This window comes from Rousettus aegyptiacus, unplaced genomic scaffold (assembly GCF_014176215.1).
Source record: "Rousettus aegyptiacus isolate mRouAeg1 unplaced genomic scaffold, mRouAeg1.p scaffold_m13_p_7, whole genome shotgun sequence".
In the NCBI taxonomy this organism is placed as follows: domain Eukaryota; kingdom Metazoa; phylum Chordata; class Mammalia; order Chiroptera; family Pteropodidae; genus Rousettus; species Rousettus aegyptiacus.
This window is the reverse complement of record NW_023416310.1, coordinates 88,335,341-88,407,429: the sequence shown is the minus strand read 5'-3', so window position 1 is coordinate 88,407,429 and position 72,089 is coordinate 88,335,341. Positions and strand designations below refer to the sequence as shown.

Here is a 72,089-nt window from a genome sequence, read left to right as displayed (position 1 = left end):
TTCTCAAAGTGAGGATCATGAACAGAGTTTTAAAACTTCTCCAGGATCCCATATGATTCTCCCAGTTAACCATGAGAGGAACACAAAAGGTCCAGTTCCCTGCAATTTGGGGATCAGGAAAGAGGTTCAGAGAGGGAAACCAAGGCCCACAAGGTTCTATGGCAAGCGTACAGTCGAATCGGTGCTATTCTGCAGTACAGCACATGCCTCTAGCCCTGAATTTATGCAATCTGCACTGAAAAGGATATTTTGTGTATTCAAATAGAACATTTGGAGGAGTGAATATTTATACACAGATTCAAACAGGGCACCCGAATGGGAAAACACTGCGAACCTTGCATATTTAGCAATTATAAATGGGAGACGTGATGGTGGGCAGGGAACTGACATGAATCAGTGTGAAATTCTGCACTTGGCAGAAAGGACTAGAGAATTCCAAGGCTTTTTCTGTTTTCTTAATTTGGACACCTTGGTACTTGTCTGTCTTGAGAATCAAATGGGTGACTCCTATGAATTCTGTCATCGCTCACTGCTTGGCATGCTTCTGAAAAAGTTATTTGTTCATAGAAGAATAAGCATAGTTTAAGGCACTGTCGCACAGCTACCAGCAAAGTTGTACATCGGAAAGACCAAACTCCGTTCCTGTTTCTTCCACTAAAACTAGTTTTGTGCTCATTAACAGATAGCTTTTTCTCGATGCTATGCCTTGGTCAGCCCAAATGTAAACGAGAAGGTTAGAATTGGTGATTTTTTGGGCGGGTGGCTGTTGGAAGTAGCTGGCAGGCTGAGCACTACTATCCCGTTGGTTGATGGAGATGTACTCACGTGAGAAGGTACCACTCTTATATTGTCTGTGATTCCCATGGTCTTGCTTAACACGTTTTCTCTGATAATCTTTTCCTCAGAGTCTTAAAAGCTATTCCATGCATGTCTTCATTGTTATTTCTTTAAAGGTATAACTGGTATAGAAAGTTTCCCCTGCTCTCCCAGCAGAGCCTCTGCCCTGGGGTCCTGTCTTGAATTCTTGTGCTTCCTAAGTTTCTGGGACTTGTACTAAGTTTCCTTCTTGTGCTGGCTGACTCTCAGCTAACTTTAATTCAAAATAATCGATGTGTCAAAGCGGCAGATTTTGGGGGTGGTGTATTCTGCCGTCCTTTAGAGAGGACATGCAGTATGATGGGTACAGGTATAAGGATGCTATCACAGTGGACTAACCTATCGTGGATATGGTAGGGATGACCTCAAAGTCATTTGGGCCACAGTGGCCGGGTTTTCACTTCGCTGATACTTCTTACCACAACTCTAAAACAACAAAGTGACCAGCTTCCAATTACAGACCATTAAAAAATGTTGCATTACTACAGTGTCCCTATTAGTAAATACATATGAGAATGTTTTCTCTACTGGCCTCCAACTATTAATTCTGAAGCCACTCGAAAAAAATCTATCACTTCTTTTTGGGACAGCCATGACACTGATGGTAGGTTCCATGTATTTTTCCCTTCTCATATTTCAAGTTTGTATGCTCTTTTATGAATTACCTTACTGTTCCATAATTCTGCAATTCCAAAAGTAGGTGAAAACAGTTTTTGAGATTCTTTTATGCGTTCTCTAGACCATGTAATCTTAAGATAAAAAGATTCTTCCCTTCCAACCGCCAAATTTCTTCATTGCCAGTCAAGGCAGTGTTTTGGTGGTTACTAAAATGAATCTTTACAGTCATACTCATCTGCAAAGGTGTTCAAACTTCATTCTTAAGTATTATTATTTACTTATTTCTTTCAGTGTACTTTTTCTGGACCACATAGCAGAGCATATAATTACATGCTGCCTCAGATTGCATTCGACAAGATTGCTTAGTTATTTCTCTATTTTCAAATATATTTTAGAGATAAATCCTAAGTGATCTTTGTATTTTCCACTTAAAATGTGTAACAGAAAATGAGGCATATTCCTTTTTATTTTTTATTGCTTGACATTTTGATGGATACTTTGTTCATGTTTCTTAATTGATCAAATACTCGAGACATTAAGCTATAAATAAACATTAGCTGAAAGAATGATCGAGGTTGGTCAAAAGACAGGAAGGGGCTCAGCATGTCATGATCTTGGATATCTTCATATAGGGCTAGAGGAGAACAGTGATTCTCTTTGAAAATATACCTTATGCCTGCTCTGGAATAAGATAGTCTAGATTTGAGTCCCAACTCTATCACTTAATGGCCAGGATGTTACGTCTTTCAAAATGTGGACAATAACGGTAACTACCTCATGGTATTGTTTGGATTCAATGGAAAAAAATGCATATAAAGTCATTTGGGCAGCCTTAGAATATTATTAGCACTCATTAAATGTTAATTCTCATTATCTTCGAAGTCTCATGTATGGAATGACTTTATTTTTAATGCCTAATTTGGTAGGATGATTTTTCAACCCATTAGTTTCAGAAGGAATCCTCCATCCATTACAGTTCGATACAAGTGTTTTCCAGAGGATCATTACGGTGGAGGACAAGACCTCAGTGGTCTTGATTACTACCTGTCCAACCCACTTCAGCTAAATTAGAGCATCAGTAGAGGCGCCTGCCATTAGCGACTGAAGGAAATGGCTTGGAATTCCACGCCTGTGGACAGCCAGCTCCGCCTCACCGAATGAAGGCTTGACGTTTTCTTGCTCATTGCAGGGCACACCAAGAACTAGCTCACTCTGATTTTTTACTCAGATTCTAAGATCTAATCAATCAATACCTGCTGAACCAGGAAAATAATCCCCCACCCCTTGGATCACGGGCCTAAATTTGTTCCTCTTCTTCAAGTTGTACTTTATCAGTGTGGACGTCCTCAAGAACTGCCACGTGAAAGTCTTTAGACCTATCAGTTTGAAGAATTCTTGTCTTTTTACCGTTCATTTTAAAAACCAGAGGTATCTGATTGAAATAGCTCTTGGGTCAACTACCGGACAAGAAAAAAACATAGTCTTTATACTCAAGGGGTCACTTTAATAGCAGCTGTATTTACGGGGGGAGTTGGTGGTTATTTGTCCTTTAAGGGTTATCGTGGCCAACCAGTCACTCAGAAATCCCATCCCAGAATAGTGCTTTCTTTTCTACCATGGCTGCTCAACTTCAGAATTTATCCTGAATCTTCCTACTTCTTTCCATCTTCGTAGTCACCTCAACCAGGTCGCTATTTCTCTTGCCGAAAGGTATTGCAGCCACTTTTTGCCCAATTTCCCCCAAAATGGTTCATTTTCCACACAGTAGCCATAATGATCCATGATGACAAAATAAAAATGATAAAAAATAGTGATAATGATGGCTATCCCTGACACAGCATTTACGAGGCACCAAATCCTGTTTAATTTTTTTTAAACAAAAAAAATTATATTGAGATATAATTTACATATCATAAAAGTCACTGATGGTGTCCTCAAATGATTCTGTTTCAAAAATGTAATTTCATTGAGTGACAAATGCTCTTTGTGGTAGAGCACACTCAGGCCGCATGGCCCTGAAGGGAATGGATTTTTCTCTCTGTGGAATTACCTTGGGAATCACTGAAGCATCTGTGAGGCTGTTTTTGCCAAACAGTATTTCTTTTTCTCTCTCTGTAAAGGAAGGAGGGATGGCAGCCTGGCCAGGGCGGGGGCGGGGGAGGGGGCAGGAAATCTGTCCCCAGTGATAATTCTTTGCTTTTGAAGTAAGGTAAAAGCCCATGAGCCACTTGATCTATTAACTCCAGTGGAAATGCTCCTGCGGCTTAGATCAGCCGTTCTTTGAAGGCACAGTCTTGATTTTATGCTTAAAAGATAGGTAGATAGTAACAGCTTTGGAAAACAGAAATATATTTGTTTATTAACTTTAAGGAAAAAGATTTAAAAAAAAAAAAGACAAAGAAAAAGGAGTGGTGTTTTTCAGATTAGATTATTGGGAGGAAGCATTGCCCCAAGGCAAATGTTGTGTTCATTTAAAAAGTAAATGAACTTCCATGATCTTTCACTCCGAGCCCTCTCAGCCTCCATTATGCAAAATCAAATGGGTTTTTATATTGAGAAGCTGTTCCGCTCACAGCAGGCTTTTCCTTCTCCACACTGACAGTTGTCCTGCTTCGGATTTCTCTTAGGCTTCCTGTCAAAGGGGAGGCCTGTTCTGCATTGTGTAAGCAAGGCCAGCTCAATAGGAGGGGCACTTTTGCATCTGTGAGGGAGTCACATCAGCATCCTGTTAATGAGGACCTTCTAGGGAAGCCCTCCGAGGGAACCAAGCAATGCAGAGGGTGAGCAGGTCAGCCAAGTGAATGAATGCTTTCCTGAGGGGACAGATACTTAGAAAATGGAGCTCTCTGGGGTCATGGCTTCAGAGAAACTGGCAAGTTATTCACATGGGAGGCAATCGGTTAGACCTAACAGTGATAGCAATGCGAGGGACTGGGCAGCATAGTGAGGAAGAAAGAGCAGCAGATGACAAATCTGGAAACTGGGTGTGAGCCTAGGTTCAGAATTAACCACCTGTGGAACCTCGTGCAAGTCATTTTACTCTTTGAAACTTGGTTGGTTTTCCAGTCCGTAACATGGGTGGTTCGGATGAGCTGACCACCAGAGCTTCTTCTAGGTTTAATACTTTATTGAGCAGGAAAGCCCGTGCATTTCAATTTCCATTTGGTTATGTGTTTATGGTATTGTCCACAGCCTTTCATTTTAGGTTTCCACATACCTTGTGTTTACGTAAAGTTTTCTATCTGTGAAAGAACTTTAATATGTCTCTGCACCCTTATTTATAATCTGTGGTCTATAAAACATATCTGTGAGGTAGGGCAGTTATTACTCGAGGCCTGGATGTCCATGAATTTTAACAGTGCTTCAAGGCAAGGGATTAAGGAAGAAGCATCGCCATGGGAAAAGGAGGTGATCACTGAGATGTCTGGCCTTGGACATACCCCTCGACCCCTCTGAAATGCATGCTAGTGATGATGCCCGCCCTGCCTGAAAGCATAAGGTAGAGCCAGGTTATCATTTTACAGTGTCTGAAACGCCAGATTCCGTATTGTGGAATGCGTGGAGAATTTAAGTCAACCCCTGGCTGCCTCTTGCCTTCTTCGGCACCATCCCGACAACTGTCTTTTCAGCCTACCCGGAGAGGCAGCATGGTGCAGAGATTGAGTCTCAATCCCTGAATTTGAATGTCCACTATGGCACCTGCCAGCGTTTTAACCTCATACCTCTCTGGGCCTCAGTTTCTACACCTCTAGAATAAGAGCCACAATAATAATAAATGGATAAGTTTTCATAAGAGTAAGCTGAAATCATTTATTTAAATTACCTACCTCAAGACCTGATGCATAGTAAGAACATAGTAAAAAAAAAAAGTTGTTATTCTCATATATTTCAGAGCCAACCTTAGGTGCTACCCTCTCAATTAAAGCATTTTTTATTACTTTGACCTATAGAGATCTATTCAGTCTTAAGCGATAGCCATTAACATTTTTACAGCCTAATTTAGCTCTCGCCTGCACACTGTCTTGGAGGAGTCCTTAATGGCAAAATTTCCCAGTCATAATAAGCTCCCTAGTGAAAGAGGGAAGACCTGCGACAAGTCGAGTGTCCCGGTCAAAGGGAAGCGGCTAATTAATGGCTTAGTTCTCGTTTTCTGGTTCCAAGGCCACTCTCTCCCCAACACTGTTTCTCAGAACACACCTCCACTTCGTAAAATGAAGTCCGGTTGCATTTTCTCACAGTTGGCACTAAGGAGAGAGCACTTTTTTGGGAGTTGGTAACCAGGCTCGACGGCTGTCGCTTCCAAACTGACTTATTCTCGAAATGTGGGCCTGGAGATTTCCTCCTCTGAGCTTCAGTTTCTCTTTAAAATAAGACGCTGGCGGTAGTAGCGACCGGGTAGTAGCGACCGATGGGGATGCGGGTGCCGGAGCTACGCTGAGCTTGGTCTGTCTCGGTGCCGTCACCAGCCCGGTAGCACTGAGCAGGTCGCCGAAGCTCTCGGGAGCTCCGTTCCTTCAGATAAGGAGACGCTATTGACAACGGCGTCCCAGGAAGAGGCTGGGAGGGTTCAGAGATATCCCGCGTGTCCAGCGCCGGCGGTAGCGCAGGGCCTCGGATTGTGTTTCATGCTGTTGGCGGTGTTAGCCTGAATAGCAGTGTTATCTTCGTCTCCATTAGCTTTTCTAGCACAGTGAGAAAGAACATAGGCTATGGAGTCAGAATCTACTTAGATTTTAATAACCAATCTATTTTGTTGCAGCTGTGTGACCTTGGCCTAGTGACTTTGTCCTTCTGATTCTTAGCTTACTCATTTGTAGAATGGGAGTTGTGGTACTGCCTACTTGACAGGGTTGGTGTGAGGATTGAACGAGATGTTATTATTTTGTACATTGCCTAGCATGTGATAATTCAAATATTAGTAGATTCAGTATCTATTCAGCTGTAATTTCCGCGATCTCCTAAGTTATAAGTTGAAGCTTTAGGAAGAAATCTGACGTACGCGGTGGAACTCAGTAAAGCCATCTGTGTGTAGGCGTGAGTAAATATCCTCAGATGTAGCCTGCCAGACATCTGTCTTCGGCCAGTGCTGTGGCCTTTGAGAGAAAACAAATGGGACGTGTCGGGCTTCTGGCCTCCTTCCCTTCGACCTCATCTTGGCACAGATGCACAGACCTCCGCAGACCAGCTGGCCAAATGAAGTCCAGCTAACTTTTTCCACACCCCGCGCCTCACAGTAGCAGGTGGAGAAGAACATACAAGAGGGGTTTCGGGAGGGGATATGGTGGAGCCTGAGATCCTGTAGTCAAACAACAGTAAAATGCAGCCCGAAGGAGACTTTCGAGAGGGAGTAAAGGAGAGAAACAGTGGCCAGTGGGAATGAGTGTTCTTTGCAAAGGTACTTCATTTTTATTGAAAGGGACCTCTGATTACATGTATTTTAACAAAACCCCCAGGTGGCTAACATTAATGTTTGGAACGCATAGACTACAGAAATTTTAAAGTCCCTTTCTATTCTATCTTTTTAGGACTAAAAGGATTTAGAAGAGTACAACAAATAGCTTCAGTGATATATTTCATTCTCTCTGAGAAAAATAAAGTATGACCCATATTTGTGATAAAGATTGCAGTGCTCCCTGCTGATGTAGTCAGTAGATTTTCTTTTTTGTTAGTTGAAAATTAGGGAGGTAAAAATGCCAAGGGATACAGATTACTTACTGTATTTAGTGATCTTATAGCTCTGTTGTGGTTTCCAGCCTTATCCCTTTCTGCTTCCTGGATCTTCTCATCTGTCAGCTTCTCAAGGTTGCTTTTAAGAATTTTATTAGAAACAAGCTAGAAAAAGGAAAGAGACCTACAAATGGTAGTACAAGGCAGTGCCGAAAATGCCAGTAATAATGGATGACAACAGTACTCCTGAAAGAGTCCCAAAATACGTAAGGGATTTAGTTAAACGAAGCCTGGGACAGTAAGTGGTGTTCCAGGTGATTTACTACATGGTTGGATAAATCAGAGACAGGGAGTTACTTTATATTTGTAAAGCACTTTTCCTTCATTGTAGCCCAGTACCTATGAACAATGGGGCCTATTACTAGAGAATCTATTCTGTAATCTTTCCAACAAATGTTTATTGGGCATCTATTAGGTGTCAGGCATTGCACTGTGAAAAAGAACCTTATCAAAATATAAATCATATACTATAGAATCCACACATTTAAAATGTAGAATTTACTGGGTTTTAGTATATTTACCAATATACGAAACTATCACCATAGTCAATTTTAGAATAACTTCATCACTTCAGAAAAAAATTCCATACCGGTTAGATATTGTTCCCATCTCTCCCCTCTCCCAGCCCTAAGCAATCACTAATCTACTTTCTGCCTACATAGATTTAGCTCTTTTGGACATTCCTATGAATGAAATCATATAATACGTGGTCTTTTTTGACTGGCTTCTTTGAGCATAATGTTTTCAAGGTTCATTTATGTTACAACACACATCAGTACTTCATGCCTTTTTGTGGTAAAAAAAAAAAAATTTCGTTATTTAGATATATCCCATTTTTCTTATCCATTCATCAGTTGATGGACATTGAGTTGTTTCTACCTTTTGACTACTATGAATAAAACTTCTGTACACATGTGCATACAAGTTTTCCATGTGGAAAATGTATGCTTTCATTTCTCTTGGATGCATAACTAGCAATAGAATTGCTAGGTCATATTTTAATTCTGCGTTTGAGCATCTGAAGAACTACCAGACTGTTTTCCAGAATGACGGCATGAAACTTCACTCTTGGCGAACTTAAAGAAGGAGAGTCAAATTGGAGGTGGCAGTGTGTGGGATGTTTGACAATATGTAGTCTGTCTCTCAGCACCCCATCCGTTTCATTCTTCCCACCTCCATCTGTAGAGGCTCCTTAGGAACGTCTCCTTCAAACTTATTTCCCTACTAAAGGATCTGCCATGGAAACCCAGCGACTGGTAGGAGTAAACCCTCAAGGATATGATACTTAAGGCCCCCATGTTATGACGCAAGCAAAGCACAGGAGTTTGAACACAGAATTTAACATTAAAAAGACTTAGGTTTTTAGTTCGACGTTAGAACGTTATTGGCTTTATGTAGTCAGCTATATAATTAATTTATTTCTGACTCAGCTGCCTCGTCTCTTAAATAAATTGCTACAAAGATTTTAGTAGAGAATGCTCAGTACAGTTTCTAGCACATTATAGATACTCAGTGGGTAGTGACTGATATAATATCAATGTAAATGATAAGTTGTATTCCTATGCACTAGCTGCAAATATTTGGAAAACGAAATTTAAATATAACATTTACAAGAGCATAAAAGATACTCATACAAATCAAGGGATATTTAACAAAACGATATATGAGACTTATCTATTAAAAGCTCTAAAATATTCTTAAGGGATTTAAAGAAGACCTAAATCGATGGAGATAACATGTTCATGAATTGGGAGATTCAATATTGTTTTGTTTAAACAGAATCCAAAACAAAATCTCAAGGGTGTGTGTGTGTGTGTGTGTGTGTGTGTAAACAGATGATTTCACTCTAAACTTTCTATAAAAATGGAAAGAATAGACAACACTCAAAGCTATCTTGAAAAAGAACAAAGTCAGGTGAATTATATTACTTGATCTGGAGACTTATTATAAACCATAATAAAAATGGTATTGTGTTAAAGAATATACAGGTGGATCAATGGGACCAAGTAAAGTTCAGAAATAGATGGATATACATATAATTTCAGTAAAAGCTCAAAGGCAATTCAATGGGAAAAGTCTTTTTTAATAAATGGTGCTGGAATAAGTAGATAAACAAATGGAAACAGTGAATCTCAACTTTAACATCATTCACAAAATTAATTTAGAAATCAGCTTCATAGTTAGTTTCTTGTAAAGGTAAACATACACCAATGTCTGGTGACTCTAAGTATTTATGCAAGAGAAATGAACATATATTTTTACAAAAAGACTTGAACAAGAATATTTATAGCAGCTCTCCTAATAAACAGCCAAAAAGCTTTGCTAATCGTAGACAAATGACCATAAACAGGACAACAAGTGAACAAATTATGGCATAACAACAGAATCCTCTTCAGCTCCATAAAGACAACAAACTACTGATATTTGGAATAATATGGATGAATCTCATGGTGATAGAATGAGAACCATAGTTGTCTATGAGGGGTAGAGTGACTGGAAGGGGATGTGGGGGAATTTTCTAGGATAATGGGAATTTTCAAAAATTGATTGCAGTGTTGGTTACATGGGTGTATCCATTTGCCAAATTCATGTAATTGTAATTCTCTTCATATAAGTTTTACCTCAAATAATCATTTTAATCCAGCCTTGGAAATGTATCAGCTTTGTGTACTTGGCAATATAATTTATCTCTCCGTTCATCAGTGTTTTTATCTCTTTAGTGTATTGTAGCAGGATATAAAGGGAATGTATGTTAAATGTTCCGCTATTTTTGGCACATTATAGGCACTAAGAAAGTGCATTATATCATTAATGCAACCAAATTTCCAACTAGCCAAATATCGCTGTGATCAAAAAGAATCTTGACAACTTTTGCACATTCCCCTTCTATTACTTTCTCTATGTGTTTGCTTCTAAGCATCCTCTAGTTTGGGACCTAAGAAGTTACTCACTGATAATTAAGGCCGCACTTGCTGCCTGCCAAGTACTCATATGATCGTGAATAAACCCTTTTACTACTTTCAGCTTGTGTTTCTGCACTTCGTTTCTAAGGTACACCTGGCTGTACATTAGAATCACCTGATGAGATTTTTAAATCACACCGATGCTGGGTTCTCATCTCTCTAGATGCTCATCTGATCAATCTGGAATGTGGCCCAGGCATTGATATTTTTTAAAAGCTGCCCGGGGATTCAAATACGATGTCAGAGTTGAAAACCACTGGATCAAGGTGATCTTTAAAGACCTTTTCAGCTCAAAAATTGAAAACATTCAAGTATTTGGTTAAGTCACATTTTTATTACTGTCGTTGCCGAGGTCATTGTCATTGAATTAGAACATGCCTAGGCAGGACACAGAATCTCCCACTGGATCCCGACACTGTGTTCCACTGCTGCGTAACCAGCCTTTACACCTCATCTGCCTGGATTTTTAAAGTATTAGACTTTCTCATTTATGGTCTTATTTGTGGTATTTGGTTCAGAATGTATTTAGCATCTAATATAAGGAAAGAATTTCTTATTTTTATTTTTTTCAGCCATTGTTATTTTTATTATCTTCTCCTCTGAATGGAGGCCATGATCTTACTCATTTGGAAAGATAGAACTGTGATTCTGAATTTTGAATACAATCCCTCATCCGACATTGCTCCGCTGAAGCAAGTTGGCTAGAAAATTGCCCCACACAGCTATTGTGTCTACTGCTGTATCAGCAAAGTAAGGAAAAGGAAATCTGATATAAAGCCTTCTAAAATGCAGAAAGATTTATTTATTTTCTTAATCTGGAAATCACAGAACAGACAAAAAAAATAGCTTCACTCTTTTCATGTATAATAAGGTATTTAACTGGTATTGGAGAGATGAGGTCACTAACTGCATTACAAATAGCTTGATCAGGTGGGCTGACTTTGCAAGGATAATGACTTAGAATTCATATATAGAGAGAAGAATGGGATACTGGGATTGACCTGAAGTCCCTTTCAGTTCAAAGAAACTGGGCTAATGCTCCCCACCAGTGATAAATGATTTGCTATTGTCCAGTCTTCCTGAATGGCTGACAGTATAATCTTTATCTCAGAAGCTCAGAAGCAGGTATGGATGGGGCATTTTTTTTGCTCTTACATGGGGAGAAGTAAGGGTAAATCCTATGATGATTGCATTGGTGATATTTCATCTCACCCATCTTGGTTCATTCAGTAATGTGGCATGCTTCCACTCTCCTTAATTTTGATTTAAAAAAAAATTCCGTGGCTTTTTATAGAAAAATTCTCATTCTTCTTACCCTGAGACTTTTGTGCTTAGCACATAAAGCATAACAAATCTTTCACACCACTGCCTGGTGGAGATGAAAAGATACCTTAGACTGTATGTGATTTTGAGTTAATCAAATGTATGACGTTTAAAGTCCCTTCTGTCCATCTGACATTAAGCATTTGTAAAGATATTTGTAAACTTCTTCTTGAACAGCTCAGATATTAATGGCACTCACTACCTCATCAATATTATTATTATTATTTTTTGGATAGATTTTGGAATTTCCACCTAGCAATCAGATTCTTTTGTCTAAAACCATATAAAAAAATTCTAATCCTCTTCAATATGACAGAACTTTTAAGTATTAGATAACTCTTTCTTGAAGGCAGGGAATAAACGGCTGTTCTATTTAACACAGACTCAGATTGCATTAGCTTTCTTTTTTTTTTTTTTTACCTTTTTTTGGGCAACCTTATTTTTCCTGCTTAGCGAACTCAGTCTCTGTGGCTGATTAATTCTGTCACTTGAGTGTATGATTCAAATGAAGCTAGGCTGAGTACCAGGCCATCCCAGGTCACAGTCCACAGCCCTCTTTCTTGCCAGTCATCAGCTCACAGACCCTTGGTTATGAGAGAGATTGAGACATGCTTGGTTTATCCCATTCCCACAAGTGAACTTGGAGCCATGGGAAAAATAATCTGGTTTTAGCAGGGATAATAGTTCTAGTTCTGCTCAGAATGGCTGGGTGACCTTGGGTATGTTTTTAAACAGGGCTTTTGGAAGTTGTTATAAAGATTAAATGAGCACAGAGTACTCTCCTTACCCATATTAGTATTGGTGTTAAGCATCAAATTGTTTTAGGAAGATGGGCACATCATTGCATTTTTAGACTGGTAGAACTACCAAACCCTTTGCACATTAATTGTTAAAATTTCAACTTCCATTTCCTTTTCTTCTCCACCGATGTTTTTTGAGTATATAAAGTCACTTTCTTTAATTGTCATGTGACTTCTGGACATGCATTTAAATCCCCGCTGTATTATAAGCACACAGGGAAGATTTATCGATCAATGAATTCTGTTATTTTTAGTAGTAGGCATGGGAATCAGTAGAGTTTTAAAAAAAAAAGGGTCGTAGTGTGAAATCATGTTACAAGGTCACACATACGATTAATGGTTGTTTATCCTCTGGAACCCCTTGGTACTCAGCATACTTCACCCATCAACTGTAACACTCCTTGTTAAGCGCAGACGGTCAAAAGTACCTCTCCATATAGCATTACAGATAGTACCAGGTTGATAGTTGGCATGGGAATAAAATATCCTCATTTAGCATAATATTCTAAAACTAGACCACCTGGGTTCAAATACAAGCTCCTCTTCTTAGCATATTTATGATATTATGTATAATATCGCCTCAGCATAATTTCTCTATGTCTCAGTTTCTTCATCTACAAAGTGGGGATGAGAGTTATACCTACTCCATAGAATTTTTGTCGGGATTAAATGAGATCCTGTGAAGGTGTGGGGACATGTCTACATGTAGTGCTGAATAAATGGCAGCTCTCGGGTGAACTCAGTTTTCCCTTCCTTTGTGCAGGACCACCTTCAGATATTATTTAATAATTCAAAGTCAGTAGGGGTGTTAGGAGTAATCTATTTGATAATTACAGATGTCCGCGTGCGTGTGTGTGTTTGCACTTGTCGCAGTTGATTCCCACGTGTATTAGGGGAGATGAATCTCGGATAGTGATGTATGTGCCTGTAATTTACTATTTTAACTGGCATTTGAATAAGAGCATTTAGTAAACATGTCACTAAAAGATCCTTTCTAAAATGGGCACCAATCTGACTAATGAGAGTATGCAGCCATTAACCTGAATTTTTCCAGTTTCCATTCTCTTTCCTAAAGTACAAAAAAAAATTACCAGTCGCTTCAGGAAATAGGAGTCGGTCATGCTGACCTTTCTGTTGGCATTTGATTTGGTCTTTCTGTTTTTCTGACCAACTCTTGGTCAGACAGGCTCTGGTTTTATGTCTCTCTCCTTGGAGTACCTGTGCGCTCCATTTCCACACTTCAGTCCACTCTGCTGAGATGTTTCTGCCCTCACGGATGAAAGGAAATAAGCGGGGTTGGGGCGGGGAGTGTGTGTGCCTGGCGTGATCTGTGGCAGCGTTTTTATGTGTGTGCATGCACACGTGAGTTGTATACACTGAGGAATATGAGAAGATCGCATACATATATAGTGTCTGGGAGGGGAGATGTATGCCTGCGTGCATCTGCATTTGTGTGTTTGCAAGTGTGCACCTTTGAGAGTGTAGAGAACAGCTACTCAAGAGGATGTTTCCTTTAAACTCAGCCTGTTCAGTATACTCGGGCATTTTCTTTCTCCCTCTGTCTCTTTTCCTAATTCCTCTCTATCACTTTTCCTGCCTCATCTCCACAAGTTTTTACCCTCTGAGATGGTACTACCACTCAGTAATCTGTACTGAACCCTCTTTCTCTTAGAGCCGAGAGACTCTCATATTTACCTGAAGAGGACTTTACATGTTGGATCTACCTTCTTTCTCAATGGTTCTATGCAAAACAGTTTATGTTTACCCAGGGTAGGTATCACTTCAGGCTTTCTTGCATGAAACATGCCTGAAACCATGAATTTCAACTCTTCTCTGCTGCTCCTTCACAGAGTATCCTTCTCTGCCAATTCCAGCTAAAGAGTGTAGATATGATAATTACACTTCCTTTAATGGTAAGGAATCGAGGCCCATAGTTACAGAGCCAGAACTAGAATCCGGTGCTCTTTTCTCAGTCACTTTTATGGAGAACTGGAGAGGAAGGAGTGTTCAGATCGTACAGAGGTGGAGGAGTCTATCAATAAAATACTTCCAGAATATTATTTCACATTCTAGCCCTTTCTTAAGCCCCGACACTGTTGAGTCTTTACCTGTCACAGGCCTGAGTAGGGATCTGTCGATTGATTGACCATAATCTCAGGGCTTGAGCGAGATGTGTATTCTTTCCTTTTTTAGTGGCATTCCTTGGAGAGTTTAGTTTTGGGTAGAGGAGTCTTCCTTGCTTCATACTTCGTACCCATGTCGACAACCTGCCCTGGCAAAATTAATAGTAATATTAATAATCCTGGCAGGTCATGAACAAAATCTGTCAGTATCATGAAAGATTTATGCTTTCTGTACCCCTTATGTTTTGTTTACAGTTTTAATAATTAAGCATCCCAGAGCTCTTTAGAGAAATAGCAACTGAGTTTATTAATGACAACAATTTGAATATGAAATTATACAAGGTACCATTTATGTAATGCAAATAAGGAAATTAATTACAAACGTAGAGAAGGAAAAGGTTCTGGCTTGTCAGTGCATTCTAAGCCCGCAATATTTGCATTAGGAGAGTTTTTTTACCCTGACAATGACATTGACCTGCCTTCAGGTTTCCATGGAAGGAGGACTACAACCTGGGAATCCAGAGGATATAGGCGTAAATATGACTGCTTTACTCCTCACTCACAAGGCGACTTAAGTTTAAAGCTGGTGCCTGATGAATATAAAGCCCTTCGCAGTCCACATTACTTTTTCCTATGCATGGTATCATTTAAGACTTAGAATCACATGAGGAAAGAAAAGTCAGGTTTTTCTGTTGAGGAGATAAAGCTGATGGATGCCTTTGGAAACGCTGCCTCAGCTCACAAACAGTCCTCCTGCAGTGGGGATAGATCCGCCTTCTATGGGATCGTAGAAGCAGGCCTCAGGCATGGTATCTAAAAGTGATACATCCTGTATTCATGCTTCGGGGGCCTGGGGAAGACAACCGACACTAGCTAGGCCAATCAGATCTTTGGCCGGGAATTAGACATGGACAAGAGAATGAGGATTGAGAATCACTCATTCCTTTTGAATGGACCTATACTGTGAAAACTTGGGTTATCTTGTCTTCCACCAGGCAGACTGAGAAGGAACAATTGATAGAAAAGAAAAAGTAGCAAATTCACACAAAGAGGCAATAATGAAATAAGACATGAGCTCCCTTTCGAGCCTGCAGTGCATTTTCGTCTTCCTTATCCACTACTTCTGAGACCCTATTGTGTTCCTGTCTTTGGCTTCCATGAAATGCTCATGGATCCTTGAAATAAACCCCTTATTTTTATTGTTTTCGATTAAGGCGGCTTTAGTGTGTGTTTATTATTAATAATCAGAATCTCAGTTAAGATAAACAATTCACCTAAGTCACAAAGCTTGAGAGAGAGCTCATGTTTCCTAACCACCTCTCTGCAGTTTTTCTACAGCTTTGCAGCTTCTGCTTATATTTCCCAGTCATCATCCTCTATCCTGGACCCATGCAGCCCTGTCCCGAGGATGGAGCCCACTACAGGGTTCTCAGATTCCAAAGTTTGGGATGAGAGCATCCTGCTTTGCTTCCAGCATGTACAGATGTACTCTCTCAGGATGCTCCCTGATTCATTAAAATTCTACAAGAAGGAAATGCAGCCAGCTGCCATTTTTCTTGCTCATCATCTTTCCTGATGTCAGTCACACCTCATTGCATTTGGCAACGTTCTTGACATGAGTGACATTAGCCAGAGCACAAATCAGGTAGCATCTGCTGAGGAGTAAGAAAAAAATTACAAACACATTTGTAAAAGGGAAAACAAAATCAGAGTGACATCCAGGTTGTCTTTTTGATAGTCTCTGTTTCTGGGTTTGTGTTTAGGATGGATGAATCCATTTTTTTGGTGTTCCAATTTAACATTACTGTTTCAAAGGCTATCGCTAACCTTTATCTCGGAAAACTCACAGCATTGAACAAATATAGCGGTAGAAGATGAGGTAGTAACTAGAATAACCACATGGTCCAATTTGTCCAGGATGATCTAGGTTAGAGCTGTTGTCCTAGCAAACTTTTTAGTGGGGCCCTTTGTACTCTTAAACATGCTCTTATTTGGTTGCCAAATTATTTAATTACCATGGCCATTGTTCCAGTTTGATAAAGCACCCACTGAAAATATTTACTGAGTTCTTACAATGCATGATCAAAGGTGGTATGAGGTTTGTGTGTAAGCGTAAATGTATTCATGGTCTCTGCTCTTAACAAACTTTCTTCTAGTTTAGGGTTACAACAATAGCAAAATAGAACTGTAACTCTGGGAGACAAAATCTTATTAATTGTGGGACTGGAAAACCAAGCCAGTTGGTTCTTAGTTTATACTCTTCTTGTGGAAGGCAGTGTATGCATTTGTCAGGGACAGAGTGAGGAGACAGATAACTTGGGTTCCCATCCCAATTCTGCCATTTGCCAGCTGTGTGACTATGAGAAGATTAACTCATTTTCACAACCCTTTGGTTTCCTAACTATACATGTGGATGATAAGAGTATCTTCCTACTTGGGGGGCTGTGAGGATTGTGTTATATGTGGAAGGTAATTAATATAGTGCCTATTGCAATCTAAAAACTCAGTAAATAAGAGGTAAGGTAGGATTCGTAACAGCAGGTTCTTACTGGTTTGAAGGTCTTTAGAATCAGCCCTTGTCTCTGTCATTCCAACTCGGTGACATATTAGATAGGGCTAATCATAGAATCCCAGTATTATAAGACTGCGCTGTTATCTAGCCCATCCCTACACTCAGCGGTGCATGATTGGTAGGCAAACAACATTCCTCAGAATCATTCATCACATTTCTTTTCGACACTTCAAATAGACTCATGACAGCAAGGCAAACTGTGTGTCGTGGGCTTAGGAGAACAGATGGTGTCACAAAAATCTAGCATGTGATGGAAAAACATGGCACGTTCTTCACCAATTGAGGGAGGGGCAGGAACAGTGTGTACTGATTCCTCCTTCCAGGTGGGGGCGGTGGGGGGGCAGCGGGGCGGTGGGGGGGACGGCGGGGAGAGAAGGGAGACAGTGGGGCGCCAACATCAAACTCCTTCACGAAATAGGTCTAGACTGCTGCTTCTCCAACATTTCCTCCTTGGATCTAATGAGGTACTAAATTTTGTTAAATGCTGTTTGGTCACGTTTCTTAGAAATATCACAGGGATCCTTTCCATGAATTAATTTGAAAAGTTTGGACATCTTAGGACCTTGGCCAAAGAACATTGGCCACGCAGGAAAAAAAAAAAGAAAGAAAGAAAGAAAAAAAAACCCACAGATATAAAGCCAAATGTTTAATTACTTAAATTACTATTGTTTAAATTAATGGCTAACATTTATGGAGCCCTATATGCCAGATGTGAGCTCTAAATTTTTACAAGAATTATCTCATTAAATATTTACAACCACGGTCTGAACCAGGTGCTATGATGATCCCCATTTTGCTTATAAGGAAACTGGTTCAAAGAGGCCTGAGGGTCACACAGCCTCTAGGAGGGAGCACCATCTACCTGGGTCAGCCTGACTCCGCATTCGATGCATTTGACTGTCGTGCTGTGTGCTGTGATGAAGATGCCCTAACAGTAACAGATTCTGAACTTAGGTGATTTCTTTGATGACCATGGTATTTACAGATGGCATAATATTGACTGGAAGTAGAGGAATTACAATACTGGGGGCTGGAGGGCATTTCCGATTTGGTCGAAACAGCATTTAACAGGATTTCAGCAATACTAAAAGGCCGGCAAGGCCTTCCCTGGTATTTAGTCTAACCAGGTGGTATGAGGTAGGAATTGGAACACAAGCTCTTTTTGCTATATTGGATAACACACTGGTTCTTTATTTTTTTTCTTTATTTTTTTTTCCTTCAGTTCTATAAATATTTATGGTCTGCCTTCTATGTGCCAGGTTCTGTGGAGGCATATAGAAAACACAAAGGCAAGGAAAATAGACACAATACCGATCCTCGTTAAATTTATTGTCCTGCTTTTTTCTAGAAGAACAAAGCTTATGAGACCCCGCCATATTCAATAGTGGGGTGTGTTAATTACATTTTTCCAGGTATCTATATTTAAAATGATTTGCCTATCTTTCTAAATGCATCCACAGGCTATCTCATAATAAAACCAGAGATATCAGTAATGTAGTATTTAATGGCTGATTGCCTTGAGTCGGAAAGATAAAAGGGTCACAGCTTTGCCAGGGAACCCAGAATAAATTGATATATTTCTCCAAGCTTATTTACTAATTTAGAAAATGACCCTCTGTCCTCTTTTCTCTGCAGGTGAGCCACCAGTTATCAAATTATTTTTCACGTGACGGTACATCTGTCCCAGAATGGAACAAACACCTGGAGCCAGAGGACTCTGAAGGACCGGTCTTAAAGAATGAGCATCATCTTCTGTTCCCTGTCTACCTTTGGGTGAGTCACTTTATCTTCTCTTAAGTGGGAATGCTGGTCCATGTTCTGCCTACCTTGGTGATGGCACAACGTTAGGATCCAGTGAGATGGGTTTGAAAGTGCTCTATGGACTCAAGTGTTTCTAGTTAAACGGAGCTTAAATCTGAGCCACTTAATTAATAAGCATGAAATAATTTCAAACTATATGGTTGTGTATCTTGCAAGAGTAGATGATTTCTTTGTGGGTTGTATGGGCCAAAAAGATGGCAGTGTGAATTATTCTCTGAAGTCAGATTCCGCTGTAACAAAATGTCTCCTGTAATGTAATTTCTGGTGAGTGACCAAGTGGAAATGCATGCATAGCCATCTATCATCACTGCAGAAAATAGTCCGCACAATACGGTGAGTCGGGCCCCATACTTCTGTTCCTCCTCCATTTAGGAGAGATGTCCACAGCTTCTGGCACGAAAGTCCCCAAACCTGCCTCCAGATTACAGAGTTTGCTCAGCAGGGAGTTGTTCCCTCGTCAACAATAAGCATTAGTACAGCAGTTGGAGTGGAAGGAAAAGCCTTTGTCTATTAGGAAGCCTGCAGAGCTTTGTTGCTAAGCAACCCAGTCTGGAGGCAGCAACCAGTGCGCGCCCAAGGGAATCTGGGGAGGTGGGCCTGGAAAATAGCGAGAAACAATTCTTAGCGTCAGCTGAGGCAGAAGAAAAAGCACTGCCTACTACCCAGGTAAAGAAGTGGTGGATACGTTGAATTAAGTTGTGCATTTTAGCATGAAAGTACTAAGGGCCAATACTCACAGGTAACTGATCATCTAGAAAACTGTGTGACCTTGAGTGGGTGACTTTCTCTAGCTTCAGGTTGTCTGGCAAAAGCAGGAGCCACGGAGCCAGGTGTCACTAACTTTCCCCATCCCCGCAGCCACCACACATGCACACACGTCCTTACATCAGAGAAACGTGATTCTGATCTTTTATATACTGTATTTGCATGAAAGAATTAAAAGGATGTATTACTAAAAACCCTGGAGTAAACGGTCTTTGGGATTCCTTCAGCTTAAGGTTATAAATAAAATGACTATTTCTTATTCTTAAACATAACTAAATATTTCTATGGGACAGACTATGCCAAAGTACAGATATGGGGAAAGTTACCTTGTATATAGCCATGCTCTTATAGCTCCTCGGTCTTAAAATATATTCCTCGGTAGTCTGCCAGTAGATTTGAAAAATACAGGATTAGATACTTTGCGGGGAGTTAAGGCATGAACCACTCCTGAGCCACTTGGGAAGTTTGGCATGTCAAGTAAAATATTCACTGATTCACAGTTTAAGCCTGACAGTGAATTTGAACTCCAAGGAATGAGGCACCTCCCAGTGAAATGTGCTGTGAAGGGGTATCCAGGGTTGAGAATTGGGCCGAGGTTGGCACATGCAGGCCCGTGAGGGTTGAAGCATCAGAGAAAGAAGAAAATAGATCATAAGATTTGCAGATGGGATGATAATGACGTGAAGCAGGGTTCCTGCACTTATTTCAGCTGTTAACCTTGGATGTGGTACCTAACTTCTCTGATGCACAGTTTACTCACTAGTACAGTGGGAACAGGAATAGTATTTACCTCTAAGAGATGCTACAAAGTTTAAATAATAACTCAGGGAAACCACTTAGCAGAGGGCCTGACACATTGTAAACAATAAATAGAGGCTGGCGTGTTTATGTAGGTACGTGGATAAGTGTCACAGAGTAAATCTAGGCAATATTACGGTTAAAAGAAAATGCACTCCCAGCTCAGGGGCAGGGTGTTGGCATGGAAAAGTACTGTAATAGGTGTTGGGAGACCAGGCTTCAGTGAAGGTCTAGGTCACAGCCAAGCAAATAGAGTCCAGATGTGCAATCGTGATAGCACAGAGGCTGCACAAAAAGAGCAGGCATATGCCCAAGACCACCTTCCCAAGGACCAAAGAGACCTACTCCAGACAGATTGCAGGGAAATAGCTCCAAATCCACATGCTTCCAGTCCGAAATCGAGTTTGCAGACACTGCTTATCTCTGAGGCCTTCTGTGTTCTTGATCTGGGATTCCTGCTCTCTGAGTGGTCTGCTCCCTAGACCACGGGTGCGGGTTCTTATCTTTTGTATAGCTCTCGCTCTGAACAACGTGTCCTTGTCCTCCCTGGGTTACTGTTTCCTCACCAATAACAAAAAAACGTTGGCCTATTTGATGGTTTTTGAATCTGCTCCAGTTCATCTTTTATACATTTTTCCTAAACCTTTCTTAGGAGGCTTAGAGTTTTTATCTATTCAGTCACCGCGTTTTATTGTGTGCCTGTCAGGTGCCAAGCACTAGCACCGAACATACATGCAGTGGTAAAATGAAGAATTTCCTGGCAAAATTGCTGCTGTCGTGGAGCTCGCAGTGGCAGGAGATGGACAGTAATCAGGTAGACAGGAATGTCTGTTTTATTTCGGAGGGTGATAAATGCTATGAAGTACATTAAAAGAAAGAACTGGTTGTTATCAACTGCAGTATAAAAACCACCTTAAATATATTGCCTTAGAACAACAATGATGTGTCAGTTCTCGTGAACCTCGGGTTGGCTAGATCAGCTGAGTGGTCCTCCTCTGTATGCTGGTGCCAGTCACTCACGCAGCTGCGCCCCGCTGGGAGGGCGGTTGGTGCTGGAGCATCCGAGATGACCTCCCATCATCCTCCAGGGGCTTTTTACTTTGTCATCATTTCCTATTCCTCCCCAAGCTTCTCTATAGAATGGCAGCTGGACATTAAGCCCCAAACTGCAAGTGCTCTAAAAGCATGTCTAGTTGTCATGCTTTTTGATGTCCCATTGGCCAAATCAAGTCACACGGGCAAGCCCAGAGTCAGTGTGGGAGGGGACAATACAGGCATATGAAAAAACAGAGCCATGTATCATTAGGAGTCACCGAAGATAGGGGACAGTGACTACTTTGGATCGGAAAATAGGTGAAACCTCTCAGAGGCAGCACTGTGTGAACTGAGACCGGAAAAGGCTATGAGAATATCAGAGAGAAGAGAATAAAAAAGGCTTGGAGGTTTAAAGGATCAGAGATGAGGCCGGTATGACTGGTGCTCTGTGAGAAGAGCGGGGAGTGTGATGTTGGGCAGAGGCCAGGTTAGGAAGCCTTATAGGCCATAAGAGGAGTTTGGAGTTTATTCTACATGCAATGAGAAGCCATCAGTATGTTTAAGGAAGAAAGTCAACTGATTTGATTTCCATTTACAGAAACAAACATCATACTTCACGAAAAAAGGATGTTAAGAAAATTGGCTCGGTCTTTTCAGTTAAGTCAGGAACCTAAGAAAGGTACTATGCTAGATTCAGAGTGTGATTAAAGTATGATGCTGGAACAAGGGGTAAATTAGCTGTAAAGACATTTCAAGACCATTGGAGAAATTTTTTAAATGACCGAAATGCAGAGGTGATATCACCAAGAGAGGTTACAAAACAGTAGGGACCCTGCGTTCTCACTGGGGTTAAAAAACGACACATGTATGTTCACATACATGCATAAAAAAAGATCCACAGATGCATGTAGTAAGGTACCAACCTTGGCGGCGATTCTTGGGTGTGAGATTATGATGTTTTTATCTACTTAAAAATAGTGAATGGCAAGCAGGCTAAAGTGGGAGACCCAGTGGATATTAACCTCTCATCAGACGTATCATAAGCAAATATCTTCTCCCATTCAGTAAGTTGTTATAGAAGAGAGAGAATGGTCACTTTTAAAGGCTCATTTCAGTGGAGAAGTTGATATATTGGAGGTGTTTTGGAGAGGCAAAAAGTAATCAAGAATGACTTCTAGGTTTTGGCTTGAGAAATGGTTAGAAGTGCTGACATTTTCTGCAATGAGAAAGAACCAAACGAGTCTGGTTTGGGTGTCCTAAAGGGAGGTCCAGAGGTGACTAGACACCCTGTGGATGGGTCTTCTGTAAGGAGATACGCCATTCTAAGTTTCTAATCTTGGATGAGTTCCCTTCATTCTCTGGAGTTTTATTCAGCCCAAACCTTGTCAAACAGTTACAGAAAACATTTGGTTAAGCAGAGGATAAATGAATGAGGACAAGTCTTGAAAAATTCACCTGGGATGCTAGGGAGAATATAAATAATATAGCACAGGATGGTCTTTGGAACAATGATTGCCTTCTTAAGCCTGTCCATTTTAGTTTGTTCTTTTTGTTCCTTAGATTCCACATATAAGTGAAATCATATGGTATTTATATCTTTCTCTGATTTATTTCACTCAGCATAATAACTTATAGGTTCATCCATGTCATTGCAAATGGTAGGACTTCATTTATTTTTAATGGTTGAGTAATATTCCATTGTATATATGAACCATAATTTATCCAATCATCTGTTGATGGGCATTTAGGGTACTTCCATATCTTGGCTATTGTAAATTGAGCTGCCATGGACATAGAGGTGCATAGATCTTTACGAATTCTTGTTTGATTTTCTTTGGATAAATACCCAGAAGTGCAATTGCTGTGTCAAAAGGTATGTCCATTTTTAATTCTTGGAGAAACCTCCAGACTGTTTTCCATAGTGGCAGTACCAATTTGCAATCCCACCAACAGTATACAAGGGTTCCCTTTTCTCTGCATCCTTGCCAACACTTATTCTTCGATTTATTGAGGACAGCCACTCTGACAGGTGTCAGGTGATATCTCACTGTGGTTTTAATTTGCATTTCTCTCATGATTAGTGACTTTGAGCATCTTTTCATATGTCGATTGGCCATCTGTATTTCCTCTTTGGAGAAATATCTATTTGGGTCTTCTGTCCATTTTTTAATTAGATTGTTTGGTTTTTGTTGTTGGGTTGTATGAGTTCTTTATATACTTTGGATATTAACCTCTTATCAGATGTATCATAAGCAAATATGTTCTCCCATTCAGTCAGTTGTCTTTATTTTGTTGATGGTTTCCTGTGTCTGAGGAGATATATTCAAAAAGAAATAACTGTTAACAATATCAGAGAGTTTGCTGCCTATGTTTTCTTATAGAAGTTTTATTTAAGCCTCTCCATTTTAGAAAGTCAGCGCCAACACTTAAGATGGTCCAGAGAAATGCAACCCAACTATTTACGACAGATAAAAATGAGACTGTTGAAGAACAGAAAGAGGAATAAAAGGTTCCTGAGTCTGAAAGTGAAATCAGACATTTTGGAGAGAGATTATTGATGTAAATAATCATTGATCAGAAGAAGGTTTTTTAGCCAACAATCGGTTCTCCAAAATCCCCAGTTAATCTAACTGCCTGTCCTCTATGTGATCATGATTTCATTGTGATAATTTCATGACCTTGTATGATTGCCCGGTAACTTCCTTGTCCGTGCTGAAGTTAAACAATGTGACGTAGCCTTTTCTTTAATTGTAGCAAAAGTTTGGTTAGTTGTCAAGAAGAGTTTCCTAACTAGTAGGTTGAGACTAGAATAGGTGACTCTTTGAAAGGGTTTTCACCCATATTTCTTTATGATTTTATGACCAAGTCTATAAAGCAGAAATAACTAAACTGTTGAAAGGCAACTCCATCCAGTGTACTTTTTTTTTTTAACCTGGCCTGTAACCAATCTACCCAGATGCATCACAGCTGAATCAATCCAGATGGTTCTCTGAAACAGCCAAACTAAGCATTTCAAATGTGTCACAAATTTGGATACTGAGATCTCAGACCCTTTGCTAACTAGGAAATCTGAGATGCCAATTACAGAAGCTCAGGGGCAACGAGAATGAAAAGACTAGAGGGAAAACAGCAAGCGGTGAGCAGGTGGGGATTGTAATGTTTAAAAAAAAAAAATTCTCCAGCTTTCTGTTGAGTTCAGGTATTAAACAGAGTTCCTTCATCAACGTTCATCTAATTTTTATTAATTAAAAAATTTTACACACTCCGAACAATAAAATCTCTTGGGATATATGCTTTCAGTGCCATATTTAAGAAGACACTTTCCAATGGAAAGAAGAGAATATATAAAACATTTAGTTGTCTTAACAGCCTGTAGGGAATATTTGGTGCACACTCTGAAGGTTTGCTTTCTTTAGCAGAGCTAGACCGTTAAAGATAAATTATTACCGTTTCAAACATTTTCTTTAAAAAAAAAAAAACACCCACATAAAGTAATTTTTCTAACTACTCCACTTAGAAAATACCTATCTAAGTCAGATATTCCACATTTTATTCCATAGTTATAAAATGCAGGATTGGAAAGTTAGAGCTATGTAACTAGAATTCATGGTCTCATATGTCCTTTCTATAAGCCCATGTCAGATTAACCATGAGGGTTCGAGATGTTTCTAGCTGGTTTCTATGGGGAAAAGAGGACCAAGAAATATGCCAGAATGGATTAGAGGCTGTAAATAATCGAGAGGCTGTAAATAATCGAGAGGCTGAGTGAAGAAGCCCAGAGAGAGGCCATAGCCACTCTACTTGATCTCTCCTTTTTGGTACTTCTGTTCTTAGGAAAAAGCAATGCCAGAGATGAAAATAACTCAGGGCACAAAAACTCTCCTGATAGAATCCAGTTGAATATAGTCAATAGAGTCAGAATATGAACTTAGTTCATAGGATTCTATCAATTGGATGTGGTACTTCATTTCTTTAAGTTTCTATTTTTTCATCTGTAGAAGGGTTGATTATGAGCATTAAATAAGATACTTCTACATAAAGTATCTATGTGGTGGTTGAGATTTAGGATGTCCCAATATTAGCTATTTCTAAAGTAATCGATGGTATCGAAGAGAGTAGATGAACCAAAATTAAAAGAAAAATCAAAGAGAAGAAATATTACAGATTTTTTTTCAATATTAGCAGCCATGTTTCTGAGAATGCTATACAGTAGTTCCCCCAATCTCCTCTGTCTCTGATAACGGGGATAGTTACCAGGTGACTAATGAGCGGGTAGCAGAAACAGCGAGGATGCGCCGGCAAAGAGTTGATTGCAGGTCCGGGATAGAGCGGGATGGTGCAAGATTTAGTCAGGCTACTCAGAACGGCTTGCAATTTAAAATGCATGAACTGTTTGTTTCTCTCTGGAACTTTTAATATGTTTAAACCACTGTTGACCCTGATGACTGAAACCAAGGAAGTGAAACCAAGGATACGCGGGAACTATTGAATTTCCTGCAGGTCTGGTAGGAAATTGAATTACATCGAAAGGTCCTTAACTACTAGCGAGGGTGTGGCTCTTGGAACATTTATAGCCTGCAATTTTTTTGAGTAGCTCTTGATATATTTTTTTTTAATCAGTAGCCCAAATTATATGACAGATAGCTCTCTTAAAGCTTCATGGGGCCTGCAGAGATAAAATGACTAAACCCCACAGTGGATTCACCCTTAGGACCTGACTTCCTGGCTTTAATGACTTTGTACTAAGGACCACTGACCTTAGGCTGGCAGTGCAAAGATACCCAACTGTAGGTAAACAGCGTCTGCCCTGGGGCGGAGTTCAGTCCTGCCTGCTAGAGCCATTCTTATTCAACCCTATACTACCCCAAATCTTAATTTTGCATTTTTCTCTGCCTGTCTGGAATCCGTCTTCATCTTGTGCGGACTTGAACACCTATAACATGTTTGATCTAGTTATCTTAACTCCATTCCTCATAACAGTCCCTCTCTGATAGGCCAAGTTTTCATAAACCACACATACTGAGAATATGGGGAAGACTATTACAAGGCAGTGTTTGTGACATGCTATAGCTGCACTAGCACATACAGTTATACAACCGTCTCACTGACGGGGCAGCTGAGGGTCAGTAACAACCCAGTCACGTGGCGGAGAGGAAGGTAATTGCGTCACATTCTGGCGTTCTGACCCTGAGGTCGGCATTACTTCTATCCCCTCATTCTGCCGGGATGTTCTGACTCGAGGGTTTGGGACACACAGAACGGCATGAGTGTGATGGGGCCAATCAGGAAAAACTTCTGGGCAGAAATGAGCCTCACAGGCCATGGCTGACAAGGAACGGGTCAAGAGGGCCTTTTAAACTAGGCCAAGCCGCACTCATCCTAGTTCGAGGGCGAAAACTCACACCTTGCATTTTGGGGAGGAAAATTCTAAATCTCTCATTTAAATTTTTTTTTTTTTATCCTTATGATGCTAATGTTATTTTCCAGCGAGGAGTACTTTCCTACACAGTAGGTGGTCCGGCTGTTTTGCCTCTTCGTTTACTGGATATATTCCCTCTACCACAGTTTCTCAGTTGACAGTTATTAAACGCCTGGTCAACACCAGACATTAAAGAATTGGGGAACAAACATTAGATGCCGCAGATTCATTTGGCAATCAAAGGTAACTGCTGGGTAAATAATGCCCAGAGCAGATTTGTTTTCGGGGTGAATGGCCAGTTGCTAAGTGAATTGCAGTTCCCGAATTTGTCCTCTTCGTCAGCCTGCCAGAACACTCCCGAGGCAGTTGTTTGAGGCCTTTTGGAGACTGGCTTTTCAGTTCGTACCGCTGCCTAATGACGAGTCTTTTTGGATGCCGAAACGCATTTTCCTCTCTCCTGTCTTTCCTCCTCCACCGCACATTTGGGTTTTCTGGTTATCCTAGCCGGCGTGGTATCTGTTACTTATAAGTTCCTGAGCACTGTGGGTAGCCGTAAAAAGGGGATGGGTCCGTGTCAGGACCCTGTCCCCACCATCCCTTCCCAATCTCAACAGCATCATTGAAAGAGGCTGGGGGAGTGGCAGCTGCTCTGGAACACGAGGAACACGAGGCCACGTCCCGTAAAGCTGTGCTCTTTGCTTTGTCGTTCTTTGCGTTCGGAGTTGAAAATGTGACTAGGGGTCCAGTCCGCTTTCCCAGCTCTCCACCTCCTCACCCCGTAATGCAGGCCTTCTGCTCCATTGTTATTTTACAGAAGGCTAGACCGCCAAATAGATAGTTAATTTTTTCACTGGTGTGATTCTCTTTTTTTAAGTTAAATCATAATTTGTGATTCTCTTTTTAAGTTAAATCATAATTTCTTTTTAATTAACCCTTTAGCTTGTTCAGACTTGTTCTCAAAAAGCAAGAGGCTTCCTCTGGTTTGAGGTGAGAAAGTCTGTAAACACAGACCTTCCAAAATTCTGAAGGAAAGAACGAGTGTGATTGAACCATAAAGTTCTAAGTTAGAGAAAATGTAAGTGGCCCCTGCGAGGGGAGCAGCCGGGAGGGGAAGGGCTGGGGGCACTGACTCCCGCGGAGTCCATTTTTCAGCAGCATAATACGGAAAGAAGTAAGATGGTGGAATGGGAGTCAGAATCACCCAGATAATGGTGCGTTTTGGTATGTGATCTCCTCTGGTAGTAAAGGAATACAGTCAATCAATAAGTTGATAAACGAATGCAAGGATATGACCCGGAAGTGGGTGACAGCTGACTGGGAAGCTGTGGGCAGGTCGTCATTCCCGCTGTGAATGAGGTCAGGGCAATCACTGCCAAGCGCCTCCTGGCTGGAATGGAGCGGGATGACGCGCTCTGCCAGGCAGGAAGCTCCTGGAGGACACTTCTGCTTCACGACGCTCCTTCCTACCCCCCATCCTCCCTCCCCCAGACCCCTCTGGGGTTAGACATACAGGTAGATGTGTGCTCCAAAATCCTCCCCAAAGGGGATGTTTAGCACACTGATGCTTTTCTTCAAGCTAACTTCTAAGGCCATCTGTCCATTTCTTCTGAGATGATTATTTTTCCACGGCATCAGGTGGTTTGTTGTTATTGTTGTCTTTTATTTATTTATTTTTGATTCCTGAGGCTTCGCCAAGGAAACCCAGATGGAGTTGCATGCCTCCTGCCGTGGCATAGTTCTCACTCGGCAGGCCAGATGGCTTCCCCACTTGGTTGACCCCTTGCTTGTACCCCTAGTTAGGAAGTTCGCGTCACTCACATCTGTATCACTTTACTAGATGCGAGACATTAGACAAGATGTTTAACTTCTCTAAGCCTCAGTTTTGTGACCTATATGTAATGGGGAATACGACTGTTTAAGTCTCGAAGGTTAGGAAAGTGGTTATTTGTGAAAGACTTAGGATTGGTTAGCATCCCTTGACTGCTAGTTTATTTCCTTCAAATTTAGTCATGAAAAGTCTTATAGAGATTTTTGTTGTGACCTTTCTCATATATATATGTTGTGATACCTTTCTCATACGTGTGTGTGTGTGCACGCGTGTAATATTCAAAAAGGAAAAGCTTATTGAGTTGATTTTGAGAAATAACTTAGAACCTGATGCAATGTCCTTGGCATTCTGAGAGGAACAGTGAATAAGAACAATACCGAAGTCATTAACCTTAAAATGAGGGCGACATATATACCCTATGAGCTATTGAAATAAAGACTAATTTTCTACCTTTGCAAGTATAATACTAGAAAGCTAGATAATTTTTAAAGGCTATGGCATAACAGTTTTTCTCAAAATATCGGACTCAGAAGAAACTGTATCAAAGACCCTGAATATCCTCAGTTAGAGCTTTAAGAGCAACCTGGTCTAACGTAGCCCCAGTGCGTGAATTGTCCCTCTTTCTCTTTCTGTGTATATGCCTCAGACAGTAAGGGACTTGTTGCCTTGTCAAGGGTGTTTATTGTCTTCTGGACTTGGACAGCTTGAACCATTCTATTTCAATCTCGTATAAGACATTTCTGACTCTTTGCAACTTTCCGAAATTCAATTCTTACTGTCTGTCACAAGGTACGTGATGAATCTTCCTTTAACAAGGCAGTCCCCTCATTCAAAGAGGGTATCATAGGTCTTAGAATCTTTCCTTCCCAAATAACCTGAAGCTATTCAGCTAGTCCACATGGGAGAAAAGAAACACGTAGGGGCCGTGGGGGTTTTATCTTCAGCCTTTTTAGGTAACATAAAATTTCTTATTTTTTGTTTCTTAAAATTTAGGAGGAGGATTTCAAAAAGTTATCAGAAGGTAGTAGAACCTCTTTAAAGAAGATCTTAGTTTATCTACATATACACTGCGTTAAGTAAAGAGATTATCTTCTAGATGTAAATCAAGATTTAAGAACCTGTGTTTTAGCTTTGCTATGAAATTAGGAAGGCTACTTGTCAAGATTCTATTTGTTAGACTACACACTGGACTAGTCCATGGTTCCTTGTGAAAAATGGGATTTCATATAAATTAAAATTAAAAATTGTATGTTTACAATACTTCACATTAATAAATAATACCATATTTTTTAATAGAGTGTTCACCTTACCCTTTGAAAATGGGGAGTTATTGTCATATTTTATACTTGAGCAAAATGAGACTACTCTACTTTCATAAACCAGAGTCTTTACCTAGAGGTTATCATTCTCTCTTCTGGAGGACAGAAATAATAATGACTATTAAATGAATGAAAGAGTCATTAAAACAATATATTATTACACAAAGATGATAGAAATGTTCCAATGCTAATAGGACATTTACTATGAATAGTAATGACTGGTTTCTCTCAATTCTTCACCATCCATCATAGGTATAATGGAGCCATCAAGTAAAAGGGGTAAAAAAAAGTCACCTATGGTGTGAAACTGAGCAAATGGATTTGTGTTTTCCTCTCTTCACTAGTCTAGGATTTCTCTAACCTCTTGCTTCATGAATGGTCTTTACCACAAGCTTAAAACCATGGAAAATGGCCATATGGGCATTAGTAGCATAATGTGATGATTGCATAAGAAATCTGCTTGCCCCGGAAGCCATCAACATGGAGTGCACAAAATTGCCAGCATCCTGAATGTAAAGAAACAATGCCAGGGTCTGGCATGCCAACATTTTAAGAGCTGCAATTATTTAAGTGTTTACATTTGGGAAAGGGTTCTGGACAGGGGATATACATTTGGTAGTCATCAACATATAGGTGGTATTTATGTACTCAAAATAGATGAGATCAGCAAAGAAGAAAAGGATGGAGACATGGCTTACTGGAACATTTAGAGGTTGAGGAGAAGAGGAGAAAGCAGTGTAGGGGATTAAGATGGTAGGGGTAGAGCCAAAACCAGGACAGTGAAACCAAGCAAAGAAAGTGTATCAAGGAGGATCTGATTTTATACCTAATGCTACTGATAACTAAGACGGGGAAGGAGAATGGAACACTGGATTTAGCAACACGTACAGAGCAATGGTGATCTCAGAAAAGTTACTATGATGGTGGGTGAAAGTCTAACTGGAGTGGATTCAAGAGAAAATTGGAGGAGAGGCTTTAGAAAGAGTGATGATTGCAGAAGTCCTTCCAGGAGTTATGCTGTGAAGAGAAGCAGAGAAATGGGGAGGCACCTGGAGAGGAAAGTAGGGTAAATGAATTATTTTGTTATTATTTTGCTTTTGAAGATGGGGAAAATGTCACATTTATGATCTGATGGGAAAAACTCAGTAAAGAGAGAGAGGAAAAAAAACTTGGTGGTGTATTAGAGAATGCCTCAAATTGCAGGAGTGACGTCCCTGACATGGTGAGAGGAAATGGCATTCAGTGCACAAGCATGGGGATTGACTAGGTGAGAATTTAGAGTGAGCTCTGGAGTCGCACAACACTGTCTCTGCCACTTAAGTGGTACTGACTCTGTCGGGTTTTAGAAGGATTCGGTGATGGCACATATGTAAAGTGCACAGAACAGTGCCTGGCACACACAAAATGCTCAATAGTAGTAGTTGCTATTATTCTTCCATCATTCGATAAAAAGTCCCTTTTCCCAAAGATCATAATGAGGTTTATTATCAGACTGAGTCTTCTCCAGGCTAGCAGGATCTGCTTCTGCTTCTCCGAACTCTGCTCTGTCTAGGAGAATGGGGATCTTCCTAGTCAATGGGAAAAGCCAGATGTGGCAAGAGGCTGATGTTTGTAGTCTAATGTTCCTACTAGTTCTTTAATAGGTTCATTCTAGAAACATTTATTAGAGACTCAGTAGATGTTTAACTTCTTTTTGCATAAGTTATTTAATTTTCAACCACCCATTGAGATAAATAGCATTATTTCCCTCCTCTTATAGATGAGGGATCGGAAAGTAATAGAGATTAAGTACCTTTACCAAGGTGTGGCACAGGCTTAGCGGTGCAGCTGGGCTGTGAGCCCATGCACTCTGACTTTACTGCCTCTCGAGTTACTCTCTAAGTAAGTGCTTACGATTTGCATTATGCTTTTGTGGTCCACAGCACTCTTACCTGAATGTTCCTATACGTAGGTAAGGATACAGAGGAAAGTATTAAATTAACCACGCTATGCCTTTAGCAAAGAAGGGAGCACGCTCATTCGTCATTACCAAGTGAACCAGAAGCTGAATGAGGCTGCTAGGAAGAAAGTGAAATAGAGCGGGTCATGAAACTTTTCTCAAAAAAGTCTGTGTCAAGGAGAGGAATCGTAGAATTACTGGGCTGTAGCTTCATCTGCCGAACTAGGGTCTCCCCTAGAAAGGCCTGAGGATGAATGAGTTAATCATTCGGTGGCATTTACTCAGGAGCCAGAATTCTAATGAATGGCTGACCCACTGTTAACATTGGGGTGCTGGTCTGGCTTCTTGCCTGGACTGTCCAACCTTAATTAGCAATTATCTCAGCTGGGTAACCCTTGGCCTCTGGGAAATTTCAACAAGGAACAGCTATCTCTAAGTGGAAATTTCACCTTTTGCTTCTATTACTTATTATTAGGCAGTATGTTTATTCAGTTTCCACTGTCTCGTTGGGCCTGTTTGATGGAAAGATCTGGCGTTAGACCAACAATTACTTTAATGAGGAGGAATAATGAAGGTCTCCTAAAGGCAGGTATAAGATCTAAAATCTCTTTCACTTTGATCTTCTTCGTAACTTTCTCCCTTTGTGCCACTCTGAAATGTGGCCTTCTTTAATTTATTAATTTTAGTTATTTCTGGACTAAATAGAAAAAAGAAACCCAACTCAGAGTGAAGAAGAATGTTTGCTTCAATTTGAAGCCTAGAGTTTTCTATTTAAATTGCTTTCTCAGATAAAGATAAACCTCTACTCTGATTCTTTCAATGATCTCTTCTTTTGACCCCTGCTTTGGAAGGTTGAGATTCAGATGGTCACTTTTACTCCCTTCGTATCCATGGGCAAGTAATGCAATCCTTTTGAGTATTTCAGAGGGGATGGTCAGGAAAGGCCTTTCTGCAGTGATGCCGTCAAGGTAGAAGCAAAGGCATCCCATTTCATGATAATCAGGAATGAGGACTTTCCTAGAAAAAGGAAGAGCAAAGGAAAAAGCTTCGAGCCATTGTGACTTAAAGATCTAGCCAGTGGGACTCCAGGGACACAGGCGGGGACAGAGTGAGGTCCAGGATGATTTTACTGTCTTTGCAGGGGCAGTCCCCGACAGCGTTTTATGCACTGGAGTGACATGTTCTAATTGACCTTACAAAAAAAATCTTTTTAGTTTCTGTGTAGGAGGCTTATTTGGAGTAAATGCAAGTAGAGTGTTGAGCATAATGTCTGGCTTATAGCATCTGAGGAATGTTAGTTGTTATCATCATTATTATTGCTGCCGTCGTTCTCAGTCCCAAGAACGAACTGTAAGAATCTTCCGTGAGGGTGGGGCAGGGCCTCTAACCACTAATTCCTTGACCCTCAAAGCATCTAGTCACATCCTGTAGGAAGATGTATTCTTAACACTCCTGCCCATTGTCAGCCTGTGGAGCATCATCGCTGGACATGATGTCTGTTGTCCATCTTAGGTGCGTTGGTTGTGGAAATACGGTGAGGACGTCTGCGTTCGTCTCTAATCTCCTCTGCAGCATTTCGCTGCCACTGGGATCATATCAAATTCAAGCTTGGTATGCAGATCATTAGAGAACCCATTTCTATACCAAATCGAGAAACATAATATTTGCAGATAAGGCACTTTTCAAGGAACTCATTATAACCTCAATTTTAAAAGCTGCACAACTGAAAGCAAGTTAAAAATTCTAACTTGTTTATTTGCTGCTGTTAATAATACCAAGAAGTGGCCTTGGATGACACTGAATGCCTGGGGGAGCATCCTGAAAACCTTTATCTCATTTGGCATTCCCAACACTCCGATGACTTAGGGAAAGTTAGACTGATGACTTCCAGTTTGGGGAGAAATGTAGCATCATGAGGACTGTGTTACGTGTCCAGGCCCCTAGACAGTTCCTAATGGGACCCATCGTTGCAAATCATAGTCTGGCATTCTTTTCATTATTCCCAGTGGCTGCTGCCACCACTCGCCCTATGTTCAGTACACGGCGTTATGAAGGGCAAGGGCATCTTAAAGTGCTGGATAGAACCAGGATTTCTAAATGTCACTGTGGAAAAACTGCCACTATTAATGGTATTCCAAGAGGGGGAAAATTATGAATTTGTGTTCTTAACAGACACCAAATATATCTACACTGATACAGAACATAAGTCTTTGTAATGTAGGAGCAGCCTAGGTTTTACTTAAGAGCCAGGTTTGTTTGAAATTGATGCTCGCTCTCTGACACATGAAAAAACCCAGGGTGGTTTGGAGGATGGGCTGGCTGGATTTGCTTTTAACCTATGATTTCATCAATCTTTTTAATAAAGATCCCTAAATAAAAGCAGAAACGATAGTTTGAGGAAATTCCAAAATAGATCACAACAGGATCCCTTCTTCTAAAATGGGTCACAGCTTCCTATTTGTTTATTTTGTGAAGCATTTATTATATTTAGGGGTTGCCCACACATTTTAAGTCGACCATTTGAATAACTTTTACCAAGAGGATGTACCTGTGTGATCCCCACCCAGGGCAAGAGTGGGACGTCAACAGCAGCCCGGAAACATTCTGTTACTCCCAGTCAGTGCCACCTTCCCCAGGAAACTAGTCAGATTCTCTCTCCTTAATATCGCCTATTTTGAACTAGTGGATATGATTCGGTATCACTCTTGGTGAGGCTTTTTTTCCCCCAGCTTCCTTCAGGTACAATTTATATAACATGAAATCGATCCATTATAAGTGTACACTTCATGGTTTATAATAAACGAGGTTGCACAGCCATCACTATAATCCATCACCCTAAACAATTCCCTCTGCTTGTTTTCAGTTATCCCTACTCCTGACCCAGACAACCACTAGTCTGTGTTTTGTCTCTATGGATTTGTCCTCTAGAATTTTTATAAAATGAAATTATACAGTATGTGGTCTCTTATGTCTGGCTTCTTTCCTTTGGCATAAGGTTTTGAGGTTCATCCATATTTAAGCATGAATCAGTAGATTGTTTCTTTTTTATAAATGAATAGTTCATTGTGTGGATTTTATTTATCCATTTATCAGTTGATGGACATCTGGGTCATTTCTACTCTTTGGCTATTATAAATAGTGCTGCAAGAATACTCCTGTATAAGTCTTTGTGGAAACATCTGTCTTCATTTATTTGGGTAAGATATCTAGAAGTAGAATTTCTGGGTCATATGGGTAACATTTTAAGGCACTTCCTATCTATTTACAGCAACAATGCCTGTATTCTTTTACATTCCTACCAGCAATGCATGAGGGTTTTAGTTTCTGCACATCCTTGTCAACACTTGGTATTGTCAATCTCTTTGATTTAGCCCTGCTAGTAAGGGTGTTGTATCTCGTCGTGGTTTAATTTGAATTTCTCTAATGATTAATAATATTAAACATCTTTCCTTGTGCTTCTAGCCTTTGTACATTTTCTTTAATGAAATTTCTACTCTAAACTTGTGGTGTTTAAAATTTAATTATCATTGAGTTGTAAGAGTTCTTTATATATTCTGGAAAGAAGTCATTCATTAGATATGTAATTTGCAAATTATGTTTGTTCTCCCACTCTTTGGCTTTTCTTTTTATTAATGGTATATTTTGAAGAGCAAAGGCTTTAATTTTGAACAAATCCAATTCATCTTTTTTTTTTTCTTTTATGGCTATGCTTTATTGTTATATCTAAGAAATCTTTGCCTAATCTAAGGTCCCAAAGAGTTTCTCCTCTGCTCTCTTTTAGAAGTTTTTATTTGTAGCTCTCACATTTAGGCATATGATACATCTTAGGTTTTGTGTATTGTATAAATTCAGGGCCTGTGTTTGCATATGGATACCCAATTGTCCCAGCATCGTTTGTTTAAAAGACTGTCCTTTCCACTTCGAATTGCCTTGATATGACCATAATATAGGATTTATTTCTTGACTGTTCTTCCTGTTCTTTTGATCTATATTTATCCTTAAGTCAATACTATATTGTCTCGATTACTGTACCTTTATAGTAAGTTTAAAAATCAGGTAACGTTAGCTTTTTAATTTGTTGGGTTTTTTCTCCCCATGATTGTTTTGGTTATTCTAGGTGCTTTATCTTTCCACATATCCATTAGAGTCAACTTGTTAATTTCCACCACCCCCACCCCCTCCCCCCCAAAAAAAGCCTCCTGGGATTTTGATAGGAATTGTACAGAACCTATAGATCAGTTTGGGTGGAATTGTCATCCTAAAAACATTCAGTCCTCCAACCCATGAACTTGGAATGCCTCTTCACTTACTGAGAGTCTCTTCAACTCTGTTGGCAACAAGTTTCCATGGCTGGAAACTACATAGAAATGTCTGACATTATACCTTTTTTGCAGCATGTGCTTAAATTTCTATCCAGTGCAGTGAGGAGGGGGGAAAAATAACAAGTATAAGGATTGGAAAAGAAGCAAAACTGACAGTATTTTTACATAACCAACTTACGTATGTAGATTATAATAGTGTTCATGTATATAAGTTAAAAGTATTAAATATATCTTCAGATAACATGTTAGAATTAAATGAATCTAACAAAGCAGGTGGATATGAAAGTCACTTGCAATTTTATACAGAAGCAACATTTAGAAAATAAATTTTCAAAACCATTTAAATTAGAATCCTGAAATATTAACTATCTAGTAATAAATCTAATGAAAGATGCACAGAACTCCTTGGAAAACTACAAAACATTACTGAGAGAAAATAACAAATGAGGAAAGGTAGTTAATGCTCATGAATTAAATGACTAATATTTTACTGCTATTCTCCATGTTTAATCCCAATAAAAATTGTAGCAGGAATTTTTTTAGTGGAAATTGCCAGTCTGATTATGAATAACAGCATAGTCAAAGAGGCTTTACTGCCAGATTCAAGACTAATTATCTGGCAACAGGAATTAACAAAGAATGGTATTGATTCCAGATAGATGAATAGACAAATGGAATTGCCTATAGAATCCTGACACAAATGGATATAAATATACAGTGACCTGATTTATAAAAAAAGGTGCCACTGCTATGTAGTAGAAAAAAAGATACTCTCGTCGCTAAATGATACCAGTACAATTTTCTTAAAAAATAAAGATTCATCCCCTAACTTAAATCATAAACAAAAATCTATTTTTGATTGACCATAGACCTAAATATAAAAAATAAAACAACCATGATTCTAGAAGATAATATGTAGGATAATAGCTTCATGACCTCGAGATGGGTATATAGCAAAGAATTCTTAAACAGGACCCATATAGCACTGACCATAAGAGGGGGAAAAAAGAACAGTAAATGTAACTTCATTAATATTTGGCTCTTGGTTTCTGAAAATTATATTTTTATTTGCAAAAGAAAACTGAAATTTGAAAACAGATATTGGAAATAAGGCAATACTGTCTTTTTATCACAACACACACACATTCTTCTCTCTTTCCTTATTGATTTCCCAGGAAAAAAATTTACTACAACAACCATACTGGCCATTGATTATATGTAGTATGGTGATATTTTACAAGCAAAATCATATTCACATTTAGAAAAATAATTAGATTACAATGTCCTTGAAGTCATGGACTAGCTTCGATTTATTCAGGTGATCAATCTGATATGACCAGCAGTAAGATTCATAACAGACTTAATCTGCAGGAGTCCAGACAGGAACATGGCTAAGTGGGGAAGGTCTTGTGAGTAGCACTGGGGTGTGTCTGTAAAGGCTTGGAATCTAACTCAGAGTAGCACCCAAACCACAGTGTCATTTACGGCCATAAATTAGAATAGGTAAGGTAAAGAAGAATAGAAATCAGCAGGAGGAGGCCTAAAAAGACTGGCAGGATTTTGCATCTTCTCATGGTAAAAGAAAAAGGACACCGTGCAGCCTAGAATTAGGGGAGGACAGTTATGGCAGAGGAAGCAGCACTCCACTGTGGCATGAAGAACGAGGGAATGCTAGAGGGGAAAGATGTCCTACATCGTGAAGGGAAAGACTATGCGTGAAGATCGAAATGGAAATAGTAAGCCGGAGGAGATATTAGAAGAGCAAATGGAGATGCTGGATTAGGAAGGCTTATGTGTAAACCTACTAATGTATTAGGATTTCATTCCGTAGGCAAAGATTTTGAGTAGGGGATTAATACTTGTAAATCTCAGAATCTGGTAACCTTAAAAACACAAACATTAAAAGAATTCTAGAAGGTTGTTTTGGAGACTTTCCTTAACTGGAAAAAAGTGCATGCTCATTGTAAAAATCAAACTGGACATTCATGTGTTAAGAAAAGTGGATAATGTCCACTCTCTGACTGTACCTCTTAGATAGCCAACGCTAATAGCTAGGTATTTATCATTTTATACTTTTCTCCATAGTCAAAACATGCATGTACATAGTTTATAGATCCTGATAATAGTGCTTGAAATTTCTGAGATTATTTTTATAAAATAATTACTTGTCTGGCATTATTCTAAGAATTTTATTTGCATTATGTCTTTTAATCCTCACCATGATCATATTATAATTTTTTTTTTTTTTCATTTAAAGATAAGAAAACAGACTTAGCTTAAATAACTTTAAGGTCAGGTCACCTGGCTGGTAAAAGATGGAACCAGGCCGTGGACCCGCGCACTCTGACTCAGTGCCCACTCTCCGAACTACACAGCGGTGGAGCGGGGAGTGGGGGGAGGTGCCGATTCGGTTGGCCAGAGGCTGCCAGGGATTTTGTAACAGCAGACATCAAGAAAATTTTAGAGGAAAAGTTCTCTAAGGCCCGGTAATTCACTGGATATGTGGGGCCGAGGGAGAGATGAGGGTTGAAGTTGAACTTCCAGGTTTCTGGCCCTAAGGTTGGGGTAATGGCTGACAATATTAAGAGAGGAAATACGTGAATTGGGACCAGTTTTCAGGACATGTTTGGGAGTTCTATTTGGGGCCGGAAGAGAGGGCATTTTCTTTTCTCCATTTCCCTAGATTCCTGTGGGCTTTTAAATTAGGAAATTGAGGATGTGTTAGGGAGAAAAGTTCCTGTCCTTGTCTCCCTCCGTATTTTCTCCCTTCAAAAAGAAAATCATTTTACCGCTTATGGAAATAGAAACTTGGGCAATGCTTAGCTCACCTCCCTTCTTGATTTGTTGTCTTAAGGTCTGCGCGCGCATGTCTATTGCTAACATGACACTTCTGTGGCAGGCAGGCTCAGGCCCGACGTCACCCAAGCACGTGAGAGTTGGTGAAGCAGACTGCAGTGCATGTGCTCCTTGGCATGGGACTGGGTGGTTAAATATAATTTGGGATGGATGAGGGGGTTAGAAATCTCATTTTGGAATCAGCCCCAGGGCTGTTTCTACAGGAATATGCTAGAATGTTTGGCTTCATCTTCCTCCTTGGTGTTTCTTCTCCACTGTTTCTGAACTTGATGGGGAGTCAGAGTGAATTCAGTTATTGTGCTCAAAATCAAATAGTGGCCTCCTGAATTTGATGCTGTTATAGGACATTCACATGGAAAAGATGTTCAAATAACATTTGAACACAAGTGCTGGGTATTGGCCCTTGAGGAGTTAGAAATGTAGGTCTGTAGTTTTAAAAGACTATGAGAAGAGATGACGGGGGGGCAGGCGCGGTCCACAATCCCCAATTAAGTTGTTTTCAATACATTCTCTGAGTACCAGAAGACAGGGAAGCTATAAGCCAATGCGTATTTTGAACTATACATACGTTTGTTTATTTATTCTGTTAAACTGACATCTACTGAAACTTGTAGGTAATATAGCAATGGTAGATTTTCCCTCTTTTTCCTGTACTATGGGGCTTTCTCAGGGCTCATGTAAACATATCTCGCCATGGCACTTAGAGAAGTGGAAAGAGAGGGCATTGATTGGCGCAGGTGTCTGAAAATAAATTGCTATAATACTGCAACTGTATTAAACTGTCATAAGCAATATTCCCATTGGGGCTGTGGATAAAACACTGGCCTTGAACAGTGCCCCGTGACTGGGTCCAGGACCCTACATCACGTCTGGGTCCAGCCTCTTGTTGCAGAGCGAGGATGGATGCCAGGGTGGTAGCCATGCCGCCCGAAGCCCTCTGGAATGCTGACAGAGGAGCAGTGTGTTGACGGAGCGCTCCGCTCCGACTGACACGTTAAAATGCAGGCTAGCTGGAGAGGCGGTGGTCTTGGTAGAACTTGGCCTGTCGATTCCCTGGTTGCCTTTGAAAAACAAGGCTGAAGCCTCAAGCTTCCCCCATGGTCCACAGAGATGATGGTGCCAGACTGAGGTAGGGCCCAGAAACATCATTTCTAGGCCCAGACCTGTAAGTGGTAAATCAATAGCTTGTGACATGTGTCTTCTCCTTAAGAGCAAGCGCCTGAAAATTACATGGTTTTGGTGGAACCTTATAGCTCTAAGATGCTTGGGTCAAATGAAAGCGTTTGCTATAGTTGGGGCTTATTTTTTACGTCTCAGTCATTTATTCCCACAAAACAAAAATTTCAAACAGTTAATTTTTTGAAATGTGATAACACTGTCATGCTTATCTAGGAGAATACCTTTTACTTATGCTGAGCAGTTTAGGAGTGAAGAGTTATAATACTAGCGACTTTCAATGTTCTGGGGTAAAAAGGTTCGTTTTTACTGTGAGGTGTGTAAATAACATATCTGTTAATATCGCAGAGCTTTCAGAATAAAACTATCACTTTCACATGCATTACTTGTCGACCCTCGGCTTTCGGATACCCCAAGGATTAGATCTAAAATTCTGAGACTACCTATAAGGCCCTACGTGATCTGACCCTAGACTAATTCTTCGGTTTCCTCTTCGGCCACGCTCTCCTTTGCTTAGGAAACTTCAGCCTTTTACGATCTGCAACATATCATAGCCTTGACCTCCTCAGAGTCTTTGCAAGTGCTGTTCCTTTTAAGCCTACATCGCCCTTTTCTATTTATCTTTGTAGTCTTTCTATAACTAATTCTTGTAGTACTACTCAGTTTTTGCTTGGTTATGCGACACTAACCACCCCTAAATCACAACAGCCTTCTAAGAACCTTGGGAAATGCGAACTAATGATTTCCCTCCTTCCCACTTCACTAGATTATAACCCAAAGTCCTTAACCTACAGCCTGTGTGTCCTGAGCCAACCTAGAACTCTGGGCTTACTGTGAATCTCTCTCTCTTCTTCAATCTCCTCTGGTTCTTCGGAAGCACCTATTCTTTCAGTGCCACGTGATGTTCCCTGTTTCTAGAAGGCTTTACCCCCACTCCACGACTAACTAGCTCCTACTCTCAGACAAGTCTTTTGAGTTTTCTAATTTAAAAGAGCATCACTACTCAGAGGAACTGATGCAGGCTCTGGAGTCAGGCTACCTGGGTTTGCCTCTCAGCTCTGATTCTTCCCTACTAGGGAACCTCGCAGAAGTTACCTGAACTTACTTGCCTCATCTTCAAAATGAGTATAAGAATAGTCCTTAGCTCTCGTAAGGCTGTCATAAGGATGGTGTTAATTAATGTAAAGGCTAGCATAGTGCCTGGCACATACTAAGCACTTAATACATTATTAGAAATATTATAATCATCACAGATTCGTGTGTATATGTCTTGAACACTTGCCTTTTCCAGTTGAAAGGAATCTTAAAGGCTTAACTGATCTCTTCTCCAACTCAGAAATCCTTTCTTTGATATTCTTGACAGTCACTTAGACCTTTTTGAGCAATTCCTTGGAAGAGCTCCCTAGATTACAAAGCAGCCTTCAATTACTGTAGGTTTGTGTTCTTATAAATTCCACCACTTAACTCTTCCTTCTAGAACAGAACAACTCCCTTTTCCCAAATGACAACTGCAGCTTATCTGGCAGCCCGGGGGACACCATTTCTAGTGCCACTAACCCAGATCCCTGTATCATCGCTCTTCCAATCAGCTCGCAAATTCGGAGTGATCTTGGATGCCCCCTTCTCATGCCATACGAGTCTGACAGTTCATTTTATGGAGCTCAGTGATGACTACGTGGACGTGTTGAATGTGTGGGTCAGAGCGATACAAGTCAGAGGACGAGGAGGTGCCCAGCAAACGTAAAGGGTTAGGTCTTTTAGACAATGCTGATTGTCATGTACAGGCATTGAAACATGTAGAGTCTGAAGACACGCTCTCATCCAATGACTCCTCTGGGTTCTTCCTTCTCATTTGCACACTCTCCTCCCTCCAGGACACTTAGAGAACTCAGCTGGTCACTCAGTACTCACTTGCTACCTGTGATGTGCAAGGCTCTGTTCTGAGTAGGGAGGGGTGTAGACACTCTGTACTCGGGGAGACAAGAATCATGGACATTTCCAGTCTAGATAGCAGGGAACAGATATGTGAACTCATAATGTAGTTTTGGAATTTTACAGGTATTGGTTTTTATAACAAAATCACTGAGTTTATGCCAAGACTTTAGCATTTAGTCAGTATTCATCGAGTACCTACGTTGTGTCACTCATTGTAGGCGCTGAAATGAAATGAGGGCCAGGAAATAGACCTCAAGTCAATAGAAAGGGGAAAGAAAAGGGTAAAAATGTGAAATCTGGAGGACTACCCTTCAGGTGTCGCCAGTGCTTACAGTGGAGCTGGGTATGTCATGGGCTTGGTGGGAAACGCCTCGGCTGTCAGAGCTGTACAGTAGAGAATCCTAGAACTGAAAGGAACATCGGGCCCAGTACCTTGCATTCCCAGCCTGCAGGAAGGTGAAAATCTATTCATTCTGGGCGAGGAATGCATAGTGTCTTCTTAAGAGTTTCAGGGGACGGACCTCAGACCTTCAGTGGCTGCCTTAAGCTCCTCCATTTTTCTTCCTTTCTAACTTCAGTCTTTCTGGCCTCACGGAAGTCCATTTCCTCCTGTAGGTCTGTCTGACATCCCTATAGACAATCTAATCAGCACACTGCTCCCCAAATGATTCTCCCATTTTTATTCACAACCACCAGGGCCAGCATCAAGGCAGTGACATTACAGGTTTGGCTCAGCCAGAAAGGCCGCTCCAGCGGCAAATGGCTCTGACTTAGCTCGCAAAGCTGCTTGGCTCTTTTACTAATACTGGTCCAAAAGGGTTGCCGGTAAGAAAGCCCTTGTAAGAACAGCCAGCTGCTCCTAAGCAGCAGAGCCCTTAATGAAACCCCACTGCTTTCCCCAGAGGGAGGGAAGAGTTGTTGGCTTTCTCTCCATTATTTTTCCAGTCTACTAAACTGTCACAGCCCTTCTGTCTTGGCGAGGTGGGTGCCATTGTAGCTCATCTCCTGGAGACAGTGGTGGCAGAGGAGATGTTTTCGGAATCTGTTTCACCACCACCAGAGAAAGGGATGTTATGATGGGAAAGCTCCGAGGCAGTGGCAGAGGATGTCCTGGAGAGATTCATGAGGCACGGAACGAGGACGTTTGTGCCATTGGGTTATATAAAATATGCAATTTTAATCCACTAAGCAGTTTATCTTTTCACGCAGCTTAGTTTGCTGGGATAATTACCTTCCTGAGCAGTCCGTGTCATGTGCAAGGCGAAGTGTGTGCAAAATACACAAATCTCAGTGTGCCATTGGAAAATATGGCGGAGGGAGGCGTATTAACTCAAGTTTTCGAAAAACATGCTGTAGTCAACTAATCCAGGAAGTCTGCTTAAAGTTTCTCTTTTGTCGTTAGCAAAATTGCTAAGCTTTATTTTGTCCTGTAACAACAGCAGCTAATTGAGCCTTGTGCTGAGTATCTTTCGAGGTTGAGGAAGGACAAAACTTAAAAATATCCAGTGAGGGCATGTCTGGGCTGAGATTTGTCCCCAGAAAGTCTACTCCAGAACCTAGATCTCCTTCCCTGATACGAGCCATCTGTACCTCTATAGAAAACCAGCACCCTCACTAGACCCCACCCCTCTTGCCTGTGAAGACACAGCTCCAGCAGTTCCCCGCCCCCACCGTCTCCTTTCCCTGCTGGACCGTCCCCATCAGCACGTGCAGTGCTGAAGTTTCTCCGATCTCGGAGAACCTCCACTGACTTCACTTTCCCTTCCAGTTATCACCCCATCTCTCTGCTCTTTTATAACAAAACTACTTAAGAGACTCGTTTATACTTATTGTCTCTAATTCTATCCTGAACACATTTTAATTAGGCTCTTCTCCCAACACTTTCGACTCTGTTCCTCTGACAGTCACCTGTACCTTGCAGCACGTGGCACTGATTACTTCTCCTATCGTGCGACGTTTTCCACATTTGCCTGCCAAAATGCCCTCCTGGTTTTCTTGTTCCTTCACATTTTCCTTTGCTGGTTTCTCTTCATCTCCCTGAAATTTTTATGAAGTAATGTAAAACTTATTCCTAAGACAGCTTCTCTTTTCTGTCTACATTCACTCCCTGCAGATGACTCTAGAATTTGTACCTCTAGCATAAAACCCTCCCAATATATCTATCTTCATTTGAATGCCAATAGCCATCTGAACTCAGCATATCTCAAAATTGTCTGGTAACACCCACCCCCCAATTCTTTCCTAAACCTGATCCATCTGTAATTAATTATCCACATCTCAGTTGATGGCAACTCCATCCTCCCAGGTGCTCAAGCCAAAACCATGAAGTCATCAGTGACTCCTGCTTCTCTTCTGTTCCACATCTGTTCCTCCAAGTAATTCTGCTGGCTCCATCTTCGGTAAATACCTACAGTCTTGCTAGTGCTCTCCACTGGCACTGATACTAGCATTAGCCACGTCAGCATCAGATTTTACCTAAAAATTGCCTCCTCGATGCCTTGCTGCTTTCACCCTTACCCCTGGATCCTAGTCTCAATACATGAGTCATCTAATACTTTAAACTTGTCAAAGCATGTCACTTCTCCACTTAAAACCCTTCAGTGGCTCCCCATCTAACTCAGAAAACACGAAGTCCCTACAAAGGACCTACGTGACAGGTCCCATTCCGCCTCCAAACCTGTGGTCTCACCTCTGAGTCACTCTGAGGCATGACAGCTGTTTGCTGGGAATGCTCTTTCTCCAGATACTATATGAATTGCTCCCATTTCCTCCTTCAGGTCTTTGCTCGAATGACCCCTTTTCAGTGACAACTTCTCTATTTACTTTACTTTATTTAAAATTGGCCTTCCCCCAAATATACACACAATCTATTTCCTGCATTGTTTTCTCCATATACCATATACTGTCCTCTAATATAATATGTAATTTACTTATTTTGTGTTCTGTCTGTTCCCCTCAACTAAGATAGGATGCAGGTTTCTTAAAAGCAGAGATTTTGTCTGTTAACTGCTATATTCCAGAGCTTAGACCAGTGCTGGAAATATTGCTGAGTGACTTCTGTTGAATGAGTAAGTAGGTGAGTCTCAGTAGGCGTTACCCAGAGAGTGGCAGAAATAACATCGCAGCTGTACAGTCACCTTCTAAACGGGCTGGCGTGCTGCCCGGATTAGTATTAGGAACAGTAGCTGTAACCTCGTTATAATGTTTGTATTCTACTTGCCTGATGAGCAGAGTACGGGGGTGTGCGCGGTCCCGAAGACTTGGGTGTGGGTTCTACCTCTGGCACCTGCGAGCACTTTGAATAAGTTCCTAAGTTATCTTGTGCTTCATTTTTTTTTCTCATCTGCAAAATGAAGGTAATATTACTACTTGAGAGGGTGATTCAGTAACTTAGTACACACAAAGTGCTTAGAACGGCGCCAGCTAAATGTCACTAATAACAGCGGTAATGAGGATCAAGGTAAGTCACGTTTCTGTTCGTTAGGAGAGACCAAAGATGTTGGTCAGAGGGCAAAAACTTTCCGTTATAAGATAAATGAGTTCTGGGATCTAACGTCATATGTCAATTATATCTCAATAATGCTTGGGGAAAAGAGAGAGCTCAAAAAGACACTATGGAAGATTCTGAAAACCCCTCCATTTCCAAATAGAGCAACTTAAAACGTACACTGTTGCTTATGAAATACATCTTGGTGACATATGGAGACAGCATCTATATCATAAAATGACCTGACTATAGTCATATTTATACCACCTGACACTGAGCACTTACACGGTACTAAGCACTTTGTAAGTATTGGCTCACTCAATCCTCACAGTAAACCTATGGTGTATCTTATTATGCTTATTTTAAAAGATGTGCAAACTGAGGATAGAAATTAACTTGCCAAATCATCATAATAATTTTAAGTGGTGAAAGCAGAATACACACCCGATGAGTCTGCATAGCGACTGTAATAGAAGAAAAATCTTTAATTGAATAAAGAACTGCGTGCAATTTACTACCTAGAGACTTTAGGTTACTGGTACCAACCAGAACAGGTCACAAATGCAAAGCATCATCTGTAGGCACTCTGACCTATCCCCTAAACTTTTCACGGGCAGTAGCTCTCAGTGTGCGCTTGTGATACTGATGTTGTCAAACAATTGTGAGATGGGCTCTTGCATAAAGTACTGAAATTTCAAAGTGATTTATACATTAGCATGGATGCAAGGTTATCGCTGAAATCATGCCCCTCTTACTACGATATCCTTTCTAAACAGGAAGAGAAAGGAACGGAGTTAGAGCTGGGACACTGAGACTCACCCTTACGGCACAGTACCCGTGCCACAGCCACCCTAAGTGGGGAATGATGACTGCAGCACTTACAAGGTATGATCCTGTAGTTCTATCAATTCTTGAGGCTTCGTCAAGACCTGGGGTACGCACGTGACTCTATCATTCACTGGAACAGCGTGTGCTGTATGATAACAGTGGAGGAGGCAACCTGGGCCAGGTGGTGAGACGTAATAAGTGTAAGCGATCGCCTGCCTGATGCTGCCCTCTGCACCTCAGAAGTTTGATCTGACATTGAGAAGATACAAAAAGAAGTGCTGATTATAAGGCTAGTTCAGAGAAAGGAGAGCTCACAGCTGGGGTGATGGTCAGTAAAGATATTATCATCGAGCCTAGTGCTGAATCCAGACACAGAAATAAAAGGGCGGCCCGGGAGTCTTGGGAACCCATTCCTCCTCCAGACTCTAACACCCCCGTGACTCTGTGTACCAGTGTCACTGACCCCAGCTCTGCCTACATCTCCCTCAGATCCTGCCCCCACCTAACTATGTCCTCTGGGTTTCTCCCACAGACTCCCCAAACCTTCAGTGTCTTCAAGAAATGCTGAAATCCAGTCAAGAGGACAGAGAAGGCAGATACTGTGCTCACCTCCTCCTAAGACCACATCGATAGGACAACTAAAGGACCAGCATTGACAACCAGCTGAACAGAAGTCCTTTGAGGATCTAAAGAAGCCACATGGTAGGAGAGGCAGACAGGGCAGGTCCCACACCCATGGTGTGGTGATTAAGACTCAGGAGGGATACCTCAGCTGTGGACATCCCCACTGAGGAGTGAGGGGTCCTGGCTTCTCAGCCTGGGGCGCCAGTGATGGGACGAGGAGTCCCCCTGACGGCTGGCTGCTGGAGATGCGGGCGTTCGCTCGACGGGGCTGTGCACAGACTCACTCTCTCTGGGCTGCAGCGCAGGGCAGCAACTTGAAAGCTGCCAGAGACACAGGGAGAGGAGATAAACTGCGCAGCTTCAGGGCGAGGACTGAAGGGGCAGCTCTCTCCTGGGAAAGAAGTGCTGGCAGGTGCCACTGTTCCCTTGTTAAGTGTCCCTGCCATCTGCAGGCACCAAGTCTGAGCTCTCTGTGAACCTGGCTGACGCTGTTTACCCAACCTCTTCCAGTGGCTTTCCCACACAAGCAGACTACCTCAGCTCCTGCTGCGGACTTTCCTAAAATCTCTCAAAGGTCCACAGACCCCAAACGAGCAGCGGCTGCCCTCAGTGTGTCCTGTACCTCTTGCTAAGCAGCCCCATGCAGCGACTGATCTCACCTTGCATTATAACTCCCATTAGGTGGTCCCGAGCCGAGCATAAGCTGAGACAAGTGTCAGCCTGGAACATAGCCTCGACTAAGCAGCTACAAGCCCTGCAGAAGTGGTGGCTGGCCTAGGTTCACAGCACAGCCTCTCCCAAGCATCAAGGCCAACACAAGCAGCAACCAACTGCAGCTTACTTTCTGCTACCGCAAGGAGGCCCTGAGCTGGGCACTGGAGTCCCTCCTGAAAGGCTGCAGACCATGCCGGAGTACCACCTACCTCCATGAACAATGCACCAAAGAGGAGACTCTCTGTGGAATCAGCCCCCACATAACAGCTTGTCCACTGTAGACACAACCAGCTAGCCTGAGGGTCAGTCCCACCTGCTGACATGGCAATCAAGACTCAACTACAACAGGAGGGACACCACTGGAGCACCCAACTGGGATGAACAGGGAGACTGTGCCCCTGGGCCCCACAGGGTACCGACTACATAAAGCCAGTCTTCCAAGACTGGGGATGGAGCAGCTCTACCTAATACATAGAAACGAACGCAAGGAGGCAGCCAAAATGGGGAGACAAAGATGTCCCAAATGAGAGCACGGGACAAAACTCCAGGAAAAAACACTAAGCAGAATGGAGACAAGCAATCTACCAGATGCAGAGTTCAAAACACTGGTCATAAGGATGCTCAATAAGCTTAAGGGAAGACTAGATGATGAACTCAGAAATGAAGACTACACTAGAGGGAAGCAACAGTAGGTTAGATGAAGCACAGAATCAGCGATTTAAAAGAAAAAAATAAGGTGGCCTAAAACACTAATTTGAAAAGACACAGCCAACTCGCACTCCTATGTTCACTGTATTATTTACAATACCAAGATATGGAAGCAACCTGATTACCCATCAATAGATGAAGTGGTACATTATATACAATGGAATATTACTCAGCCATAAAAAGAAGGAAATCTTGCCATTTGTGACAACATGGATGGACCCAGCAGGCATTATGCTAAGTTAGGCAGAGAAAGACAAATATCATATGAATTCATTTGTATGGCATCTTAAAAACAAACAAAACAGAAACAAACTTGTAGATACAGAGGACAAACTGATGGCTGCCAGATGGAGGAAGGTTGGGGGTCTGGGTGAGAAGGGGTTAAGAAGAACAACTTGCCAGTTACAAAAAGTCATAAGGATGTAAAGTACAGCATAGGGAATATAGTCAGTAATATTGTATTAACTGTGTGTGGTGGCAGATGGGTGCTAGACTTCTTGGGGTGGTCACTTTGCAAGTTATGTTATATTACTTACTGTTTTAATCACTATGTTGTACATCAGAAATGAATATTGTATGTCAACTCTAACTGATAAAAGAGAGAACTGTTCATCACCTTCTTACTCCAGTAGGAGCCTGGATCGCTCCCGAGGATGCTGCTCCCTCCGAAGGCTTCTCCCCACACCAGACCTCCTCCCAGAAGCCTGAGGTCACGAAAGTGTCCTCCCTGCTCTTTATTGCTACTTCCGGATTTCCTGTTTCTTCTACCTAAACCCCCTACCTGAATTTTACATTATTGTGCTCAAATACATGGTATTTCCTCCTTAATTCATTTGTCAGACGAGTCTGTTCACTCTCTTTCCCTGTTTAACCTTTCTTCTGGATTAATTTTTAGCAAAGTAAAAATTCACCGGAGGGGATTTTGCAGCCCCTTGGCCTTTTAGTTCCCCAACGTCTTTTTCTCTTCCTCATTCCCTAGATCACACGAGCAACAATAACCGCACTCCTCCATAATCTTATTTTCGAACATTTCCTTTGCAAACGGCCACCTCCTGTATCATGCTGTCGATCCCATAGTGATTAGAGTTCCAGCCCTTAGTGACGGCGATTCCATCATCATCGTGCTCACACAATGAAAGAAGGACATCCGTGAAAATGGCAGAGTAAGGATGTCTGAAAGTCCTCTCCTCCACAAAAGCAACAAAACACTGGCATAAATGGTCAGAATCGACTTTTTCAGACCTCTGAAAATTAAAGTCTTATAGAAACTCTAGAAATGTTCATATAAGAACGGTGAGCATTATGGCATTTGAACTTGTCCTGTTTGCATACTGTCCCCAGTACGACATCAGCCTTGAAAGCCAACAGCCTGCCATCTTGGTGATAACCAGTAGCCCAGCAACCACTAGAGGGAGGAGAATGACACTGGAACTCTTTCAAAATCCCATTATTAGAGAATTTGCCATTATTTGACCTGCTTGGTGATTTCCTGGAGGACCTTACTTAGCAAGGCTATCTTTATTTGACATAAATGGAGCTCTAAGTTTGAGGCAGTGGATAAGAGTTGGGGGAAATGATAGGCTAACCAAAACACTTAAAAGAAAATCTGGGGAATGAGATGTCCAAAGGGGACTTTAAAGGTACTGACATATTCTACAGAATCTAGACAGTCATGCATCTGCCCATAGGGCTGTGTGCATGCTGAGGGCTACATGAATCCTCAAGAAGCACCAAAGAAGGCTGTAAGCTCTCACCTCTGTCCACCTTTGAGTTTTAGCAGGAGAAGCAGAAGGCTAAGTTGAGGTTGTTAACTGCTGGCAGAGTATTAGTGTGCCCCAGCATGTACACTGAGCTCCTCAGCAACGACTGGAAGACTTACCAGTTCCAAGAATTTAAGGAAATCTCTATTCAATTATTAGCTGACAACTAATTTACCTGAGCAGAGAATTCAGTAAAGTCACTAAACAAATAAACAACAACAAACCCTGGACGCAGGGGAGAACCTGGTTTCCAGAGTTGCCACATTTGTTTTAAATGTCTCATACTTTTGTTTTTCCTTTTAAATTGGACATATAGAGATACAAAAAACTGTAGCCCATATACTATGTTGAAGAAAGAGTATTCAACAAAGAGTATCCTTGAGGAAGCCCAGACATTGGATACATTTGAAGACATAATGCTTAAAAATATATCTAAGAAGTTCAATAAACTCCAAGAAGGATAAACTCAGAAATACAAGCTCAGGCACATAACTAAACTGTCAAAAATAAAAGACAGACTCTTAAAAGCAGCAAAAGAAACCGATCATATGCAAATGATCTCCAGTAAGAATTACTGCTGATTTGATCATAGAAACCATGGAGACTAGAAGGCAGTGGCATGATATACTTCAAGTGCTAAAAGAATTGTATGTATCTAGCAAAACTATCCCCCAAAGAAAAGAAATTTAGACATCCCCAGAAAAACAACCCTTTCCTCATTCTGTCTCTTAAAGTACCACCTGGAAAAGGTAACACATGAGAGACCTTCCAAAGATCCTGATTAAGGCAGACATTCTAATGGCATTGTGCTCAGCTGATCCCAATGAGCTGCCTTGTAGATTCATAGAACATCATAACTAGAAGTGACCCTGGAAACCATCCAGCTGTCATCCCCAAAGCATATTCCAGGCTCCCCACAAGGACGCCTCGTGGACCACTGAGGGAATCAGAAGGAAAGAAAGAATAACTGGGACTCTGGCTCCTTGAACCCGCCTTCCAAACACAGCAGCTCCACCTTCTGGTGCTAGAGATAAAAGCTTCCATGTAACATTCCATTTAAAAAAAAAAAATAGCCTCTGTTACTAAAATCACTATGTTATCCAACAGCTCACACACCCTCAGTGGTGGGGGAATACCAGAAACCCATAACTTTTCAGAAATGAATAGTTTTACAGTAGGTACTAGGAATTACTCATAAACCAAAGCCACGCTTAACTATGCCAAAATCATACACCTGAAGTCGCCATCAAAAAATGACGCCTAGCATCACCGGGGGAGAGTCAAGTGGAGAAAGGGGTTTCTTCAAGGTCGTGGTAGCAGAGGGCGGGAACAGGGCCCAGTCTCCCGACCCCCTCTGCAATGTGCCTTACACTCCGCCTCAGCGCACCTAGGATTTGAGCTAGACCCAGACAAGACAGAAAGCACCATCAAAGATCACTAGCGGCGACATAAAATGATTCCACTCATCCAGGCCCCTTGCGCAGCATCCTGGTTTGTTTGTTTTTTGTTGTTTGTTTTTTACAGAAAACCTTGTGAGGGGCCACAATACAGCGAAGGAATGAAAGCAGTCGAACTGCTGTGACTACAATGTGGCCCAGAGGGTACGCTGGAGGGAGTCAGAGGCTTCCCGTCCGATTTGACCTTTCTCGTTCTTCTCTCCCCACTTTATAGTAGCCCCTGAATACCTCTGTAGAACTCGTGGCCTCTAAATGACACGGCCTAATGAAAAGGAACGTGCCAATCTGAAGACTGGCACGGCCCCTTCAGTGTGTAGGTGGGTTCGTTGTAAAATGAGCCGTCGCACTATTCCAACCCACAACACAACACCGCCCTTGAAGGCAACTCCTATTCTTAAAAACCGGAACGTTCAGAAACAGAAAACGCAGCTGAGAAGGCACTCTTTCTTATGATATACATTTGAGCCCGATAGCAGCCACTGATTTGAAAGTATCCGTGGGGTTCGGGCCAAGCTGAGGAAACTTAACTGCGCACGTAAACTAACATGGAAAGGAGCCTGCCAGCACTCTGCAGCACTTGGTCCTGACAAGGCAATGTATGTCTGTCGACCCCCCTCCCCCCCCTTCTTGCAGCAGATAATGGGCTCTGCACTTACAGCAGCACCAGGTTTGGGAATGAATTAGATCACCTGCTGAAATGTATATTACATTCTAACTCCCCAGGCATCCTTACAACATAAAAGAATTTAAATTCCATTCTCTGTTACTAACAGCATTGGCTATTGGCCATTCCTCCAGAATGAGCCCTGCTTCAGAGTTTACTACCACAAAGCTCAGAAAACGGTAAAAAGCAGTCAGCAGGCTACAATGAGGTCCCTGCTCCCTGGGTTTCCCACTGATTGCTCTCTCTCCTCTGCCCCACCTGCTCTCGACGCCAGGCTGACACCATCTCACCACTGGCCCAATCAGCCGCTCCAGAGAGATGCTCAGAAAAATCGTATTTGGAGCTGCTCAGTCTCATGAGTCAGAAAATCTGATTAGATTTCCACGCCTCCCAAACACAATACTGCATGTGGTCTGCCAAACAAACCACCGGGCACTTTTAATCAGTCATTTCATGTTGAGCTCCCGGGACCCTGGGCAGTGGCAACCCTCCAGGAAGGAGGCACAGGAGATGCTCACGGAGAAGCAGCCAAGGCTGGGCGGGTCCAGGCCCAGTGGGATGTACGGCTAAGGGCAAAGCAACAACAGTTCCAGGGTACTTCAGAGTTTACGAAGCACAGTTATGTTCATTATTTCATTTCAGGTTCTAAACAGATCTATGAGGCACCACAAAAGAAAATACTCTTCTGGCACCCATTTTCCAGTTTTTAAAAATTGTGTTCACATAGATAGCCGTTAACCCAGTTCCACGCAGTAATTGAGGAGGCTGACTCAGAGCAGGGAATTTTGTGGCATTTTCCTGCACAAGGCTAACACCCACCACCATCGCTAACAGCAGCAGCTAACACTTAACGAAGGACTATGTGCCAGGTGCTCTGCACGGTGCTTTTCCTGCATTATCGTCACAGACACCGCCCGCCCGCCCTGGGAGATGGGCACTGACATGTCCCTGATCAGCGCAGTGGAGCTCAGACAGATGATAACATGTCTTAAGTTTCCTTGTCTCCAAGCTAACCACAATTTTCAACTACGATACTAAGCTGGGCTAACCTATACAACGAAGACTTCCTTAACCTCGGGGAAATTGGCTTGACCCATGCATGTGATCTCCCATGTCTACCCCTAAACGTTGCATAATTGCGTGAGCATCTCACACACGCTCAGCAGCTCCTACAGCGAAACCACGGAAATAGGGTTATAATTCCACTTCCGTTAACCAGTCAATAAACGTTAGTCATAAGGCAGGAGTTCTTCTACATTGAATTAGAATACTGTTCTCAGCATCTCACCCCTTCTCCCCGGTCCCCACGGTCTACCTAGGTGATAATGTCACCAACTTTGAGGTAGGAGAAGGCCAAATAGGAAGAGGAAGTGAGGCAATTCAGGGTGAGGACGGGGGAAGGAAATGCACAGCTTCTAGAGCCGTCTCCGCTGGCATTTTGAGCGAGGCGGGACACTGGGGGAAGGGGCGCCTTACAATTGCGGTACTTGTACTGAGTGAGCAGGCCACGAGAACTGGCACCATCGATGTAATCCTGTTTCTTTCCATTCGAGAAAGAACAGGAAGTAATTGGGGAAATGATTGTCAATGTAACTGTTTTATAAAGAGCCATTTCTTTAAAGAGCTTAAAGTATACATCTGAAGATGAAGTTTTCCTGTATCTAGAGGTCCTTCCTTTCCTCATCACTATCTCAAGACTCCTGCCTTCTTTACAGTCCCCTGACACCCAGGAAGCCTTCCCTAACTCTCCCACCTGTGCAGGTGACCCTAGTAGCATTTATTGTCAGAACTCAACAAACGAGTATGGGTTACGTGCACTTCCATTTTCCTCTAATTACTTAGTCTTACGGTGTCAACTAAACCTCAGAATCCTGAGGACAATGATCACATTGCCATTCTTTTCCTATTGTACTTATTCCATCAATAACTTATTGAGTCCTGGACACACAGTGATAAATGAACCTTAGCAATGCCTATTAGCTGTCGTATATATGTAAAACTGTATCCCAGAGTCATACACCTCTTCTACACCCAAGCACATAGCCTATGCAGACAAATTCAAATTTGGGCTAATAACTATGATGAGGGAAGAGAATTTTCAAGTTCACTAATTTCTTTTTTAAACAGAAGACTGCTGAACATGTGTAACTTTCAATGATGTTTGTGGATCACATTTTGTTTTCTTTACTTCTCAGGAAGCTTGCCTGAGCAAATATTATGTCCTAGTCCAAATAGCTCCAATTAAAGCAGAAGCCCTTAGTCAAATAAACTGGGAAACAGGTTCAAAGTACCTATCCTTGGGTGTTAAATCCACCCAAAACAATATATTGTGGATTAATTTGTGTCTACCACTGGAGGAGAAGGATTATTGCTAAATTTAACCAGCATTTTACATTTCTCAATTTCAGGGATCATTTAATAAAATAGGACTATATATGAAATATTTATTTAAAAAAAATAGCACAGGAGAGAACATACAAAGGCTAAGTGTTAATTTGTTACTGTCATTCAGAATGAAGTCTTACTGCCACAGCATGGAAGATCTCTAAGAAAGAGCTTGGAGATGAGCCAGTCCAATCTCCTTACATAACAGGTAAGAAAATGAAGTGTGGAAGTATTAAATGACCCAGAGTTGCATGACTGCGTATTCAGGAGGTTGGTTCTGGTCTCAGTCTCATCTCCAATGAGATGTAAGCACTATTGGTAAGGCAGAATAGACTAGGAAAACTTACATAATTTTTTTACTTATATTCATTTACTGTGTTTCTTCGAGGTAAATGGGGGAATGATTAGTCTTTTTAATTTTGGAAATTCTACTGCTCAGGATATCAAAACTCTGTAGTAAGTAGTCTTAAGTGCTAAAAAGGCAAAGAAGGCCTCATTCCTATTCATCAAATGTAAATGTAATGATTTGACTGCAGTTGTCATTAACTGGCTAATAACTGCTTATGACCTCAGGATGCAGTTTCTATCCAGTTAATGCACTATATAGTAAAGCTATGATTTTATCTTGGCTGTTATGGCTCTTGGTCTCAGCTGCTTGCATTAAGGGATAAGCAGGTTCTGCTGATTATCTACATAATAGAAGATCATGTTCCAAGGGCCTTCAGAAAAACTCTCATTAAACAAAATTAGAGTTGTGCCTGAGAACAAGCCTTGCAGAATAACTTGTTGATTGCCCCAACTAACCCTCATGAATCACACTCACAGGAAATTGATCCTATGTTTTCTCAGCTGCATTTTTAAGCAATCACGAATCACCGAGGGCTGGGGAATTGTATCTGCTGACACACCTCCAACAAGATTTTTCCACACTGCTTCCACTTAGCCTTAGAGATGGCACCCACCTCTTGCAGGCACAGTTTTCAGGAATGTGCAGAGTCAATTCTAGCTGAGCTATACTCAGGATGCAGAGGCTTTTTCTGAATGGTTGGCCAGATGGGCTCAAAGGAAGAATAAAGCAATGCCTATATCCTCCATCCTCAGCATCCTTCAAGCCAACCTCCCCCTTCCCCTCTCCTCCATATTTTTCCCCTTAAGAACTGTGCAGGATTTTACTCCATGATCGAACCTGTAGTTAATGACCATACATAACGTGTCAGGACTAGGGAAGATGTGAAAGAAATTTAAGATAGGTTCCTTGTCCATTCTGACCTTGCAATTGGGTTTACAAGATGAAATAGACACAGAAACAATTTTCCTAGACTCTGACTGCTGCTTCTTACCTTCGCCATCGCTCTTGTTGAAATTACCATTACCTGTTGCCTGAGTTACTGCCGTGGCAAGCCCTAACTGGCGTTCCTTTGTCTATTTTGTTAACACATCAGTTCTTTCCAAGGAATTCATTTCTAAAAACCACCCAATGGCTTTGTAGCTCACTCAGAGTAAAAGTCAGAGTCCTCACCATGGCCTGTGTAAGGCCCTCTATGAGCGGGTCCCATTTTTTTTTTTTTTTGGTCTGACATTACATCCTGCCAACTGCCCTCTCACTCCCCTCTGATCTGAGCCCACTGCCCCTTCGCTGTTCCTCAAACACTGCAATGATCGCACGCACTGAGGCCTTCGCCCTCGCCGTCCCCTCTGCCTCCCTAGGCACGCAGATCGTGTTCTCTCCGATTCGTTTAGGTTTCTTGTCAAATGCGGACACAGCAGCGAGGACGTCCCTAACCAGCCCATCTGAAACACACCCCCTGCTTCACGTCTCTTCTCCGCATTTACGACCGCTCAGCGGATGGAGTCATCTGTCTCCCCAGATTACGTAAGCCTGACGAGAACAGGAAACCTGCTTAGTCTCCTAGCATGCCCAGGAACCTAGAACCATGCCGAGCACATAGTCGACCGCTCGTACACTGGCTGAACTGGGAAACCTCAATGCCTCGATGGCGAATGACGACGAATGCGTGGCCGAGGGAGTGAGTACAATGCTCAGGTGAGCTCCCCACTGTCTCCCTAGACTCTCGCCTTCGGAGTCATCTGTTAGGGACAGCTTCAGACTCAGCATCAGTTACATGAGGAAGACACTCGATTAGGCCATGTAAGAAGAAACCTGGAGGGCATCCGGCTTGATCCAGTCGGTGCTAAAAGATGTATCAAAGACAGAACCTCCTCCGACCTCAGTCCTCATTACCCTTCCCGTGTTGCCTTGGAGCCTCACATCTCTAAGACCACGTGACCATACGGCCAGGCTCTAAGACGACGTGACCGTACGGCCAGGCAGCATGCGTGTACTCAAGGCGGGTAAGGTGGAAGCGGTAGTAATAGTGACTCCTAACCTATTTTTCAGGAAAACAGAAGCTTTCTCTTTTTCTTAGGAGCCTTCTCATTATAACTGCCATTTAGTCATTCCTTAATGCAGGGAAATTTTCATTTTTCTAGCTTCTACGGTAAAAGTAGGCAAAGGAAAAACGGGCTGTGAATGGTTTGGGTGCGGCTAACCTCTACTGTTTGTCACTTAATGCCTTCCATGCTATGCCCCTGATTTCCCACCGCTGTACCACACACACGGTCCCTGTCCCAGCCCAGCTCCACTATCCACTATTTACGGTATTTACTATTCCCTAGACACTCCTCCCCACCGCCCTTTTCTTAGTTTATTTTTTTAAAGTAGATTTAACTTTTTTTAGAACAATTTTAGATTTACAGAAAAAAAGATAGTACAGGGAGTTCTCATATACTACCCTTCTCTCTCTCTCTCTCTCTCTCTCTGACACACACACACACACACACACACACACACACACACACCCTGTTCTCCTGTTACTAACATCCTACATTACAATGGCACATTAGTTACAACTAATGAACCAATACTGACACATTATTATTAATTAATGTCCATATGTTATTCAGATTTGTTTAGTTTTTACCTAATGTCCTTCTCCCTAGGAACCCATCCAGGATATCGCAATACATTTATTTGAAATCTTTTCCTTTTTAAACCCATAAAACTGTTTCTACTTATGTATTTGATAAATATTTACTGAATGTAAAATTAAGAAAAGACATTCTGTCTTCAAGAGCTAACAGTGTAGAAGGAAAACAAGACATGAGCATTCAAAAAAGAGTATGCCCTGGAAAGTTCCTTTGCACTCCCAGATTTAATACTCATTAATTCAGCAACTCAAAAGTTATTGCAATGGCCCGTGGAATGAAATACATCTCATATTTTCTCAGACTCCTCTTGGCTGTGACAATTTTCCCTGTGTTTCACCTATTCAAGTCTGTCCCTTCCCCCTGAAAGCCTGGGGACCTCTGACCTTTCACTACCTCTATCTACAGTTTAACCTTCTCCCAGAATGTCATATAATGAAAATTATAAAGTCAATAGTTCTTCCATATGGCTGCTTTTACTCAGCAATTTGTATGTAATGTTCCTCCTTGTCTTTTTGTGGCTTAGTAGCTCATCTCTTTTTATTGCTAAATAATATTCCGCTGTGTGAATGCACCACGCCTTGTTTACCCACTCGCCTACTGAAGGACACCTTGGTGGCTTCCACTTACTGGTGACTATGACTAAAGCTGCTTTAAACATCTAATACCTAGAACTGTGACTCTTCTTATCTGTGGAAGAAAATAACAAACTTTTTTCCAGTAACATTTTGCATCTCCACTAGTGATGAAGGAGAGTTTTACATCCTGGTCAGCGTTTTATATCACCTTTTTTGTATCTTAGCTATTTCAATAGGTATGTAGTAGTATTTCCTTGTTGATTCAATCTCTTCCCATTTTATGACCTTCCTCGCAATAGCAAAACTCCTGCCCTTACCATGTCCTATGTCCAGACCCTTCAAAGCTAATTTCAATGCCACTCACTCCATACAGCACCTCTCAAAACATCCACCTTCTCCTACCCAATGAACTCCTTCCTTTCTTAAATATCCAATACCCTGTATCGCTGGAACAAATTCCTCGACATTTCAAAGACCGTGATATCTCCAAGAATATCATCACATCACTTTCCACATAAATGTCAGAATTTTAAAATTAAAGTATTTTTTAAATACTGTAGATGTTTATAGATAGTAGCTATATAGATACCAAGGAATAGAAAGCAACAATGGTATGCTGAGGTGGGGGAAGGACAGCTTGGTTCATTTATCAGTGATGTGATTCATGCTGATGAATCACATGCCAGCCGCACCCCACAGGGAATTCAATCATCTCAGATTCTATCATGCCATGGGCCATTGCAATAACTTTTGAGTTGCTGAAATAATGAGTATGAAATCTGTGAGTGCAAAGAAACTTTCCAGGGCATACTCTTTTGTGAATTACAGCAATTTCTGCTCATGTCTTATTTTCCTTCTAGACTGTTAGCTCTGGAAGATAGAATGTCTCTTATTAATTTTACACTCAGTAAATATTTATCAAATATATAAGTAGAGACAGTTCTATAGGGCTTGAAAAGGAAAATATTACCCTTTATTACAAAAGAATTATCTGCAGTTTAATTCGTTCCTTGAGATTTCAAAGAAATCTGAGAGAGAATGACAAAACTCTAAAATAGACCAGAAATTTAGGCATTTTGTAGAGAAAACAGCCCTCGTGTTAGTATCAAAGCCCTCAGGAGGGACTCGTGTTCCCTTTGTCTTCATGAAGGCTGTGGCTATGGAGTGGGTGATGGTGCAGAAGCGATCCGCTTGCTCGTTGCCATGGCGATTTAGCCACCCTTGCTGCAGTCAGCAGGTCTCCCTGCTCTGCCCCTGCAGACTGAAACCGCCCACCTGTTCTTTCTCTGTGTTTTCTACCTGGCACATTGCCTTTTATTGAACACAAAGCAGGTTTGCAAAATTCCGTCTGTGCTCGGGACCGATCAAGTGCCAGAGCGCAGTTAAGTGTGAAAGGGAGGCCTGGGGGAAGGGAGACCGCTAACCTCAGAGGACATGGGGTCTTTATCTCTGCCACACAGCTAGGGATCCCGCTGCACCTTTCTGTGAAGGAGCAAGATGTTTGCAAGGAGACATTCGATTAGGTCACACAACAAGAAGACTGGAGAGAAAGCCTCCTCTGTCCCCAAATTGTGGCTCTGTCTTATGATCATTTCCAGAAGACAAATTCAAAGCACAGGTGACCCCACAGCCTAGAACAATGCTAAGCAGGAGGCCGGTGCCCAGTAAAGAGAGGCCGTGTGTCAGTAAAGTCGGTGTTCCTGGAGGTCCCTGGTGCTTTGCACATTTGGGACTGACCCTGTGCTGGCAGCGGAAGTGAGCAAACCTCAGGTGGAAGTCGAGGGGTAAGTCAACTGCTAGTTATCAAAGAGCTAGCATTTCCTTTTCTCAGTTAATGGTACTTTTTAGTATCTACTTCAAATAAGGCACTGGGGACAGAGCATAAATCAAGACAGGTCTGTCCTATCCCTCATAAACTAAATAGATCTTTAAACTCCAATTTGCTAAGCTTATTCCTTTGGGTTACATTATTATATTTAGAAAGCATCTATTACAATTCATGTTTCCTAGAAATAATTATTAACTCTTATCAAAAATGCAAGTAACAATCTCTAGATGTTTATCACTTTACAACTTTCAAAAAATTCGCCATCTCCTGGAACAACCCTGTGAAGTAGGTCAGGCTGGAGTTTTCAGCTCCGTTTTGCAGTTGAGGAAACTGAGGATCAGAGACAGCACCTAACATGTCTGTGCAAAAATATCAGTATTTCACGGAGCGATCTGAGAATCACTGACATTCAAATTACTAGGAGAGGTCCTTGTTGAAAATGGAATTTTTTAGGTCAACCCACGATCCGCCAGATCACAAGCTTTAGGGGTGGGCTCAGGAACTTGCATTTTTGATAATGTCAACTCTCCACTTAACAGCCCACTGCCACACACCTTGATTCACTCAGGGTTTATCTCAGGTCTTTCTGAGCTTTTTAAACTTTCTACCACATCACAGTGACCAGAGTGTGACCGGGGAGAATTGCTGCTCCCTGCTAACCTGAGGCAGGTTTGAGACCTTATGTAGCTTTCCTCCGCCCTTTCCTAGCTAAATGCTTCTGTGGAGAAGGGAACGATGCCTCTCGAATACTGATTCAACTTCCTCATCATTTCCCTTTACCCCTAAAGTTTGGCGCCTCGGAGCACAGAGCTGTGGTGGACAGCTTAGATCACCGAGAGCCTCTCGTCTTTTCACTGGTGGCGGCGTTTTGTCCCTGGTGTTTTCTATTTTGACAGCTCATCAGCAGAGCCGCTGGAAGGTGGCAGAAACCTCACTGTTCAATTAAGGCTTAAGTGTCACCAGAGCGTGCGGAGGAGAAGGAAGAGACCTGTGTGGAGGCAGCTGAAATAAATGAGCTTTAACAAGCAGATTAGCCATCCTTCAGGAGCCAGGGGCCTCCCAGGATTTCAAGCACGGTGCCCACAAGCAGTGGGATGCAGCCTCTGTTCCCAGGCCCCTGTTTTCCTGATTTACATGTGGTGAATGCTCTTCGTGAGTTATTGTGTTCTACGAAGGTAAGGAATTATCATTAATTTAACAAGTATTTACAGAGGACTCACTCTGCTATGGATTATGGCTGAACGACACAGACAAGGACCCTGTCCTAAACTAGCAGGGACTACAGATGTAAAAGGAATATTTTTTTTTTAAATACAGAATTCCATGGAGAAGTTTAAAAAGGCGCTCTGACACCACACAGCACAAGGAGCTACCATCACGAAGATGTCTTGATGGGTCTGAGAGCCACCTGGTCAGTAACCCCTGGGGCTACGTATTAGTAAAAATGCAAAATGCCTAGATCAACCGATATATACTTTGAGAACGGCCTGGTGAAGCTACATTTTTAACAAACTCCTTAGCTCCTGCTTTTGCACACTGAAATTGAGAATCTTTGGGGGAGTATGTGTGGTGAGAGCTGGGGACTGGCTGTCGAACGCCCCTGTGAAGAAATGCTGTTTGTGCAAGACAAGGCTTCAAGTAAGGGGGCTCGGGCGAGAGTTTCCCAGGTAGAAGTAACATCATATGTAAAGGTCCAAAGTGAGTGGAAGAAGGCCAACTGTCACCTGTGGCTGAAGAAGCAGCAAGATGGAGAAAGGCAGCTATAAAGCCAGGACTTTGGATGCAGGCACATGTCAGTATGGTCAAGGATATTAGATTTTTCTTAAGCCACTGAGGAACACAGTCAAATGCTCATTTAAAAAAATAAATAATAATAATAAATAAACATAGCATGCAGGTATTGGGGACTTTAAAAAGGATGTTGGGCTATGAGGAGGAGGCTATGGCAATAATTTGATGAGAAATAATGCTACCTTGGCCACAAGAATGGAGAGAAATGGATGGGTTCAAGAAGTGTTTAGGAAATAAAATCAACAGAATTTAGTGAGTCTATGGACATCGAATGTCACCATGATCGATGTTAACTCACCCTCCAATTTTGACAACAGCCATTAAGTTGACCTGCTACCACAATAATGAGAACATGGTCTTTCAAGAGACCTCCCACCAACAGTCTCCTTTGTGGCCAGGGACATGCTTTGGTCTGGATAATAAAAGGCTGACAGGGGTAAACGTCTCCAATTCAAGAGCTCGGGAGGCCTTTGGTTTGTTCCAGACTCTGCCACCAACTCTCTCTAGTTCAGTCAGGGCCTCAGGTTTTTAAATTTAAGTCTTTACATTCTGTACTTTTCTTCCATAGCACTTATCACGACTTATAGTTAAGTGAGAAATACCTCCCATTGTTCACTAAATATCCATCTCACCTGTTAGCTGTAAGTTCTGATGGCTCGGGCCCAGTAGGTCTGCTTGTTGTTACCTGCAGCTCTAGCACACATGAAAGAACTGAGGTTCCTGCCCTTCTGGGACTCACTCTTTCAAATGCAGATGGGTGAATGTGGTATTTAAGAGATAAAATATGACAGAATCCAGTGACTGTTTAGCCATGGAAAGTAAGAATGAGAAGGAAGGGAAAGTCTAGGAGGGTTGCCAAGTTTTTAGCTTGAGTACCGGGTAGATAGAGTTACCACTCGCTGAGGTAGAGAAATCTCTAGAACTACAGGTCTTAAACGTAAGACAAGTTGGAGCATCTAAGCTAGAATGCCAGACATGCGAATGGAAATATTTGGTGAGAAGTAGGCTATAGGATTTTGAGAATCTGGTAAGAGATCTAAGTCAGATGTTTTGCATGTATTTTGGAAAAGTAGCATAGACCTTTTTTCCCTTTAAATCAACAAGATGGCATATGGTTTCATAAAATCCAAATAATTGTTATTTATAGCTAAGTGGCAAACTCAGTTCTAAATGTTTCGACTTACTTAATCCTCATACCAATTCTGTGGGGTTCCCATTTCAGAGACGAGGACACTGAGGGATAGAAAGTTGGAGCGCCCTGCTCGAGTTACACAAGCAAGAAGTGGTGGAAACAAGCTTCCAAGTCCGACACTCAGGATCTACTACCGCATTCGCTCTCAAAATGACACTCTCGCCTGTTACACACTTGCTCTCATAGCGGCCGGGCCATCCCTCACCAGATCTCACATCATGACGACTGTTCATTGTCTGTCTCCTTCCAGAGCTTGTGACCGTCTTGGCCAATTGGTCTTTTATTCATTATTTTACAGATGAGGAAAGCGAGGCATGAATTAGTAAAATAAAATTGTTAGGGTTATATAGTCAGGGTGTGCGCGGACCTGTATTTGAATTTAGCTCTGTTCCCAGGACTAATAAATTTAACTGCTACCTAACCACACAAAATTTACTAGAGGGCAACAAAGGATGAGAATTGATCTGGGAAGCAGATAAAGTAAAAGCTAGTTTAAGAATTACCATTAACTTCATGATGTCAAAAAAATGTCACTTGGCCCTTTTGATCAAGCGGAAACATTCAGATTAGTTGGTCTATCAAGCTCTAGGGCTTATCATTTTTAAATAAATTATTGTAAAAGAAGAATAAAATGTTGAAACTTTAGAAGGCACCAAAACCAACTTTAAAATACCAAATTATTATTGTCATTAAACAGGCTGCTGCTCTAAATGCAACATCCTACTTGATCGTCACAATCGGTCTATGAAATAGTATTGTCAAGTTATTATCCATTGCCAAAAATGAGACAAAAGGCTCCAAATGGAGTGGCTTACACTAAGCCCCACATCACCAAATCAAGGTTTAATTAGTTTTGGCTCTCCCAGACATAGAATCTTAAACCAGTCAAACAGGAATCACCTGATCAGCATTAGTGAGGTAATCTACCCAACAGACCCCTGCTATCCCTAAAAGGAAAGTGGCCTTGAAATAACCAATCCATGTTTTGTTTTGTTTTGGGGCGGGGGGGAGGGTTGCCTAGTGTAACTTCCTTGTTCCAGCTCCCTTCTGCTTGGAAAAATCTTCCATTTTGTACAGCTCCCTGACACTTCTATCGGCCAGATTAGATGCTGCCTGATTTATGAATTGTTGAATACAGCCAATAAGAACTTTAGTTTACTTAGTAGAATTTCTTTTAATACCATCCTGCCTCCATTGTTTGACAGAGAAGGGAACTGAAAAGTTAGTTGTGGGGATACACAGCTAATAAAGGACGGTGCAAATTCAAATCCAGGTTTGCCTTATGCTCAAGCTTAAGCTCTTAAATACTATAGATTTGATTTACTGTAGAAATGATTCTGCTAAAATTTGAGTTTAATCAAGAGACAATTGGAGTAGGTCAATTTATCCTAATAAACTGTGAAAGAGCAGTGCTTTAGGTGTACATTACAATGAAAGCACATTTTTTCTTTGTCTCAGAACAGGGTTATTCACAAGTTTTCGACTGCTCCATCCAGGCTTTCCAGTCTGCTCATGATGATGCTGCAAAATAGCACAATAATTTCTACTTTGTTGACTGTACTGGGGGAAGTATAAACTTGCCCATTTCCAGTGTCATTTGGATATTAGGATGAAAACAGGTGCCAGGAAATGAGTAACGCTGTGATTGGCAGTATTTACTCAGAGCTTTCTCTTCATATGGACTCACAGCGAGGTCTTCTGTCCCCTTCCTTTGCTAGGTTTGTTTTTAATTTTGGCATTTTGGATTCTTACATTTAAAAACGCTCTTTCATATAGCCTGGATTTGAGCATATGGTTGGTAGAATCTTCAGCTGAACAATAAACGGAATGAACACATGAAAAATAAAAGCTGGCAAAGAGCAGGAAAGATGGGATGGGCATTACATGTAATGTAAGCGATGGCATAGTTCCTCTTGCCTGAAGTCTTTAATTGCCTCAGTTAATGAATAGTTGCTTTTTGGTTCCTTGGGTATTTCCTCTTTGAAAATGCAAACATCAGGGCCAAGGGAGGATCGTTCTTGGCCTAATATGAATTAGTTTATGCAGTTTACTTACTGATTTTTAGGCCAGTTCCTGAATTAGAAGAGTCTGAAAGATCACCTGATCCAATTCCTCTCAACAGATCTAAGTCACTGAGGCTGGGAGCAGGAAGTCGTTTGACCAGGAGGACTGTTGCATATCACTATAAATGAGCTTTGGAATCCAAGTAGGAGGACTCTCAGGACAGTGCTCTTTTCTTCAATATCACACTGATCCAGGTGTTAAAATACGGACATCGTATTGCAAGCACAGCATCCGTATAGCTAGAAGTAGCACTTGGCTCTTCTACTCACTAGCCTTGAGAACCTGGGGCTATGTCTTATCCTCTCTATGTTTCCATTGGTTCTTCTGTAAAATGGAGGCAAATATTATCTATTTCACTATGATGTTATGAAAATTAAATAGAATTGTGCTAGAATGTTCTTAGAGTGACTGGTGCTCAGTATCTAGTCAATATATGCTAACTCTTAAAAGTTTACTGCTTCGGAATAAAAATTTTTCAGCTGTGGAAATGGTATTTTATAATACAGGTGGATTAATATCTGAGATGAAGATTTTGGTCAAAGTGACTTTTTTTCTGGGTTTAAATCAGTCTTATGTTAGATGTGGCTGGCGTGTGCCACTACAAAATGCCAAGAATATGTAGGATGAACAGTTTAGATCTCTGAAAATTTCTCTTCCCTAAGTATGCCAAGCAGAAAACATCCATTACAAGTGGTAATTTCTTGAGATAGATGTTTAAGTTTATTATGGAAGGGCTGATCCTTTTAATTAATCCCTGCGAATTTCTAGTTTACATGGAATGGCTTTGGTTTCACTAATTAAATCACAAGATAGTCAGGGTTTTTTAAAGTCTTGAAGAAACTAAAGATCAGTGAGAATTTTTAAAATGAGAATTAAACTAGAATAACTTAAAATGTTGGAGGCACGTTATGATCATATGAAAGGAAAATACCAGCCAAAGATACAATTTTCCGGGAGATTTAGAACTCTGTTATTTGTCAAAGTTCTAAACATGAGATAAACAACAGACAGAATTTTAGCAAGTTTTTACACACAATGTTCAGTGAAGAGTAAAATGAGATAAATTGCTTTTAGAGGCCTCACTATTCAGACATAAGCGAAATAAGAACATTCTGATTGTTTCATCTGTGAAGACTGGGCCCTATTGCTGTGGAAAAACTTCAGCCAGATGTAATTGATTGGAATTAATGGACTGATAATGTTTCAGATTAAGATTATGTTACAGATAAAAAACCCTAAGTATATGTTTAAAAACTTAAAGTGGATTTCTGGTATCTACTCAGAATGTTAAAACCTAGACAGTGTTACTCTTAACACTAAGAGAGAAGTGGCATGATTTATGAAAGCATAACTATAATGAACCCATTGGAGGACTGAGTTTGCAAGGCCACCAACTAGTCTAAAATCTAAGGAAAAAAAAGTGCCTCTGAGGAGACATGGGCAGAGTACGGGAAGAAGACAGCCACGATACAAGTGAGTAAGAAGATTTTGGCTAAAATTTCTAGCTGACTGTTAAAATTAAGTGAGCTATCATGAAAATTTAGAAGCCACTAGAAATGAAGCCACGAAGGGAATTTGCAGCCACTCACAGACTCTTCTTCATGGGCCTCTACAGGGCACTTAGAGAAAAATTAGAGGTAGGAGACAAGATTGAATGGAAGGCCACTTCTGAATCCTGCCAGCCAACTATAAAACAGCCAACTGCCAAATTATCACAATCGACTTCTGGGAAAGAGGTGAAAACCTGGCAAGAGATCCTCTCTGAGGTATAAATTCACAGGAAACCGAAAGTAGAGGGTGTAAGAGGAATATTTACAAAAATCTATGTCAATTCAATCCCCACCCCAAATACAAGGTAAGCCTAGAGTAGGTTATGTACTGAGAATAATGGTATCAATGACAAAACCCAAACCTAGTTCAATTCCCAACAAGAGTGAATCAACGTAAAAGTCTAGCCAAAGAACACACACACAAAAAAAACAAACAAAAAAACCCTGAAAAACAACAAAAAAAACCCCAAAAAAGTCATATTCATTTGCAAGCATAAATACTATTTGCCTCAGTTTATTCTGTTATCAAATTGACTTCCAAGACACAAGGAAAAGAAAGAGAAAATCCACTTTTGAGAGACAAAGCAATAAAACTAAGTTCAAATAATGACCAAATGTTGGAACTATCAGGTAATATAAAATTACTATGATTAATAGGTTAAAGGCAATAGTGGAAAAGTTGGACAGCAAATATGAACACATCAAAAATTTCAAGAGAGTGAAAACCATAAGAAAGAATAAATGAAAATACTAGGGATAATTAACATGATAATAGATATGAAAAAAATCCTTTATCAGTTGACTCAATTGATTAAGAAAATTCACTTGAGGATAAATCTATAGAAGCAACTCCAACTTAAAGAAAAAAAGAGTAAGGACAAAGTACAGAGCATCCAAAAGCTATAGAACAATATAAAATTGTCTAACATATATATAATGTGAATCTCAAAAGGAGAAGAGAGCAAGAATGAGGTACGACAAATATTTACGGAAGTAATGACCAAGAATTTTCAAAAATCATGAAAGACATCAAACCACAGATAGAAGAGTTTGGAGAACAATAAACAGAATAAATACCAAAACGAAAACACAAACACACTTATACACCGAGACATATCATATTCAAATGGCAATAAAGAGAAAACATTTAAGGCAGACAGAAAAAAAAAAGACATTCTGTACAAAAGAACAAACATAAGAATTAGAACCTGCTTCTCATGAGCAACTATGCAAGGTGACAGGCAGTGATACCCTTGAAGTGCCAACATGAAGCAAAGTGGAATGGAGCAACGTTTAGAAGACAATCACTCAACGATGAATGGTACACTGGCATTTGTCAGTTATAGCATTATTAGGAGAATTTTCAGTGTTTTTAAGGAGACATGTTTAATATCTGGAAAGTGAAATAGCAGTGCAAAGTAGTAATAATAATTGCCAGTATGTTCAGAGCAGTTAGTATATTTCAGGCACTGGGATAATGTTTTTCCATGTATTATCTCATATAATTAAATGTTACGAACAATAAGAATCTTAGAATTTAGAGGATTTCTTCACTGGTGAAGATGGAATTCAAGAAAGCTCCCTGGAGATCAGAAGCATCGATTCTGGCTTCTGTTTGGGGCTTTTGCCAGGAACTAGAGAGCAGGCATGGCCCCAGGGGAAAGATAACCTGCCTCTCGCCCAGCAATGGTGAACTTGTAGTAACATGCCATGTAGACAAGCCCCAGGAACTCGAATGGCTTCTCTCATTTCTTGTAGCCTCTTCTACTTCCTAATGCCACCCAAATGATTAAAAATGATTTTTCGAATTTTTTTTTTTTTATGTATGAGTATCTAGCCTTAGCCACTAAATGAGGCAATCATCACTATTTCTCACATTATTCAAGGCAAAACCTCTGAGCGCACAATGAAATCTTCGGCTCTCAGCTTTTCTAGGCTTATCCAGGAACTCTACTCCCCAGGGTGTCATTGCCTCCCTCTTGACGATGAAATCAACCTACTATGAGGACTAGAAAACTAAGCCCATTTTTCATTCTTCATTCAAATGCCTACGGTATTCCAGGAACCACACTAGCCACTTGACAAACATTTTCTCATCGAAATAGCACATGATCCTAGAAAGCGGGCATTGACATCACCATTCCTATGTAAAGAATGAGGACGCTGAGGCTAAGAAGTAGAATAAATATCTCAATGTTACACAGGCAGTCCGTAGGACGGGGACTGTGCCAACCTGGGTCTGCAGCCGGGCTCCTGCGTGCAGCGTTGTATCATCCCGTCCCACACCCACCTGCCCAACACTGAAGCCTGCAGCCACGCGGGGGACAGCGGGACTGACCCTGTGTTCGTGAAAGCGCGGGCCCCAGTCAGAGTCTGATGGTGCTCATCTAGTTAAAATAACCCCAGCTCATACTTGCATTAAAACTCACTTGGAGAATATTAATCATCAACAAGTATATATTATTAACTCTATGCCTGACATTTAGTTTTATTGTCATAGCAATTATATCCAGAGGAGGCTCAAGTGTTTCTAGCCATACACCCCTGCAGGTTTTAAGTCACCAATGTTTTTCAAATTGTGGCCCATGGATCATGTGTGTCATAAGTACCTGAGGGCTTAGTTACAAGTATGGGTTTGGGTACTGCAAAGCCATAGTAATCAAAACAGCATGGGACTGGCATAAAAACAGACATATAGATCGATGGAACGGAAGAGAGAGCCCAGAAAAAAACCCATGCCTATATGGTCATTTAATCTAAGACAAAGGAGGCAAGAATATGCAATGAGGTGAAGACAGTCTATTCAAGAATAAGTTGATAAAACTGGACATATACGTGCCAAAAAATAAAACTGTACCACCTTCTTACATTATATATAACAACAAACTCAAAATGCTTTGAAAATGTAAATGTAAAACCTGAAACCATAAAACTCCTAGAATAAAACAGGCAGTAAATTCTCTGACATTGCTATTAGTAGTATTTTTTTGGGGGGGGGGGATGTGTCTCCTAGGGCAAGGGAAACAAAAAATAAACAAATGGGATTACATCAAACTAAAACATTTTTGTACAGTGAAGGAAACCATCAATAAAATGAAAAGACCACCTACTCAATGGGAGAAGATAGTTGCCAATGCATCTAATAAGAGGTTAGTATCCAAAATATATAAGGAACTCATACAACTTAACACTCAAAAGATAAATAATCTGATTAAAAAATAGGCAGAGGATCTGAATAGACATTTCTCCAAAGAGGGTATACAGATGGCTAATAGGCATATGAAGAGATACCGAACATCACTAATCATTAGGGTAATGCAAATTAAAACCACAACGAGATATCACCTCATGCCTGTCAGAATGACTACCATCAATAAATTATGTGGAGGAAAGAGAACCCTTAGGCACTGTTGGAGGGATTGCAAATTGGTGCAGCCACTCTGGAAAACAGTATGGAGGTTCCTTAAAAAACTGAAAATAGAACTACCATATGATCCAACAATTCTACATTTGGATATTTATCTGAAGAAACCCAAAACACTAATTCAAAAAGACATATGCATCTAGTGTTCATTGCAGCATTATTTTCAATAGCCAAAATATGGAAGTAACCTAAGTGTCCATCAATAGATGAATGGATAAAGACCAAGTTGAATATATACACAATGGAATATTACTCAGCCATAAAACGAAGGAATCTTGCCATTTGCGCCCACATGGAGGGACCTAGAGGGTATTATGCTAAGTGAAATAAGTCAGGCAGAGAAAGACCAATACCATATGATTTCATTTATATGCGGAATCTAAAAAAACAAACGAACAAACAAAACAAACTCATAGATGCAGAGACCAAATTGATGGATGCCAAATGGGAGGGGGGTTGAGGGGCTGGGTATAAAAGGTGAAGGAATTAAGAAATACAAGTTGCCAATTACAGAAACAGTCACAGGGATGTAAAGTGCAGCATGGCGAATATAGTCAGTAATATGGTAATAACTATGTATGATGTCAGGTGGGTACTGGGGTGATAACTTCATAAGTTATATAAATGTCTAATCACTATACTATACACCTGAAACTAATATAATACTATATTTCAGCTGTAATTGAAATGCAAAAATTAACAATAACAACAACAACAAAGAGGGTATGGATTCTGGGACTCATTCCGGACCTCCTTAATCAGATTTACTAGCAAAGGGACCCAGAAATCTGTCTGCATGTTTAAGTTCCTTGGCATAAACTATGCCTACACTTAAGTCTGAGAAGCATTGTAGTAAACTATACTTGTAAGTTGATGTGCCATTTGGGGAAACTTGTGAGTTGTTTAAAAATAGGGGGGATTGGGGAGAGAAATGGTCTGGAAGATGGGCATAAAATCTTAGTTTTTCATCCATCAAATGCTTCTCAGGACATTCTACTTTTAAATATTCAGTTTTTCTTCTGTGTTATTAGATAACCTTTTATTTTTTTATTTTTTTTTTTTTTATTTTTATTTTTCTTTTTTTTTTTTTTTTTTTTTTTTTTTTGTCGATTGAATGCCATAAATCCCACATCTTGCCTGTGGTAGAACTCCTCTGAGTGACCCATTTTACAAAGAAATAAGAAATGTTTATGCATTTCTATATGAATTCCCACATTTTTCAGGTTTTCAGCCTGCTCTGCACCTACATTCCACAGCACACTTGATCTCTCAGGTTTACATTGCTCCACTTAAAGCAGAAGAATAGAAATGTCCCCCTCCACCCATGCAAACACATCTGTCTTAGTTTTTATGGCATGCTTTCTTTCTAAGTATCAATCTAGGAGGATTTACTGATCCCACCTAGCTTTAGCTGACAATTTGCTTTCCTCTGTGAATGAGGAATTGCATCTCAGCAGGTAACTGGCTTGTGTTTTGCAAAAGAAGATAACACGAAATAATTAAGAAGATAAGAAGCTGCATGTATTCGTTATTTCTGTAATTAGCAATGTTCTGTGCTCTGAATTCTGAATTTTTGAGAAGACCACATTCCTGATGCTCCAGTTAATAAAGGCACATTGTAGAACCTTCCAGAAGAGAGACAGAAATAAGCAATGGGGTCCACAATTCAGAGCTTGTTAGTCTATCCGTTTTTATATGTTAGAATTATAAAGCACTTCAGAATCCACCCAGCACTTTCTATGTAGAGATTATTTCACCCTATAGAAAATTAAAGCCATCCCTGCATTCAGTTATTGGTAACTTTATAGAAATTCATAGTCATATTGCAATAAATA

General features: G+C 41.0%; 1 long non-coding RNA gene across 2 annotated transcripts; it reads left to right on the top strand.

Annotated features, from left to right (window-relative positions):
* The first annotated feature begins 18,643 nt into the window (after window positions 1-18,643).
* Window positions 18,644-64,949, top strand: LOC118605107. Of its 2 annotated transcripts, XR_004951916.1 has the most exons (8): window positions 18,644-18,775; window positions 46,479-46,587; window positions 47,063-47,232; window positions 54,970-55,050; window positions 56,583-57,194; window positions 61,130-61,408; window positions 61,551-61,644; window positions 63,247-64,949. It is a non-coding gene; the product is annotated as an uncharacterized LOC118605107 (long non-coding RNA). The 2 variants fall into 2 exon arrangements; XR_004951915.1 differs by having other exon boundaries at window positions 61,130-61,644.
* Window positions 64,950-72,089: the final 7,140 nt, after the last annotated feature.